The 72,089-nt window shown below is 41.9% G+C and overlaps 2 protein-coding genes and 1 long non-coding RNA gene across 3 annotated transcripts in view; 1 reads left to right on the top strand and 2 right to left on the bottom strand.

The window, feature by feature from the left end:
• LOC117707710 (alcohol dehydrogenase 1) overlaps window positions 1–3,328 on the bottom strand; it is a 12,398-nt gene extending 9,070 nt beyond the window's left edge. The window contains exons 1-3 of the mRNA XM_034501209.2: window positions 3,175–3,328; window positions 1,364–1,465; window positions 670–808 (exon numbers count right to left, since the gene is read on the bottom strand). Coding sequence (XP_034357100.1) covers window positions 670–808; window positions 1,364–1,465; window positions 3,175–3,192 — 259 coding nt within the window. The 5' untranslated portion in view covers window positions 3,193–3,328. The remainder of the gene's footprint in view (window positions 1–669; window positions 809–1,363; window positions 1,466–3,174) is intronic.
• A 35,383-nt stretch (window positions 3,329–38,711) lies between these two features.
• Window positions 38,712–42,970, top strand: LOC143441921 (uncharacterized). Its single transcript, XR_013109673.1, has 3 exons — window positions 38,712–39,019; window positions 42,539–42,605; window positions 42,714–42,970. It is a non-coding gene; the product is annotated as an uncharacterized LOC143441921 (long non-coding RNA).
• A 14,467-nt stretch (window positions 42,971–57,437) lies between these two features.
• On the bottom strand, window positions 57,438–70,856 carry Adh7 (alcohol dehydrogenase 7 (class IV), mu or sigma polypeptide). The gene is made up of 9 exons (XM_034500092.2): window positions 70,742–70,856; window positions 66,650–66,751; window positions 65,064–65,202; window positions 64,544–64,631; window positions 64,237–64,453; window positions 61,870–62,130; window positions 60,496–60,631; window positions 59,648–59,786; window positions 57,438–57,849 (listed from the first exon to the last, which is right to left on the bottom strand). The coding sequence occupies exons 1-9, from the start codon at window positions 70,757–70,759 to the stop codon at window positions 57,825–57,827; spliced, it is 1,125 nt and encodes a 374-aa protein (XP_034355983.1). The 5' UTR covers window positions 70,760–70,856; the 3' UTR covers window positions 57,438–57,824.
• Window positions 70,857–72,089: the final 1,233 nt, after the last annotated feature.

The raw sequence follows: 72,089 nt of genomic DNA, 5'->3' as shown, positions 1-72,089 counted from the left end.
TGCATGAAGGAACAAGCACTGTGCAACCTACCACCTACAGCCACAATTAACGATAAGAAGGTCTGTGGGGTTTGAAGCCCTTTTCCCTCTGAAGTTTCCTCTTATATTTTATTTTCTCTATATCCATAAAGAAGGAGCATATAGGAGAAGAGAAAGCCATCATGTTGTCCCAGTGTGTGGTTAAGCCTATGGCGGGCGTCCTGCAAGTAAGGCAAGCCATCACTTCTCTGAACTCAGCATAGAACAGCTTCCATGCACCTAGAGACTCAGAACCTGGACCTGCATTTTTTTTTTTTTTTTTTTTTTTTCGCCCCGGGTACTTTTGTAGGTTTCTCTGGGTCTTGAAAGTCCACAGTGCTCAGGGACACTAAAGTTGAAGATAGAAGATTATAAACTCCACACCCTATGGGCACCATGCTTCCTGATCTTCATATAGGAGACTCTGACTTGATGCCTGACATCTAGGAGATAAGCAGATGTTGAAAGAGAAAAGACATGCTTGGACGAAACACGACTGAAGCACGCGGGGAGGAAGGGGTGGAGGAAGCCTTCTATTGCCTGGTCAATTGGGACCTTATGAGAAGTTTCCCACTTCCTCGACTTCCTCTCTTGGGAGGGATACTCTTGAGATCGGAACCGAAACAAAAGCCCTGAGGGTGAATTATGTACCTGGTTTCACACAAGTCACCCCTTCTCCAATGCTCTCAACGATGCCAGCTCCCTCGTGGCCTAGAACTGCAGGAAGAGGTGTGACCAGGGATCCGCTAACCACGTGATCATCTGAGCGGCAGACTCCGGTGGCCACCATCTGTGCATTAAAGATAAAGTTCAGTTAACCAGGTTTGTGACTGGAGGTTTCACACCCCTAATTCGCCTGAAATTGTGCTTCTGACGAGCTTATTAACAATCCCTATTGCTTCCAAATTCCAAAGATTTCATTTATGTCCAAGACTCTCCATTGTTTTCGTCTACCTTTTCCCAATTAAACGGCTTAAGAGTCAATTATCAATCCTGTGAATTAGGTGGCCCTGAAAATGTATTTTATGCAATATATAAAAATCCATGATGCTTTATGCAAATAGAAATAGGGCATTAACACCGAGACATTACCTAATATGAATTGGCTTTGAACTCAAGATTTTTAACGCTTCATAAGCACATAAACATCTGAAAAGAATTCTGGGATTATGTTAAACATACTTTTAGTCACTTCAGACTTTGGGCATTTGGTATTGATAGCTTGCCTTAGCAGCAAATTATTTAAGCACATGAAAGGGGCTATTAACGGATTTCTGGATGCGGCTATGGAGTATTTTCCGGGTTTTTCCAACCTAACTTTATAGAAGTTGAAAAGGGGTGTCACCTTAATGCGAACTTCATGGGCCTTGGGGGGTGCAACTTCAATGTCCTCGATGGTGAAGGGCTTGTGAGTCTCCCATAGCACAGCAGCTTTGCACTTGATTACCTGGAAGGCGAAGGGTTACTTCAGCTCCAACGAGATCAATTGTGTCCTTTCTACTTTATATATATGGCATCTGTCCCCAGCTCTGTCACCCAGTAAGTGTTACAGAGAAACAGACATTTCTGATTTACAAAGAAGTTAAAATACCTTTAAAAATAGGTGACACCTTAGCCCAAGGTCAGGAAAAAGCAAGTAACTGTAACCCACCGAGTTGAAGCGCCCCGGGTGCTGTGAAACTACAATGCACTGTTTTTGACTGCTTGCTTGTTTGTTTCTTTCTTTCCTTGATGTCACCTGTACTGTTCCCAAAAAGGTTGTTTATGTGCAATTGTTGGGCATATATTTAATTCTAAATTATAATTATTCATTTTTCAAGCATTTTTCAAGGACAGAACCCAGAACTTTGTGTATTCTAGGCAAGTACTCTATCAGAGTTTAACCCCCAGGCTTTGGATTTCTGAGGTAAATATTCTAATAAGCAGCCCAGGCTGGCCTTAAGCTACGGACCTTTCTGTTTTGGCCTTGTTAGGCCCAAGATTTCAGGGATATTCTACCGTACCTGGCTACATTATCATTTTGCTGTTCTAGGCGGTATAAACATAGACTAGATATCATCATAGTGCCGTTATTGATCTAAGACCCTGGTTTCTCTGTTCCCTCAGTTCTTGTTTGATTGATATGGTTGGTTTACACTTTTGCTGTATAAACTCACTAGTTTTTTTTTTTTTTTTAAACTTTTTCAGCTAGAAATTTCGGTTTAATTTTTTTCCTAACTACTTTTCTTTGAAATGTAATATATCATACTAAACATAACAAGTGTAAAGTGAATTGGAATAAAAATAAAGTATCTTGTCACACAGTACACGCAGAAACCTTGGTGATTCCGGATACCCAGTTCTCACTGTGAGCTGTTGGACTTTTGACCCACTCCTAAAATAGCCTCTGTGCCAACAGAAACATAGGCTTATATAATTAAGCAATTAGATAGCATGAACCAATTAGTTATACTGAATGACTGCTTGCCATAACTGCAGTACCATCAACAGATTAAACAAGTAAGTGTGATTTTGTAGAAAACTCAGTACCATATGTGTGTATTCTTAGTATTAACAACCAATTCAGTTTTTATTAGAATTAATTTTTCATAAAATCTGGTTGATTTTTTTTAAACAGGAAAGAGACTGTTTATAGAATTTCTGTAGAAATCTGTGAGTTGTGCAGTAATGGACCCCTTCAAATTACAATTTGCACGGTAACATAATCTTACTGTGAATGACTAATGCTTTCAAATCAATCCATCTCTTGTCAGAAATTTTACCTAAAGGCTATGGGGACAGTACTAAGTTCTCAGAATCAAATTTCTTGTATGAAAGTCTCATCAGATTTAACTCTTCTGTGTTCATAATAAAATATGATTACAAAGAGTAGCACATCCTTGGCATCTTAAGATCAATACAGACTTTCGATAAAAGACCTTTTAAAAACTTTCTGTTTGCAAAGCAGTCACCATTGACTTGGAATAAGTTCCCTGTCCTGCAGAGTTAGTGAGGAAACAAAGAGGTTCACAAACCTAGATTCTATACCCTCTTGTTAAAGATACAATGTCCCTTCTGCACTCCAGCTTATCAGGGCCTGCTGTTTCTAAGTCAGGACTCTGCATCTCTTTACATATCAGTGAGAATATATTTCCAACAGTGAGATCTTTTTCTTACTTTTCCCGCGGTGCTCATGCTGTCTGTCCTCTCTGCAGGCAGGAAACTGATGGGTCCTTGTAGACTTCTTCCCTCCTCCAGTGAACTCGGCCAAAGTTGCACTCATATTTTGTTTGCTGGCGTGTCAGCTGATCCCACACGTGATATGGCCCTTTACAACACACCCTTCAGTTTATTCTCTCTGGAAGTTAAATTAAAACAAAGGGCGCTGGCCTATCAAGGAAATCTTGCTCTGGGAATGTGTTGCTGGCCACATTTTGTTTTTTTTATTCTTAATGCTTCCTTTCTCATTTATGTCCCTGTCTCTCAATCCACTCCTCCCTTTTCTCAGCTGCACTCAGTCAGGTTAGAGCACTGGTTTCTTTTACCTATAGAACAAACCTGCAACTTACAGTCCACAGGGTGCACAGTAAAGAGGAGAGAGATGAGGAGGCAGGACTGATGGAGTGGATAGACGGAGCCTCAGGGAAAGAAGGTTGGCCTCCATTCTTCAAAGCAGAAATGCACCTTCAGTCATAGGAAGGTGCCGAGGCCCCTGGTGTTTCTGCAACACGCAGCACTAGGCTGACATTAACTACTGACTGAGCCTGTGGGAGGGAAGGAGCTGGCCCGTGGGTGGCAGTCATGAATAAGAGAAGGACTCCACTCCCACCAAGAGATAGTGACTATAACATGCCCTATTCCTTCGTGCTGAGAGAACTTGGGAATCTCTAACTGCTCTTTGCCATAGTTTCCTTCTCTTTAAGACAGAGATGAATAAGAGTGTCATTTCAAAGATCGTGGTGAACAAATAAAACAATAAGCATGCCTGCTTATTATGGAGCCATATGGGTGGGAAACAGCTCAATGAATTATAGCTATGACTACCATGTGTGAAAATAAGTTCACAACACACAGGGAGGTGAAAGGCTCACAGGTATACGTGTTGGCTATATAGTAAGTGCTAGGGGAAAAAGGATGACTGAAGACCCAGAGGAGGCACGGGGAGAGCATACATTTGAATTAGTCTAATGAATGACTGTTTGGGCAAATGGGACAAAAAGTCACTTAAGACATCTCCATTGTCCTTTGTTTACTGTCATGAACTTGAGAACAAGAACTCAAATTTGACTTTTATTGAATATCAAGTCTTCTGCCAATGCTAGTGAGCCATAGTACGTACCACTCCTTATCAAACATAGGCGGTCGAAGCATATACATAGCATACAATGTACACTTCTCAAGGGTTGTCAAAGAATATTCTTGTCAATGTTTTCAGCACTTTGGTTAAAATTCAGTTCACTGTAACTGAGTCAATGTAAAAAAAAAAAAAAAAATACACATCTCACCTGAAGAGTGAGAAGTTTATTCTGGAGCCAAGTATTAGTATTAGCATAGCCTGGGACTATAGAGATAGCTTACCCAGAATTCTTTGTTCCAGCATAGTAGCGGCTTTGTGAAGTTGTCATGGAAACAGAACAAAGATAGTGCAAATTAAAACACTTTTGAAATACATCAATGCACGTAGGTCCATCAGGTGGGCTAAAGTGGGGGTGGGGTTAGGGGTGGGGGTCTCTAGGCTTCAGATGTGATCTGCTGGTGGAGGATAGGTCTGTTTGTACATTCCAAAAGTATTTACTACTAGTCACAAGGATGTCACAGACACATGTGGGCAATAACAACCACTTACGGGACTAAGATAGCACTGGATAAACTGGCTCTGGACCTGTAGTATTCCACCCTCCCTCTCCCCATAATCATTAAAATCCTAACCACAGAACCAGCTTCTGTAGGCTGTGCAGTGTAGGCATGGCTTTGGGGATGACCTGTCTAGATTTATTTACAAGCTTTAGGTGTCTGTTTTGAGCTATCAAGTTGTCTTGTTATTGTAGCTGTACGGTATACCTTAAAACCAAGCTCAGTTGCCTCTGGAGCACTGTTCTTTCCTTTAGTTATTCAAGGTCTTTGTGCTAGCCTGTGACTTTTAGAATTGGTTTCTAGTTATGTGAAGAATCTTGATGGGCTTGGCAGTGAGTCTGTCGACTGCTCAAGGCTATTTTAACTTGTCCCTGAATATGGAAAGTTCTGGTTATGGTTTCTTATTTTTCCTCTTTGTTATTGCCTGAACATGATGATTCTCAAAGTTGGTCTGCAAGCCCTGATACCCTCCCTTCCGCTTGCTCTGGGGAGCCTCTCAGCTGAGGTTTTTAAAAAAAAAAAAAAAAAAAAAAAGATTTATTATAGAGGTGGGGTGTAAGTGCTCCAGTGCACATGTGGAGGTCAGAGGACTGGTTCCTGCTTTCAGCTTTTCCATAGGTGCTGGCTACTGAGCACAGCTTCGTAGGCTTTCAAAGCGAGTGTCTGCCGAGCTGTCTCACTGAATTTTTAGAATTGGATTTATCGGTCTTTTCCTTTACAAGTTTTTAAAGTGGTTCTTCCTTTCAGAATCTTTGTCTCTTCACTGACTTCTCTCATGTCCTGAATTGTCTTCCTTCATCTATCCATCCGTTTATTTGTAGAATTCTTGAAGTCATCGGTTACTTTTTAAATTATCCTTTGTCTTAGTCAGGGTTTCTATTGCTGCTACAAAACACCAGGATCGAAAGGCAAGTTGTAGAGGGAAAGGGTTTATTCAGCTTACACTTCCACATTACAGTTCCTCACCGAAGGAAGTCAGGAATTCAAACACAGCAGGAACCTGGAGGCAGGAGCTGATGTACAGGCCATGGAAGGGTGCTTCTTAATGGACTGTTCCCCATGGCTTGCTCAGCCTGGTTCCTTATAAAACCCAGGACTACAAGCCCAGGGATGGCACCACCTACCTTGGGCTGTGTCCCCCGCCTCCACCCAATGATCACTAATTGAGAAAATAATGCCTTACAGCTGGATATCATGGAGGCATTTTCTCACCTGAGGCTCCGTCCTCTCTGATGACTCTAAATTTTGGCAACTTGACACACAAAACCAGTCAGTACACCTTTTGATTCTTTTGTTTGGCATTCTGGGGACCAGACAGGATGAGAAAGGGTGTGTGTGTGGGGGGGGGGGGGCAGGATTCCACCTTGGGGAATGAAGGGCAGGAAGCAGAGAGCAAATGGGAGACAGGCTAGCCTAAGCTGAGTTTTTCATGGCTATTTGTGGCCACGTGCAAAAGTGAAGACATCAGGGAAACCTAGTGAGAGTGGATGTTGGAGAAATGGGGGAGGGGGGCCAGGATTGAAGGGCAGGAGAAGCATTTAGCCTCCTAGAGAGACCTGTGTGGCCCTTGGAAGGATGAGCATAGGTTGAAGTTTTTAAAGCAAAGGAATACAAATGCTAGGCGCCTCATACCCTTGTCATCTCCCACAGTGTCCCTGTTGGAGTATGCTCCATGCTGCTGGGGCTACAGATCTTCAGAATCAATTTGGCAAACTCCCTCGAAATCTGCCATTCCTAACAGCTCTACCAGTAAGCAACACTAGAGACATGGGAAGGTATGAGGAGAGGGGCGGGACTTCTTTCCAAGTTCTCTGTGATATCTTTCCATCATTAGCTTCATCTCCCAGCTGCTTTAGGCCCTGCCAACACACTCTCCTTGATTTGCCCCCCCTCAGAGAGGTGAGCAACAGCTGAGCTACAACCCTTCCGGTAGAATGAATATGAGATTTGCTTTCTAAGTAACCACAGGCTACCCTGTTTCATTGAAGGTCTCCACCCCAGATTCCTGTGGCCTTTCTCTGGAAATCCCACTACATTCTGTTTCCTTCCAATTTTCAAGGAACTTAATGCTCTTAGTGTTTCGAGTAACTTTCATCATGTCACCTTCGGCCCTCAAATAAACCCGTAATTTTAGGTTTAATCTACTTCGTTTGGATTGCTGAGTTTTCTTACTGAGGACAGCAACATGTGGATGGTTCATGGCACTAAGGTCCTGGAAGGAACAGACTTTGAAGTGAATACACACATGTAAACAGCTGGCAATGATGACTTTATGATGGGTCTTATTTGCTGAACTAGCACCAGAGTGAGGCTGTTTATATGACTTGAGAAGACAGGGAAAGATCTAGAAGGACCAGAGGAGAAGCCAATGAAGATGAGTGGGCAGAGCCTGGATTCCCTTTTCTATTAGTGGTGAGAGAGAACTTGGCTCTGAAGAGTTGGACCCTCCATTTGCCTTCATGTAGAGATTCCTAGGGCAATTCCATGCTGTTCAATACTTAGTAGCTTCTTTTGAACACGTGTCACTAAAAATGTTATCTATCACTCACACACACGCTTATATAAAGCTATGAAACTTGTTTTTAAACTTTTATTACTTTATTTGCAAATCTTCAAGTGTAACGACTTCTATTGTCTTTATCACTTTTTCTCATTTTCAAGCCTTCCAGCTGATGGGCGCTGTGCGGACACAGGCACACACGCACACACGCACATCTGTATGCATGGTTTTCTTATGTAGCTTCTTACTGATGGACAGTAGCCTTTGCTTTCTCATTTCTCCTGGCTTTCCTCAGAGCCAGTACTGCTGACTTTGAACCTTATTTGACTCTTACCTCTCATCTCTGAGTACAATGTGTTCTTTACTTGTTTGGTTTCCCTTTGGCAGTTCTTTTTCTTTCTTTCTTTTTAAAATTTATTCTTCTCTTATATATTACATCCCTACCCTGTTTTCTTTCCCTTCTCTCTTCTCAGTCCCTCCCCGACCTCCGCTATCCCGGAGATCTGCTCCTCCTCTGGGTGAGGTAGAAACCTACTGCAATGAAAACTCCCAGGAATATTCAAGGGGACCCTTTGGCATTTCTAATGTCATCTTGGAGGAGGTAGATTTGTGACTTTAGGACCAGGCCTGATGCTCTTCTGATTCCCAACTGAACAATAGGATGCTGAGTTACAACTCCGAAACCACCGCTGTAAATCAGCCTTGCCATTTACGATGCCTTTCCCCTATGATCAACGCTTTTCTTAAATCTTTAGCTTAGGCTTGCTTAATTCCCAAAGCATCATTACCGTCTGAGTTTCCTTTTAGGATAGACAGATGTGTCAAGTAGCCTGCCAACTTGTCTCTAGAGAAGTCTTTTCTGACATCTTGACTGGCTCAATAAGGCCTGAGTGGACTCTGGATCTGGGGCACACCAGCCAAGCTACTACCTTATTGAGTGTGCTAACAAATTATTAAAAGTTACAGACATTTGTTTTCTTGTGGCAAGTGGGCTTCTCTCCAGAGCCTTGAGCAAGGAAGTTTTTTGAGACTGTTCCCAGATTCTGTGGCTGCTTGCATTCCTTAGCTCTGTGCCCTTCTTTCCCTTACCCTTTTCTTCCTCCTCCTCCTCCTCCTCCTCTTCCTCCTCCTCCTCCTCCTCCTCCTCCTCCTCCTCCTCTTCCTCTTCTTCTTCCTTTTCCTTCTTCTCCTTCTCCCCTTCCCCTTCCTCCTCTTCCTTTTCTACCTGTAAACTTTTAGAGTGTTCTGTTTATATCTATCAGTCTGAAATGTTACAGTGCTTTAAGTGGCTATAGTTTTTAGCAAGTTTATCCTGGTCAGATCCTAGAAACACAATGACATAAAAAAGAAAACTTGGAAAAGGAGATGATCATGTTTAACAAAAGTCTTATGTGGAACTAGAATCTTAATAAAGGAAATGAAGGCCAAAGACAGAGTTAAACTCGTGCACTGAAACGAACTGAGTACACTTAGTGAATTATGAAATATGGCAGAGCAAATACACTTGAGCCTGTGTAATAAACTTGAATGGAATACCTGACTAGATCTGTCTATCAATTTACCAAAGCTAGCTAACCAGATCATATTTTTCTATTTCCTCAGAGCTCTCCAATTGATACAGAGGTAAATAACAATAAAACTCAAATCTGGTGGCTGGGGCAGACACGTAGCTGGTCTGCTCCCATGAAGACACCATATCCTGAGACATCCTAGAGGAGCCACTGCACTCAAAGCGTAAGCAACAGAAACCAAAGTTACTTGGCATCATCACAACCCGGTTCTTCCACCATAGCAACTGCTGGACACTCTATCACACGGGAAAAGCAGGATTCAGAATTAAAATCACTTCTCATGATGATAATAGAGGACTTTAAGAAGGACATAAATTACTCCCTTAAGGAAGTACAGGAGAACACAGGTAAACAGGTAGAAGCCCTTAAAGAGGAAACACAAAAATCCCTTAAAGAATTGCAAGAACACAACCAAACAGGTAAAGGAATTAAACAAAGCCATCCAGGATCTAAAAATGGAAGTAGAAACAATAAAGAAATCTCAAAGGGAGACTACCCTGGAGATAAAAAACCTAGGAAAGAGATCAGGAGTCATAGATGCAAGCATCACAAATAGAATACAAGAGACAGAAGAGAGAATCTCATGTTCAGAAGATACCATGGAAAACATTGACACAACTGTCAAAGAAAATGTGAAATGCAAAAAGCTCCTAACCCAAAATATCCAGGAAATCCAGGACACAATGAGAAGGCCAAACCTAAGGATAATAGGTATAGATGAGAGTGAGGATTCCCAACTTAAAGGGCCAATAAATATCATCAACAAAATTATAGAGGAAAACTTTTCTAACCTAAAGAAACAGATGTCTATGAATTTACAAGAAGCCGACAGAACTCCAAATAGACTAGACCAGAAAAGAAATACCTCCCGTAATATAATAATCAAAACATCAAATGTACAAAACAATGAAAAAATACTAAAAGCAGTAAGGGAAAAAGGTAAAGTAACATATAAAGGCAGACCTATGAGAATTACACCAGACTTCTCACCAGAGACTATAAAAGCCAGAAGATCCTGGACTGACATCATACATACCCTAAGAGAACACAAATGCCAGCCCAGACTACTATACCCAGCAAAACTCTTCAATCACTATTGATGGAGAAACCAAGATATTCCATGACAAAACCAAATTTACACAATATCTCCCCACAAATCCAGTACTTCAAAGGATAATTGATAGAAAACTCCAACACACAGAGGGAAACTACAACCTAGAAAAAGCAAAGAAGTAATCTTCCAGCAACCCCAAAAGAAGACAGTTACACAAACACAATTCCACCTCTAATAACAAAAATAACAGGAAGCAACAATCATTTTTCCTTAATATCTCTTAATATCAATGGACTCAATTCTCCCATAAAAAGACGTAGACTATCAGACTGGATACATAAGCAGGACCCAGAATTTTGCTGTACACAGGAAACGCACCTCAGTGAAAAAGACAGACACTACCTCAGAGTATGAGGGTGGAAAAAAATCTTCCAAGCAAATGGTCCCAAGAAACAAGCTGGAGTAGCCATTCTTTTTTTTTCTTTTTTTAAATTTATTTTTATTGGATAATTTATTTACATTTCGGATACCATCCCCTTTCCCCATTTCCCTTCCCTAGAAACCCCCTATCCCATGCCCCCTTCTCCTTTTTGATTTTATACAATTTTTTTTAATGTTAACCAAAGGCTTTATAAGTTTGGTAATGCTCAATATCAGTCAGAAGTGTAACCCAATACCCAACCTAGATATATCAACTATCTTTGACTGGTGGAGGCATGTGAACATCTGCCTCCATGTCTGTCCCCCCCTCTCTTTCTCTCTCTCATCACCAAGCTCCTCCTCTCCTCCTCCTCTCTTTACTTCTCTTCCTCTCCATACTCCTCCCACCTTAGCTCCCTGGAGTAGCAATTCTAATATCAAATAAAATCGACTTTCAACCAAAAGTAATCAAAAAAGATAAGGAAGGACACTTCATATTCACGAAAGGAAAAAATCTACCAAGATGAACTCTCAATTCTGAACATCTATGCCCCAAACGCAAGGGCATCCAGATACCTAAAAGAAACTTTACTAAAGCTCAAAGCATACATTTCACCTCACACAATAATAGTGGGGAATTTCAACACCCCACTCTCAGCAATGGACAAATCATGAAAACAGAAACTAAACAGAGACACAATGACACTAACAGAAGTTATGAACCAAATGTATTTAACTGTTATCTATAGAAAATTTTATTCTAAAACAAAAGAATATACCTTTTTCTCAGCACCTCATGGTACCTTCTCCAAAATAGACCATATAATTGGTCACAAAATAGGTCTCAACAGATACAAAAAGATTGAAATAATCCCTTGCATTCTATCAGATCACCACGGACTAAGGCTGGTTTTCAATAATGACAAAAACAATGAAAAGCCCACATACACATGGAAACTGGACCATGCTCTACTCAATGATGACTTGGTCAAGAAAGAAATAAAGAAAGAAATTAAAGACTTTTTAGAATTTAATGAAAATGAGGACACATCATACCAAAACTTGTGGGACTCCATGAAAGCAGTGCTAAGAGGAAAACTCATAGCTCTAAGTGCCTACAAAAAGAAAATGGAGAGAGCATACACTAACACCTTCTCAGCACACCTGAAAGCTTTAGAACAAAAAAAAAGCAAATACACCCAAGAGGAGTAGACGGCAGGAAATAATCAAACCCAGGGCTGAAATCAACCAAGTAGAAACAGAAAGAACTATACAAAATATTAACAAAACCATCATCTGATTCTTTGAGAAAATCAACAAGGTAGATAAACCCTTAGCGAGACTAAACAAAGGGCACAGAGACCGTATCCAAATTAGTAAAATCAGAAACGAAAAGAGAGACATAACAACAGAAATTGAGGAAATTAAAAAAATCATCAGATCCTACTACAAAGGCATATACTCAACAAAATTGGAAAATCTGGATGAAATGGACAATTTTCTAGAGAGATACCAGGTACCAAAGTTAAATTAGGATCAGAGAAACCATCTAAATAGTCCTATAACCCCCCAAAGAAATAGAAACAGTCATTAAAAGACTCCCCACCAAAAAAAGTCTGGGACCAGATGGTCTTAGTGCAGAATTTTATCAGACCTTCAAGGAAGACCTAATACCAATTCCCTTCAAACTGTTCCACAGAATAGAAACAGAAGAAACACTACCCAATTCGTTCTATGAAGCTACAATCACGGTCATACCTAAACCTCACAAAGACCCAACAAAGAAAGAGAACTTCAGACCAATCTCTCTTATGAATATCAATGCAAAAATACTCAATAAAATTCTCGAAAACCAAATCCAAGAACACATCAAAACAATCATCCATCATGATCAAGTAGGCTTTATCCCAGGAATGCAGGAATGGTTCAATATTCGGAAATCCATCAATGTAATCCACTACATAAACAAACTCAAAGAAAAAAAACCACATGATCATCTCATTAGATGCTGTGAAAGCATTTGACAAAATTTAATATCCATTCATGGTAAAAGTCTTGGAAAATCAGGAAGTCAAGGCCCATAGCTAAAATAGTAAAAGCTTATATAGTAGCTTGCTGTATATTGCTTTTACTATTTTAGCTATGGGCCTTGAATCTAACATCAAACTAAATGGAGAGAAACTTGAAGCAATCCCACTAAGGTCAGGGACTAGACAAAGCTGCCTACTCTCACCCTACCTATTCAATATAGTACTGGAAGTCCTAGCCAGAGCAATTAGACAACAAAATGAAGTCCAAGGGGTACAAATAGGAAAGGAAGAAGTCAAAATTTCACTATTTGCAGATGATATGATAGTATACTTAAGTGACCCTAAAACTTCCACCAGAGAACTCCTAAACCTGATAAACAACTTTAGCAGAGTGGCTGGATATAAAATCAACTCAAACAACTCAGTATCCTTCCTCTACTCAAAGAAGAAACAGACTGAGAAAGAAATTAGGGAAATGACACCCTTCACAATAGTCACAAATAATATAAAATATCTTGGATTGAATCTAACCAAGCAAGTGAAATATCTGTATGACAAAAACTCCAAATCTCTGAAGAAAGAAATCGAAGAAGATCTCAGATGATGAAAAGATATCCCATGCTCATGGATTGGCAGGATTAACTTAGTAAAAATGGCCATCTTGCTAAAAGCAATCTATAGATTCAATGCAATCCCCATCAAAATTCCAAATCAATTCTTCATAGAGATAGATCAATTTGCAAATTCATTTGGAAAAAAAAAACCAGGATAGTGAGAACTATTCTCAACACTAAAAGAACTTCTGGGGGAATCACCATCCCTGACGTCAAAGTGTACTACAGAACAATAGTGATAAAAACTGCATGGTACTGGTACAGAGACAGGCAGGAAGATCAAAGGAATAAAATTGAAGATCCAGAAATGAACCCACACACCTATGGTCACTTGATCTTTGACAAAGGAGCTAAAATCATCCAGTGGAAAAAGGATAGCATTTTCAACAAATGGTGCTGGTTCAACTGGAGGTCAGCATGTAGAAGAATGCAAATCAATCCATTCTTATCCCCTTGTACAAAGCTCAAATCCAAGTGGATAAAGGACCTTCACATAAAACCAGATACACTGAAACTAATAGAAGAGAAGGTGCAGAAGACCCTTGAATACCTAGGCACAGGGGAAAAGTTCTTGAACAGAACACCAATGGATTATGTTCTAAGATCAAGAATTGACAAATGGGACCTCATAAAATTGCAAAGCTTCTGTAAGGCAAAGGACACTGTCAATAGGACAAAACAGCAACCAACAGACTGGGAAAAGATCTTTACCAATCCTACATCCGATAGAGGGCCAATATCCAATATATACAAAGAACTCAAAAAACTAGACTACAGACAACCAAATAACTCTATTAAAAAATGGGGTACAGAGCTAAACAAAAAAATTCTCAACTGAAGAAACTCGAATGGCTGAGAAGAACCTTAAGAAATGCTCAACATCCTTAGTCATCAGTGAAATGCAAATCAAAACAACCCTGAAATATTACCTCACACCAGTCAGAATGGCTAAGATCAAAATCTCAGGTGATAGTAGATGCTGGTGAGGATGTGCAGAAAGAAAAAGACTCCTCCATTGTTGGTGGGATTGCAAGCTGGTACAACCACTCTGGAAATCAGTTTGGTGGTTCCTCAAAAAATTGGACATAGCATTACCTGAGGACCCAGCTATACCACTCCTGGGCATATACCCAGAAGATGCTCCAACATATAACAAGGACATATGCTCCACTATGTTCATAGCAGCCTTATTTATAATAGCCAGAAGATGGAAAGAACCCAGATGTCCTTCAACAGAGGAATGGATACAAAAAAATATGGTACATTTACACAATGAAGTATTACTCAGCTATTAAAAACAATGAATTTGATAAATGCTTAGGTAAATGGATGAAACTAGAAAATACCATCCTGAGTGAGGTAACCCAATCACAAAAGAACACACATGGTATTTACTCATTGATAAGTGGAGATTAGCCCAAAAGTTTGAAATAGCCAAGATTCAACTCACAGATCACATGAAGCTCATGAAGAAGGAAAACCAAGTGTAGATGCCTCGGTCCTACTTAGAAGGAGTAACAAAATACTCAAGGAAGAAAATATGGAGACAAAGTGTGGGACAGGAACTGAAGGAGGATTCATCTGGAGACCATTCCACCTGGGTATTCATCCCATGTGCAGTCACCAAAGGTAGCCGCTGATATGGATGTCAGGAAGTGCATGCTGACAAGAGCCTGATATAGCTGTCTCCTTAAAGGTCTGCCAGACATTCAGAGGCAAATGCTCACAGCTAACCATTGATCTGATCAAGGGGTTCCCAATGGAGAAGTTAGAGCGAAGACTGAAAGAGCTGAAAGGGTTTGTGGCCACATGAGGAGAGGAACAATACCAACCAACCAGAGCTCCTCAGGGTCTAAACCAGCAGCCTGGGAGCACATAGGGAGGGACCCATGACTCCATTTGTATATGTAGGGGAGGATGGCCTTGTTGGGCATAGGTGGGAGAGGAGATCCTTGGTCCCATGAAGGCTGAACACCGAGTGGGGAAAAATTTTGAGGGTGGGGAGGTGGGAGTGGAGGGGTAGATGGGGGCACATCCTCATAGAAGCAGGAGGAGGGGGGATGGGATAGGGGGTTCCTGGGTGGGTGGTGGGGAATTGGGTAAGGGGATAAAATCTGAAATGTGAATATAATATCCAATAAAAAATAAATATAAAAAAACCTCAAACCCAAATCTAGCTTAAACACTCATAAAATTTATGCAATTTCCAACACTATGAGATAAGAGACACCCATTTCCTGATGTAACTAACACATAATTCATTTTCTGGTATTCTAATCAGGATGCCTGGTATCTAATAAATATTAAGACAAAAATAAGAGAATTTTATTGTTACAGCATAGGTAAAATATTAAGGCCTAGATGGAATGATAAAGCCTAGGTATAATGTTAAGACTTAGGTAATAGTTACCTGGCTAGCCTGCCATTATAAGAAATTTTTCGTATGTTTCTGTTAATAGAAAACTTTCTGATGCCAAGATTGATTACATATTTCATCATGTTCTGTGCCAGTCACAAAAGAAGGGAATAGAACAGTTTTGTAAGCCGGGCGGTGGTGGCGCACGCCTTTAATCCCAGCACTTGGGAGGCAGAGGCAGGCGGATTTCTGAGTTCGAGGCCAGCCTGGTCTACAGAGTGAGTTCCAGGACAGCCAGGACTACACAGAGAAACCCTGTCTCGAAAAACAAAACAAAACAAAACAAAACAAAACAAAAACAACAAAAAAAGAACAGTTTTGTATAGTTACCCACAATAAGCTTGGATCTGAACCAACCACCCAACAGCACTTCCTGTACCTATGTATAAGCTTTTATGGTATAAGCTGTCCCTGGGATAAACCCCAAAATAAGAAAGACACCTGTGCTGATAAAGAAACTATTTGGAATAAGACTTTTGAGTAGTGGTTGAGTAAAGTTTAAGATCCCAAGGCCTCCCTGGGAACTGATTTCCTATTTGGCAAAAAGAGACATGTACATAGATAACTGACATCCTGGTTGGCAAGTTTGGATATGAATGTTAGACAAGTCCCATTCTGGTAGACAAGTTAGGACATGAATATTAGACAAGGCAGTCCCCTGCCACAGTTGAATACCCCCAACCAATGGGAACAGGTTATACAACAAAAACATGTTCCTAAGGAAATTCTCCTATCCCTAAGTCCTGATTGGTGAAATAACTTGGCATAGATGTTTATGGGTTTTGGGTGTACAAACCCTGTAGAATCTTCACTCGGGGTCACAGTTCAATTCCTGAATCCGGACTATGGCCCTACTGGAGCAGTCGTGTGGTGTATGTGCAATAAACTATCCGTGTCTGACTGAGATCAGTGTTTGTGTGGTCTGTGATTCCTGGACCCTATCAATTATCTTTTATCAATAGGTAAAGCAATCAAAAGCTAGAGATGACTCGGATGTTACAAGGATCTATGAAGACTGGAAAACGATCATCACTATTATGTTAAAATAATATGAAAAACATAACTCACTAGAACAGGTTGGGGAACTTCATTAGCATGATGGGGATATCTAAAACAGCCAGACAGAAATGTAGTAAGAATTTTAATGCACTGAACTACAGATGAATTTTTTTTTTCATGGCTCCATGAGAACACTGAGCACAGCCAAAGAAAGTAAAAGAGAATTTGAGCAATAGAAATTCTGCCAAATGACGGCCAAAAGCAAAGATAAATAGGAAAATATCACAGTGTCACAACCTAAAGGATGTCAAATGATCTGACAGCTAAGAAATAAGCATCTCAGAAAACACAGAACCAATCAGAATGCTAAGCTGTGGAGCCCAACCCCGGCGGATGCAAGTGCAACACTGTGGAAAGCTTCTGCTGTGCCCTAAAGGTGGAGCCTACTGCCTTAACCCTCTTGGGGTAAACAAGTCCTTATTTGGTGAGGAGGCTGGGCTTGCCAGTAGCCTGATCTCTCGTCATGGGTATCAGCCTATGGTGGAGCGGAACGTAGTATGGGCTGATGGGCAGTCCACTGGAGGCTACTTAAGCTGCACGGGAGGCACGGGGGGGGGGGGGGGGGTGCACACCCTTGATGCTGTAACTGAAAGTCATTCCTGAGTAAAACTGTCGCTGGAAGGAACTGGTGTGCTAGTCTTTCTTCCCTGCTGGTCAGGCACACAACACAACTCACAAGTCTAAGAGAACCCCGTGGAAAAGGAGGCAGAAAGACTGTAAGAGCCAGAAGATCAGAGAGTTTGCTGTTAGATTGTGTCTCCTTCTAATGTCATCTGGCATCCTTGGGCTAAGAAAATGACAGAGAGTTTGGTTAGAAAGAGGAAGGGCCTTTGCAGGAATGAGAAGGCAACAGGAAAGAGGAAAGTGTATATATATGTATATATATATATACACACACACACATATATATATATATACATATATACACACATATACATATATATACACACATATGCATATATACACATATATATGTATATATACACATACATATATATATGTGTATATATGTGTGTATGCATATATAACTAACTACATATATATACACACATATACATAACTATACATACATACAGATACATACATAACTATGTAACTACAGGTAAGTGTAATTAATGAAAACAGTGGCCATAAATTGAAAGAGATCAAGGAGGGGCATGTGGAAAGGTTCTGAGGAGGAAAGGGAAGGGGGATGATGCAATTATTTTATAATCTCAAAATAAGAGAAGCAAATTTTTAAAAAGGTTCCAGAAGAAAAGCAATATTAGAATAAATAAGAAATGTTTAAAAGATAATTAATAGTTTCCAAAGCTAATGAAGGAAAATTGATTTAAGATTCAAGATATTGTTACCTCAGAAAGCACACAAGTCACATGTACTAGAAAGAAAACCTGTCCATAATTCCTCATTCACCTTTAGAAGAAAATGAATGCAAAATAATTTTTAAAGAAAAAATATCTGCATTTATTGTAGGCATAGCTTTAAGACCAAAATGTCATACGGATTTCTTTCTTTGATATTCTTCATTAACATATAGTAATTAAACTGTATAGGTTTCATTGTGCCTTTTCATATATGGACATATGTATTTTGATCACAGTTACCCACCCCCTCTTGTCTTCTCACTCCCGATGGGCCCTTGCTCTTCCCAACCAGTCTCTAAGTCATTTCATTTCCTTGGCACAAGGATTGAGATGACAGAAATTTGAATACACATAAATGAAGAACACTGGAAGGCAAAATGAAGGCATATGTAGAAGACATTTCTTCTTATTTTTAAACACCAAACACTTGCTGTCTATGTCAAATATAATAGCAAAGACATTAGAAGTTAACTGCGCGATGCCAGCCACTCTGAAAACGGCAGGAGAAAATGGAAATGCCCAATCCTAATTGGTTTCTATAAAAAGCTACGGTCCTACATGAAGGTAGGTGACTATTACCAAGTAGCAGTTAGGAAATTATGATGTTTTAATGAAGATGAGGATCAAGAGATGTTCCGCGCACCTCCCGCGTCCCCTTTCGCCCGTGGAAGAGAGACACGAGAGACGGAATTCAGGTAGTTACTACAGCGAGGGTTTAATCTTGTATAAGCAGAAGAGAAAACTGAGGAAGGGCCAAAGACAGGAAGAGGCACAGCTTAAATACACCCTAGAGTGATGTGTTCACTTCTGATTGGCTGTTCACTCATCACCCAATATTACGCCTTGGGATTGGCCAGTGACTTTGGCGCGCTTTTGCCTTTTTGCACCTGCGCAGTTAATTGTTTACTAGTGGAGGACACGATGTCCGTGCCATCTTGGAATGGCAGATTATACCACCGCTAACAGCGGCTTCCTACAAAGAGATGATCATGTTAAATGGAAAGTCTAGGTTCCAGAAGAAAGGTAAATATCACATGTTTAGTCTTGCATTGAAAAAAGATATAAAGAAGAAGAGGTAGGAGCTGTCTAGGACAGGGAGGAGATGTGGGGAGGGGAGGAAGGGGAGGGGGAGGGGGAGAGACCATTGTGGTAGTTTATTAGTTTGTTCTATAGTTCTCAGCAGGTGTATGTGTGTGCTTCTTGATATTGCCCCAATGTTCTGGATTCCCAAAAGAAAGACACACATAAAGCTTTACATTTTAAATATTTGAAACAGCTCAGTGGTTGGGCCGCACTCTAACTCCACATGGCTAACACACACTCCCCTCTGACATTCCTGAGTTAATATTTACTAAATCTGTATTTTATCTTTGCTGCCCTGGACCCTGTTGGGCAGCCCTCCTGGGCTGCTTTTGCCCTCCACCTACATGTCTGCTGTCCTGCACCTTTCCTGCACAGTCTGTCTCTTATGCCCTGGTCCTGGCATCACAGCGGAATGTGTGAAGAATCCTCTTCCTCCTTCCTCTGTCCCTTCTCAGGAATCCTAAAAGTCCCGCCTCTGACTCCCTGCCCAGCCATTGGCTGCTGAAAACTTTATTGACCAGTCAAAAAACAATTGGAGACAGGCTTCCTTTAGTCCTAACTGCGGTACACTACAAACGGTTTTTGGGTAACATAATTAACATAAAAACACAAGCCGCTGTAGAGGATGAGACCAAAAGGGGGCAACAGAGGGCGACTGTGATATTATGCATAAAATAAATCTGATAAGCCATGTGACTAAGTAAAACATTAGACATTTATTTTAAACCTTCACACAAACTAATTGCCCTGGTAATATGGGTCATGCATCCTAGAAATCTTTCAAAGAATACGTTAGCTAGTTTTCTCCATTTCAGAAAGCAGTGACTATTTATAGTCCCAGTTCATGTTATCAGATCAGTATTGATAACTAAACCTAACTCAGACTCTTCACGGGAAGACTTAAGATTTCATGAACATAGACACAAAAATGTTAACAAAGCGCTATCAACTCATGATTGACAATATGTAAAAGTAATACACTCTATGGCTGAGTAGAATCTACACGGGGAATGCACTTACTTAGCATTCAAGTGTTAATGTAACTTGACACAGAATGCTCATAACAAGATGGAGGCAAGACATATATTGTCTTCCTCATAGATGCAAGTAAACTCTCAATAAATATCCAATTTCATGTGTCGGGAGCCAAGTCCTAGCAGAAATCGGCTATCATCCTTTGCAGCCGTTTGGGGCCATATACCCTGACAAGAGCCTTGTTTTTCAACAGCCCACAACAGCTGAGCACACTCTGATAAGCATATTGTTCTTCTCAGACATATCCTGGATTTGTTGTTTAGTGTCCCCAGCTGCAAGACTCTAGTGGTGAAATGTCTCCAGCTGCATTCTCCTGCTTGTGCTTATAGACCCATGATTTTCTTTCAATAAACAAGACTTGATCAGACACCCTGTCTTGGCTTCATTCTTCAAGTCTCTTGCTCCTCCATCCCCACTCTCTCTCTGGCAGACCCCATTGACTGACCCTCGGACCGGGTCATTCATGCATGACTACAAAATTTAAACTTAGAAAAAAACCTAATGCTATCTTCAAACTTCATATTAAATGGTTTGGGGCCTATGGTTGGCACCAAGACAAGTAATTCTGCTCCCAGGAATTTGACTTTCACTCAGGGAAGGCATTCAGACATAAGTACATTAAAACAAGAACAGTAAATGAAAGCCAAAAAATATTAGACAGAAGATTAAGGATGCCTTTCTAACGGATGATATCATCCTGATGTGGGGAGAGATAAGAAGCCAAAGTTTACATCCAGTGTTGGTGGGAGTGGAAAGTAGCCTAATTATGTTAGAACACAGACTTGCTATTTTTTTTTAAGATGTTCGAACTTCACTCAGCATATGAACTAGCATTTTTTTTTATATCTGGTAAAAATATATCTTTAGTGAGCTACCATCCAGTATAAAAATAGTAAACACTTTATATCTCAAAAATACTGGTGAACAGTGGAGAGTTTATGCTTATTTCTAGAATTTCTCACTTAATATTGTTGAACCATTACCCTGTGTAACTGAAGCTATGGAAAGCAAAACTCAGGATTAGGCAGCAGGGGTGAGCTGGGAGGGCTTCATATAAAATTATAGAGGAGGACTGGGCAGCTGCATCAGTAGGTAAAAGAGTTTGTCATCAAGTTTGACAACCAGGGTTCTGTCCCTGGAACACACATGAAGAAAGAGACCCAACCCTTACAGGTTGTCCTACACACACACACACACACACACACACACACACACACACAAAGTAAATAAAAAATTAGTTATACTTATGTAAGTGTGACCTTGCATTTTCTCTGTTTTGCTCTCAACAAAAGGACAATTTCCCAATATTTGTTGTCAGAGTCAATACTTTAGGAACCGTGTGCTTGGGCATCCTTTTACACTGCTGTGACTTGGGGTTCTAATATTTCCATTTAGCATGCACTTTGAAGCACTAAACAAGTTCTACTAATGTCTGATGTTTTCCAGTATGTGCCCAAGTTAAAAACAATAAACCTCAATATTAAAAGATACTCATATGTGCACTCCTGCTTACCAATTTGATTAAAAGCTGTAAGTAAGAATTATGGTACTTTTCAAACATTCTTACCAAAAAACAACAACAACAAAAAAAAAACAACAACAAAAAAAATTCATCTGTTTTTCCCCAGCAACCGCTTTCCACATTAGTGTAAGTTTCTACAAATACGATTTCAATGCAATTGCTGCTTCCAAACCTTTTAGGGAGCACTTAATGGAACTGCCAACACGGAGTACTTAAATATTCTGTTGTTGTATAACAAAGGCTTTGATTTCCTCTATTTAAGCTACAGGGAATAATTTGCACCTAATCTACCAAATCTTCCAGATGGTACTGTCACTGACATTTGCACTTCTACTTGTAGGACCGGTAGAGCCACAAAGTCACAGGATTTACTCAGTATTTTTCTGTGTTCTTTTAGGTGGTAACCGAAACATAGGTCACGGCCGTAGCGCCAGTTGTTAGGCAACATGAAGTTCAATTTTCTGTAAGCTTTGAGCTTCCTATCAAGAAAGCATAGCAACTGGTTTGTTCTGGTTTTTATGGAGCTTCTCCATTTGCCTGAGACCTGGCTGACAGGTGTTTAACCAGAGTGATCCTGCAGCCAGACATCCAAACTAGAACACATGCAAGTGGAAGAGGAGTCATTAGTGACTACTTTGTGACAATCATCACTGTCAAACCTACGGCCTCACAGAGATGACGCAGGTTTCATGTGTCACTGAGCTTGGCCATCATCGCATAGATGGCTAACACGATAAGCCAAGAGTCAGTCCCCTACTCTCATGAATAGAAGTGAAAATTCCCCGGGGCGATGATTTGGAGCCTGGCAAACAGGGAGCCTGGACACTCTGATCTTGCTGAAGAAGTAGTTACATCCCCTTCTGGGAGAGCTTCATTTCACATTTCAAGTCTGCCCTGAAATATAATGCCACGCTGTTACCCCCACCTTTCAATCCACACCTTGCTCCCCACTTGCTTTCATTTTGGCAGGAGCTAAAAATTCTGTGGCTTCCGTCCTTTGAGGTCCTTTGAGGTCCTTTTGGCTCACTCCGTCTTTCTCGGAGTCAGGCTACACAGCACTAGGCCCAACCTCTGCCTCAGCGGGATTCTGAGGGTCTGCCTCCATCCCCACTTAGCTCCTTAGGTCTTTGACATAATGACTATGACTATTCATTTTAAAGGTAGCAAAGAAATAACTTTACATGTACTAACTTGGTATTTGGCACATTTAGCATCAATAGATTCATCCTGAGGTCCATAATTAATATTCCCGGGAGTTTCCCCAGAAAGCAACATATACAAAATAGTTGTCTTATCTGTGAATGCTCTTTCAGAGGGGACCATAAGCTCACACTAAAGCTGTGGCCTGGTAGTGTTTCCCTGGCAAATAAACCCTACTGTTGAGGGGGAGAGTGTGGCAATCGTTCCATCTGCTCCCCGCCACTTCCAGTGGTTTTTTGCTTCATTCGTGAGTGCACACGTACCATTTAGTAAGTGTTTGTATTGGAAATGTATGTATCCAGCATCGAAGGTACGAAACCTGGCATATCTTTGGAATGAGGTCTCAGAAGCAGATCACTACAATAATTTATGTGATTGTTTTAGGTGTCACACAACAGGTAATCTCATCACTGAGCAGGAAGGTGGCCAGCTAGAGGCCAGTGTGGGTTAGACCTTGCCACAGACAAACAGGCAAGTCAATGATAATAATAAATAAATTAGACAAACATCTTATGATGGACTCTTTATCTTTCAGTAAAATGAAGCACCCGTTTCCTGGAGTTGCCTTGATTGTCTCCCAGGGCATCAGATGAAGGGGCACTTGGGCACATCTGGGGAGGATGTGTCCCTTTTCTTTGTCTTTTTTTTTTTTTCTTCAGAGCTGAGGACCAGACCCAGGGCCTTGCACTTGCTAGGCAAGCATTCTACCACTGAGCTAAATCCCCAAGCCCTGCTTCCCTTTTCTTGTGTCTTTGTGTTCATAGCAATGAACCACCTTACTGCTGAGAGCCTTACTGGTGGAACTCAGGGGCTGATAAGACAGAACCTCGTGTTATTTACTTAATTTAGCTCCAGCCCATAAAATAACCCCCATGACCTTTGCATGGCTTCCTCATCTGATAATCTATTCCAAGACAAGACTGGGACTCCGATTTCATCTCTTAAATCCAGGCCCCACGGGCAGAACTGTAATTTGGTTGCAAATCACCTGATTTCTCAACCATGCCTTCCCTCCTCCTGCTTCTGTCTTATAATACAGAGATAAAGGAACATTCAGTCTCTTTCCTTGTCATGCAGTGACAGACGCTGCCCTGACTGACAAGCGAACTTCAAGTGTAACTTCAAACTAATCGCACTGTGTTGCCAAATTAAATTCTAATGTGGCTCTGCCCCAGGTTGGGCAATGGCCACTTGGCAGAGAACCAATCAGTACCTAAGGGCTCTTTTCTTCCTACACTGTCCTATTCTTCCCTGGCGCCCAGTCCCAGGAAATTAAGAAATTCAGATTGGGCTCTTTCGTGGATCTTCTCTATTTCTTGTTTCTATCCCATAAGCCCTGGCATCAGAGTGGCTTCACTGGCTTTCTTTCCTTCTTTTTCGTTTTTCCTTAAAAAAAAAAAATATTTATATTTTTGTTTGTTTGCATCTCAAATGCTGCCCTCTCCCAGTTCCTCCCCCTCGAAGATTTTCTTCCCCATTCCCCCTCTTCTTTGCCTCTGAGAGGGCAGCCCTGCCCCGCCCCCCATGTCCCCTCACCCTGGTGCATCAAGTCTCTGCAGGATTAGGCACGTCCTCTCCCACTGAGGCCACACACAGCAGCCCTCTGCTACATATGTGCCAGGGGCCTTGGACCAGCCTGTGTATGCTCTTTGGTTGGTGGCTCAGTTTCTGAGAGCTGCCAGGAGTCCAGGTTAGTTGACATTCTTGGTCTTCCTGTGGAGTTGCCATCTTTTTCAGGGCCTCCAGCCCTTTCCTCAACTCTTCCATAGGGGGTCTCTGACCTCGGTCCAATATTTGTCTGTGGGTATCTGCCTCTGTCTCAGTCAGCTGCTGGATAGAGCCCCTCAGGGGGCTGCTATGCTAGTTTCCTACCTGTAAGCACAATATGAATTTTTCAGGCAGATAGATAGAACTAGAAAATATCTTCTCGAGTGAGGTAACCCAGGTCCAAAAGGACATGCATGGTATGCACTCACTGATAAGGGGATATTGGCCAAAATGTTCAGAATACCCATGATACAACTCACAGACCCAAAGAAGTTAAACAAGAAGGAAGGCCCACATGAGGATGCTTGAATCTCACTTAGAAGGAAGAACAAAATAGTCATGGGAGGCAGAGGAAGGGAGGAAACTGGGTGGAAGAGGGGAGCGAGGAGGGGAAGAGGCGGGGCAGGATCCTGCATGGGGAGAGGCAGGAGAGAGCCCCAGAGGGCCAGGAGAGTGAATGGGAACATGCAGCTGCTGGGGGTAGAGGGTGGGGAGATTCTCTAGGAAGTCCCAGAGACCTGAGATGAGGGAGGCTCCCAGGTGACCTTAGCCAAAATGCCCAACAGTGGACATATGAACCCTGAAGAGAACACCTCCAGTAGACAGACAGAATCCCCAGTGGAGGGACGAGAACACCAACCCACCTACACAACTTTTGACCCCAAATTGCTCCTGTCTAAAAGAAATACAGAGACAAAGATAGAGCGGAGACTGAAGGAATGGCCGAGCGGTGATCGGCTGAGATCTGTCCCACGGGCAGGCCCCAGTCCCTCACACTATTAATGATACTATTAAGTATGCTCTACTAGCAGACAGGAGCCTAGCATGGCTTCCTTTCTTACTCTGTGTTGATTCTCTGTCTTTATATTGTATAGCGAGTCCTGGTAGTCATCACAGGCAGAGGTGAGAGAGACTCTTCCATTCTGGCAGGAAAAAAAAAAGAAAGAAAAGAAAAAAAGGAAGAAAAAAAAAAAAAGAAAAATTCTGTCCCTTGAAAACCTTGAAGGACTTTGAAGTTTATTATTTTATTCAAAGTCCTCTATGAAGTGTCAGGGGTGAGTGGACACACTGTGTTTATTTGGCCACCATTCATAAGGCTGTTTCAGATTAATTTGAGAAGGTTTTAGAGTAGATAGAAAATTCCAGTGATTTTTTCACATCTCTCTTCTTCTTGCCTAGAGCTGAAGGGCATTTTGCTGAAGCAGCTGCTTCCTCTCCTTCTGCAGGCCACGCTTGTCTTCGTGGACTCTTGTGTCGCGAACCCCCCACGCTTGGGCACCAAACTGTTGCGCTTACTGGAGCCCGATGTTGGACGCCAAACTGTTGCAGCCTGTACTGCCCGTTCCGGTCCGAGGGTCAGGGTCTAGCGAGAGAGAGAGTGGGGATAAAGGGGAAGAGACGCGAAGAATGGAGACAAGACAGAGATTCTGATCAAGTCTCGTTTATTGAAGGGAATTCTGAGCTATTTATAGGCTTTTGCCACGTGCCTTGTAGGCGCGTGGATACCACGTGCCTTGCAGGTGTTGATATGACGTAAGCCTTACAGGCGTCTATAGCGTGGACAGCACGTGCACCGCAATGCCTTGCAGGCGTGGATAGCACGTGTGCCTTACAGGCATGTATGGCGTAGATAGCACGTGGACAGCACGTGAACTGCATGCCTTGCAGGCGTGGCCACCACGTGCACCTTGCAGCTGGGGCCAGTAAACAGCAACACAAAATATGTGGGATATCAGAGTGTGCTTTAGCTGTTGTAGGCTATTGAAAACCAAATCTTTCGTCAGGGTATATGGTTCCAGATGGCTGCAAAGTTGATCTAGCCGCTTTCTGCTAAAGTCGGCTCCCAACACTCTTGGTTTACCAGGGCTGTACTGAGTAGCCCACTCCGCCCACATAACTATGAGTAAAAAGCAAGTGGAACAATTCTGATCTTCAGTGGACCAGACACGCCACGTGTTAAAACACACATTCATCTGTGTAGCTTTTAGTCTGTCATCCTGTTTGCCCTGCCTCTTAAAGAAGAGAAAAATGGTATTGATCCTTCTGTATGACCATGGTCTAGGAGGAGCTATGCCACACATTTCAGAGGCTTAGTCCTTAAAAGAAGAGAAGGGGGGGGGGGAGGGAGTGTAGGAAGCTGGGGTAGAGGTTGTGAGGGAGGGGGGAAGAAAGCAGGTCCAGGGACGGACATCCAGGCTTAAAGTTTTCTTGGAGCATACTGTCCGAGGCAGAGACAATGAATGGTGCTGGCCTTGAGATTCATAAAGTCTATATCACAAATTTTTAAGAACTATGTCTTTTGAAAACTTGAGAACTCCTGCTTTCTGAGTCTAAACCTCTCCTGGAAAAAGAAGTCTTTCCGGTTGCGCTCTGAGAGTCTCTGTTTTGTTTAGGAAGCTTTGGCAGCTGAGAGAGATCATTTACACTGAATTAAGATAAGCAAAGGTCTTCTGAGATCGTGTAATCTGAGCAGGCTGACAGTGGTGGCTGCGGAGATATCCAGAGAGGGAGATGCTTAGCCTAGTGGTACATTTTATTCATTTGGGAGTCTGATCAGAGGTTTCATAGTTCTATCTGTAGCAAAGTACCTTTTGGAGTCGGGTTATTAAGGTATCCTTGTAGGAGAGTAACTTGTCTCCTCACAGTAAAACCATGGTCACCACAAAACAGCAGTGTAAGACTGAAGCCCACAGGGCAGGGTGGAGTTTTCCATCTATATTGAGAAACACATTCTTTGAGGGATAGCGTGTGTACTTCAGCTTTTGAAACATATTGCCCTTTATAGTGCCAAAAGAAATGGGGAAATATATCCCCTCCTACTTCCCCACCTCCCCATGTTCTTGATGTCTTTCCAAGGCAAAGGATTCCACTGGCCAGAGAAAAATTTGGCTCTCTAAACTGACAGTGAGGGTCTGTCTTTGCCCCGTAGCATTGTTCTTCCCTTCCTAGCCAGACCCCACAGCGGCCCTGTTTCCCTTCCCCAGCCAGGCCTTTCCTTAATTGTAATATTTTGCATAAAAGATATTGGGGAAATATGTGTTTCTTAGAGTTTCTATTGCTGTTATTTAAAAAAAACCAAAAACCTATGATCAAAAAGCAACTTGGTTAGGAAAGTATTTATTTCAGTTTATGACTCTTGGGTCACATGCCATCTCAAAGGGAAGTCAGGAGAAATCAAGATGGGAACCTGGAGCCAAGAACTAAAGCAGAGGCCATAGAAGAATTCTTTCAGGCTTGTTCCAATGGTTTGCTCTTAAACAGCCCAGGACCAGCTGCCCAAGGGTGGCACTACCCACAGTGACCTGGGTCATCATTAATCAACAATCAAGATAACGCTTCACAGACTTTTGTATGGGTCAGTCTGATGGACACATTTTCTTAGTGAGGCCTCTTTCCAAGCCATGTCGAGTTGACCAAAACAAACAAGCAAACAACAGAAATAACAACAAAAAGTCGGGCTGTGATAATGCCTTGCGCAACCAGGAGGCAGAAGCAGGTGGAGTTCTATGAATTTGAGGCCAGCCTGGTCTACAGATTAAGTTACAGGACAGCCAGAGGTACACAGAAAAACCCTGTCTAGAAAAACAAACAAACAAATAAGCAAAAAACCCCAAACCAACCAACGAAACAAACAAAAATAAAATCAAAACAAACCAGCTGGGACAGTTATCCTGAGACATTGGCTGGGCTTAGGAAACGTTGCATGTCCAGATAGATTCAGCATGTGGAACTGTTCTGCTGAAATCCAGTCTTGTGCATTACATTTATTTAAGTAAGGAAACATAGTGTGGGGCAGTTGCTCTGCTAGACAATGCAAATTTAGATCCTCAGAACCATGTTCATGAGTTGGAAATTCAGCTTCAGCTATAAAAACTTAGCTCCCAAGTTTATAGAGTGGAAACATAAGCCTGAGCCATCTGTCCTCAGATAGATGCAGTGTCTGAATAGATGTAAGGGAAGGAAGAGTCAACCAGGCAATAAACGACAGTGGGGTTTTAAAAGGATATGGACACACAGGAGAAGACAATACCCCAAATATAAAGGACTACAGTGTTAACTGAGATGAATGGCAGTTTAGATTTGAATTATTGGGTCTTCAAATGGATGTTTTACATAGTAGGCAAAGGTGAAGGCTGGGATCCCAGGTGACAAACTATGAATGGGCAATTTACACAGATACAACTGACAGAAACATCAATGAAACAAATAAACTAATCAACAACGTGAATGCAGCAAGGAAAAGTCTGCCATCTTTTATACCAGATCACCAATCTAGAGGGCAAACCCCCTGGAATCAGTGAACGGAGGTGTTGTGAAAACAAAGGTCAAAGGCACACCATTCAGCTGATGTTTATTTAGCATCTATTATGAGTGGGGCACATATTGAACAAAGTCAACGGAAAACCAATCAGAACATCTCACCCTGTAGAGTTCTGTTCAGGAAGCATGAAACCTGACAAGAAGGGTAATTGGCTGAAGGAGAGCTGCAAAATGAGGGGATTTCCTAGCATTAAACAATGCCGTCTTTGAAGAGTTAGAATTGTGGAAAAACAAACAGCAGGATTGGAAGTACCAGTCTAATCTGCAGGAAGAAATGAATGCAAATAAGTCTGCTATTCATGAGGGTGGGTAGACTACAAGCCATATGATACCAGCTAATGATGGCTCGAGCAGGTTCTTGTTACTCTAAGTGACGTTCACAGAACAACACTTGGGCATCACCCCAGAGCCTACAAGAGTTGGAAAAGTGTAAAGCCCACCTCACTTCTACTGTATTACAACATACTTTCTAAGACAACCCCCCCCATACTGATGAACACTGTTCAAAAGCACATACATGCTTGATATACAAAGAATATTTTATATTAACAAAGTATTTTATCTATTTTTATATTAATGATATTTATTTTATATTTTATTTTATATTAATACAGGATAAAATAGATTAATATATATGCTCTATACAAATATCAGCCTCTGTTTTGAACATTTATGAAGAAAGACATACAAGTTGCATAACTGGGCTATGGATCCAAACTGTCTCCAAAAGGCAACCATTACTCAAGTCATATGCTCTAAAAGACCAAATTAAGATTGAATTACATTGATTTAAACTGACTAACAAATGGGCAAGATGAACAGTGGGTGTTGTCTCAGGGGCACCATGGAGGGCCCCTGGAGATGCTAGCTTGCAGACTAGAGTTTGGAACCTCAGAACGCTAGTGTAAACTGGGTGGTTGTCACAGCCTGCCTGCCGTCTCTCAGTCAGGAGGTAGAGGTACAGGAAAACTCAGAGTAAGTTGGCTAGTCAGACTACCTCAGACAGCCTGCTCTGGGGCTGACAAGGTACCCAACCTCCATATAAAGGGAGGTGAGTGATTGAGGACCCCTGACATCAACCTTGAGACCCCTAAAAGCTCATCCGTACATATGTGCCACACTTATGTGAACGTGCTCACTCACACACATATAGAAAAAACAAACAAAAGCAATGAAGAACTGAACTTTTCAAGAAGCTTCTTAGCCAGAATCATAAGACATTTTTGCCTGCATTCATAATAAAAATTCTAATACTATATTTAGGTCAAGGACATAAGAGAACATAAAACTTAACAGGATAGGGAACACCAAGATTCCCATGCCTGGATTCAATCGAATGGATCCAATCACTTTTTTATATGCATAACTTATAAATCATGTGGTTTAATCAACTCCTGTGTGGTCCCTCTGCTTTACTCTGGTGCAGAGAGAATTGCAGCCCAGCAGAAGCCGAGTCCTGCCTGGTCCTCCCTGGAGATGAGCATTCCCAACCAACATCCCCAACACGGAATCTCAGAGCTGCCATTGCTGCCTGCACAGTATGCTGTTGTAGAAAGGCTCTAATCCGGAATCCCCATTGGGCCAACCTGACTTCTCTCCAGGAAGAGATGAAAAGAGAGCTTTTGTCTTCCTCTCACGTTCCCAAGTTAGACAGGCCTCTAGTGCCATTGAGCCGTATCATTCCACCCTGGCTCAGATACAAAGCACAAGCTTCGTGCTGTCCTTTATGGAGAAATAAAATAGGTGACACTCTAGCCTATTGACAATTACCTCATTTACTGTTTAACAGTAGTCAGACGGTGTCCAACCCTTGGTATACTTTATTTACAACACAAGATAAAATGACTTTAGCACACCTGTTTCCTATAAGGAAACATGAGCTATATGGCTCTGCTACACGAATGGAACAAAAATATCCATAGCATCCAAGCAGTCTACAGATTCCATGAAGTCCATATCAGCATTCCAAGAAAATGTTTCACAGATACAGAAAAATAATCTCAGAACATACGTGAGACTCCGCAACATTGAGTCACCAAAGCAGTCATAAGAATCAAGAACAAAGCTGGAGACATCACGGTTCCTGATGCCAAGATGTATTACAGAACTGTAGATACCAAAACAGTATGTGGGGGGCGGGGGGGGATAACACCCGAAATTGTCTTCTGGCCACCACATACATGTGCACACATGAGCATACATGCATGCACACATGTACATACACACCCAGATACACACATGCATCTACCACTGTGTAACTGCATGGAAGCAGATACGAGGACAAATGCCACCTAGCAGATATCCCAGAGATCAGCACACACATTCATGATCAACTAAGCTTCAGCAAGGATGCACAGACACACAATAGGGGTGGGCTGGCTCTCGGGAACTGCTGCTCACGACACTAACTACACACAGAGGAACAAGACACAGACCCATGCACAGGAGGTTAGTAACTTAAGTGTAACGGGAACCCTGCAGCTTTTCAGCTTCCTTAAGTTTAGTTATCTCTTGAATCTTTAAAAAAAATTACTTTATTTATTGTTATTATCGTGTACGTGTGTTGTACACCAGAGTGTCCAAGTGTGATCTGTGAGTGTCACAGATGCCAGGCCACACGTAGAGATGAGTTCTCTCTAACCTCCTGGGGTTCTGGTATAGTGAATGGTATGTATAGTAAAATCTTTGTGTCTGGCTTTGAGTGAAATGTTTCGGCAAAGCCTTTGCTGTTTGGATCAATCAGTAGAGGCTGAGAAGTTGCTTTAAGACTGTCCGAACCTTGAAGAAGTATCTCTCTAGAGAATCTGTACTTGGTGCTCCATTGAGGACGTGGGCCTAAGCCTTAGTCCTAAGCCACTCGCAGCAAATCTAGAGTTCTCACTTTTGATTATAGTTATCTAGGATCAAAAGGGACTGAGATTTGTGTGCCTCACAGGCAGCAAGGGCAAGATAACTTTGGTAGCTGGAACCTTTCCCAGCCCCAATTAACCTTGGATAATGTTTGAATAAAGTAACTGGAGTGAGCGAACCAGGGGTCAGTCTTTTCCAAGAAGGCTGAACCCCACTGCTCTTCTGGAAAAGGAAGGCTTAGCATCTTGGTGAGCTTCTCTGTCTACTGTCTGTGTCTACAACCAACATCAGTCAATAGTCTGGGCATCAAATTCACTGGCCAACTTCCTTACTCTAAGTGGAAATGCTTCAGTTCAGAGGAAAAAGCTGCACAATAGCCATGCTGTCAAGGACTTCCTTGTAACATCTACTTAATGTCTGTAGCATTCAATGTTGTGATTTTGTGGCTGTAAGGCCTTAAAGCAGACAGTCTCTGGGAGTAACCTCACATTGGGAAGTAGGTTCCGTATCTACAAGGTACTAAGACCACTCAGTGGGAGAAAAACCAAACCCTCTTCAGTGTTATTAGTGATATTGTACATCACACGAATGAGAATGAACCTGGGCCTCATCCCCATTAAATAAAATGTCAACCTAACTTGGAGTAAAGTGGGGGAAAAAAACCCTTTAAATTATAAAACCCTAGGCAGAAAACAGATCAAAGCTTTTTATCATATTAGATCTGGTGATCTTTCATTTTTTAATAAGTGTGTGTATGTGTGTGCACATGCCATGGCATGGATATAAAGGTCTTATGACAACTTTAAGGATCCAGTTCTCTTTTTCCATCATGTAGGGTTCCAGGGATCAGATTCAGGACTTTGGGCTTGCAGGTAACACCTTTACCTTCCCATCATCTTGCTGGCCAGCAACCATTTCTTCACTATGACTCAAACCCATAGGAGACAAAAGCAGTAAGAGAGAAATGAGATTACAGGAAAGACATTTTAGGTTCTCCAAAACATAGTCAAGAGAATGAGAAGGAACCTCTGAAAAAGGTTATTTCCAAAATTATTCCCCCCAAATTATTTCCAAATCATAAAGTCCATTGAAAGTTAATTTATCGAAATGCAGAGCCACGAGGCCAGTTCCAGCTGATCCACCCAGACACGGATCCTGAACCTCAGGCTCAGGGAACATTATGGAAGAGGGGCTGTGAGAGCCAGAGGGTCAGGAAGTTTACTGTGAGACTGTGTCTCCTAGTAAAGTCAGAGGCTACACCCACAAAGTCTCATCAACATGGCTTCTAAACGTGAGCTGAACAAGGGTAGCAACAACAGACGTGGTGTAGCGGATGGGAAAGGCCACGAGGCCTCAAGCCTACTCAAAGCACTGCAGGCAACCACAGAACAAGGAGAGCAGAAATGTCGTTTCCCAGAAGAGCATACTAGTGGGTTGTCCAATATCAAGTGCACAGCACTGAACACATATTCAGAATACTAACATTATACCGAGAGACAGGTTGTAGTTAGGAAGACGTACGTATACACATATATGTATGTAACAACGATGAAAAACGAGGCCATGAATTTGAGAGAGAACAGGGAAGGGTAGGTAGGAGGGTTTGGAGGGAGGAATGGGAAAGGGGAAATTATGTAGTTATATTATAATCTCAATATACTGTTTCAGTCTTGCAAGATAAAAATTTCTGGAGGTGTGTTTCAATAATCCAAGTAAAGGCAGCAATACTGAATACCACGCCCCAAATACTGAATACCACGTCCCAAATACTGAATACCACGCCCCAAATACTGAATACCACACCCCAAATAAGTAAAATGGTGATTTTTTTAAAAAAAATGATGTTTTACTATAATAAGAAAAGCATCCAAGTTGAATTTTCAAACATCCAGATGAAAACAAAACACTGTTAATGGAATCAAGAGTAGACCACATACATGCTGCAGAAGGAAAAAGAAATGAGTTTAAAAGAAAAAAGAAAACTAGAAACTATCTCAAATTAAATATCAGAAGGAACATCCAAATCATCAGTGAGACTGTCAGGAGGAGCAGTGTGCTGAGTTGTAACCCCTGAGAAAAAGGGAATGAAAATATAATTGAAGACATGTAACTGATGGGGGTACCAACAGAAACAAGGCTGTTCATTTGCATACATAGAAGCTCAGGGACAGTATAGAAAGCCACCTATAGACCCAAAGAAAGGCTGACGAGACAAACGATCAGACCTATTTCTGAGTGTGTGAAGCAGGGCTCTGGAGACCTAGGGCCTAGAAAGAGGCTGTGCAGTCTAATGTGATGCTCAGCCTCCAGACCTTGTTTCCCTGTTGAGGTGACATTGATTATTCTTCATTGCCTGAGGACCATTTTGACATCACCCTTGTATGCATGTCCCCTGGTGTCCTTTGCTATTTATTTTCCCAGCTGTTGTGTATAATTATGGGAAGAACTGTGATTTATGGGACTTGGAGATGCTCTAGCAAAAGTTATGCAACATTTTGGCAGACCACGGCGGAGGGAAGTCCACCAGATGGGAAGGATGGGCGTCTCCACGGATGACTTCTACAGGGGGCTTCTAACCAGAGATTAGAATCCTTTGGAGAGCTGCAGCGCACACGTTGTTCTCTGGCCCTTTTACAACTGGCTGAGAGCAGCTCTCTCTGTTCTAAAGTTTGATAATAAAGACACTCTAGTTTCAGGAAGGTGGAGTGACGTGCTGCATAGGCTGGAAGAAACAGCACTGAGAAGAAACCTTGGTCTTCTAGCTCTGCTTGGAGCCCACCAGTCTTTAGGTTGAAGAATTTGAGTAATCTCAAAAAAAGAAAGAGTCTGGCATATACCATGGGTGACTCAATGCTGTGTGTGGGGCCCCTGGAATGTGGGGAAAGTGTTAGTGGGTGCAAAGATAGAAAGTGACAAGAGATCTCCCTTTTGCACAAAATTGAGCGCACAGTGAGTTGTGCTGTGCAAATTAAGTATGGTCTGAACCTTGGTATGAGCACATTTTCCCAATGGTTGCCACCTTTATTCCATCCTTATGCGTGGGACACAAGTAGTGAATCACTGCTCTGCTGTGCAAATGTACATTTACTGCTGATGAAAACAGCAATCCCTTGTGTGGACATCACTGACTTTGTTTTTCCTCTCTTCAGAGCAGACTTTTAGTAGGCTCACTGATCTCACTGTCTTGTCCTTGTGCACTGGGCCTGTGCTAAAATCAGAGGTGCTGACATGAGACTCTGAAAGCTGGAATCTGAAGAAGAAGGCGCCCTCCATCACAGAGCTCCTGTTCTTCAACACTTCTCACTGCTCTCAAGTGAGTTATCCTTAGCCTCTCAGGGAACTATTGTCTGGCTTCACCACGGCCAGTGGGAGAGTCCACTGGTGTTACCAGGAGCCGATTCCCCTTCTCACTCTGCTGCTTTCCACACCTCACCAAGCCAAGGGATGGGGCATGCAATTGTAAATATTCTCTCTAAGGGAAAAGCATGGTGACTTGGCCTTCCCTTTTCTTCTTGAGACCTCTATATTTAACCAGTGTCCTATTCATTCTATGTCCCCAGAAGCACTGGAAATGGTAATTCTGGAAGATCATCTCAGAGCTGGTGCAATTCCAGGCAAAAAGACTACACTCTGGACCACCACCTATGATTCTTCGCTAAGGAACCTTCACAATCTGAAGTGTGAGAGACTGGGTGGGTCCACAGGCCTGGCAGCCAAGAGAAAGGTATTTTAAGCCCTATTAAGATTTCCAGGTTTCAGGATGGTCTGGGTCTCCCACTGTCTGACTCTAGAGAGAGGGATGATGATAAAGGGCAGGGCCCTGGCACACCTGAAAGCCTTCTCCTCTGTTACATGTTCAAGTTCCCGAACCCGTGTGGAGTAGTACTAGGAACGCTGTCTGTTTGCTGTAACAAAATCATGTTATTGACAGCTGGTCCATAGACAATGGAAACAGATTTCTCATTCCTGAGGGTCTGGGAAGTCACAGATCAAGAAACATGTTCAGAGGCTGGTAAAAGGTCTCTTCCTGGGTGTACACAAGTGCTTTTATATGCTGGGAGAGGTGAGTGGGGTTCCTCAGGCTTCGTCATGAGGTCATGAAACTCATTCAAGAGTACCGTCTTCACGGACCAATCATCTCCCAAAGACTGCTTCTCCTAACACCATCACTTTGGGGATTAGGGTTTCCACATATGAATTTTAAGGGAGATACAAACATTCACAACCCAGCAACATTTTCACAAAAGAAAACAACATGTTGAGATATTTGTCCATCCAGAAGGGGCTCCTTGGGATCTGGGTACACTCTATGGGCTACACCTCAACATATATTAATAAAATAGTACCAGCCATAGAGGTACATGCCTTTGTTCTCAGGGAGGCTAAGGCATAGGATTACAAGGACACTGAAGCCAGTCTGCAACACAGCAAGCTCTAGGCTAGCCAGAGCTTCGAAATAAGATGCTGGGCCAGGAGGCCAAAGCAATCGAATTGACAAAACCAGGAAACAAAACAAAACAATAATGAGAATGGGGTGCTCATGGGACATTTATAACTTGGCTTGAGTTGGTCTGTAGGCAGCAGCTGGACATACCGTGGGTGGAGGCCAGAGACAATGGAGCAGCCAACATCTTCTGGATGCTGGTCAGACTCTCATTTTCAGTGAACCAACTATTGAGTACTAACTGCTTTACCCTGCAGCAGCTCCCAGGACTCCCTAAAAAGCCCCACCTCCACTTCTTTTATGGGAGCCAGTAGCTCTGAGCCTAAACAGTAGTCAGAACAGCCTAAACACTGTTTGTTTGGTTTTTTTTTGTTTTTGTTTTTGTTTTTTTTTTCCTCCTGGGTGCTACCATGAAGCACAAATGGTTAGGAGTCAAAGGCTCAGAAGGCCACAGCAGAAGGAAGCCCCACCCTGATGGAGAGCTGTCACTGTCCGTTAAGAAAAGGCAGTGCCTTCCTGGCTCCCGATTTCTGGTCAATAAGAAACGTCTCCTTTCTTAGTCAAAGCAATGTTCTAGTGATGAGAAGAAGGCAAGTTCGCTTGTCTACATAAAGCCCTAAGGAACGAAGTCCCCGTCCGACCTCTACTACAGTCCCTTTCACTGGTCGGTTGAGGAACTGAAGCCAAAGGACCAACATGACCATTTCCTTACCCAATCAACAGCTTCACTGCACTGTGACCAAGGCAAAGGCCCCTTTGGCTCTCCCAGGGTGAGTCCTGAGTTAACTGAGAGCATTGCACCACCAACACTCCTTTTGCTGCTCTGAAATGGAGTGTGACTTTGTTCTAGGAAAGCATCAAAAGGGCTGGCAAGGGTATTTTAAATCCCACATTCATTCCCCTCCGCCCCCCAAGAGAAACCACAACTTCACAGTAAAGGTTCCTAACTGGAGGAGCAAACCCTCAGTTTGGGGCTACTTACTGAAACAGAACAAAGTGTGTCCTGATGGCTTCTCATATTTTAAAGCCTTTGATAGCTGAAAGCTGAGCTAATCATGCACGAGGCTCCCTGTACTTTAAGGTTAATGGTTAGTGATACAAAGCACTTTGTTCACGGCTTTCTCTGAGACGGATTGTAGAGGCTCAAGGGAGGAACCATCCAGCACTAGACCCAAAATAGACCTCAATGTCAACATTGCCTGACACCAAGCATGTACTAGCTATAAACCTTTGACAACCGGACATAGCCAGCCTTGAGTGGCCCTGGATCATGAAAGGTGCCATATAAAATATTTACCTAAAAGAAAAAGAAAAACGAAAAGAAAGAGGAAAAGAAAGACAAAGAAAGATTTGTCCCCAAACTAACACTCAAAAGTGACTGTCATAAAAATGTCAAGCTCCAGGGCTGACAAGATGTCTCAGTGCTTGGTGTGAAAGTAAGAAGATGCTGAGTTCCCAGCCCCTGCCTGAAAGCCAACATGGCTACATTTGCCCATAAGCCTGGCACTGGGAAGTGGAAAAGGGCAGATCCTAGGAGCTTGCTGGCCAGCCAGCCTAGAGAAGTTTCAGGTTCAGTGAAAGATGTTGCCTCAAAAATGAAGTTGAAAGTAATGGAGGAAGATACCCAGCATTCCTCTCTGGTGTGCCCATGTACACACAGGCGTGAACCCCAGTCCCACATTATGTCAGAGGACAAGACTGCTTACACTTTTCAGAGAAAGAAACTGGGTGCTAGGTGGAGAAACAGAAAGACCTACACAGGGGGAGTGTGGGTGCTTTCTGAGATAGTGTAATAAAGCCCAATGCCTGCTAAGTAAGGGTCCCAGGTGTGCTTCATAGAGGGTGTCCTTGGTGTGAACTTGGAGTCTTTAATCCTGGTCACCTGTCTCTTCAAAATTCCAAACTTATTTACATGCAGATGCAGCATACATTTCTATTATAGAGGAGAAGTTTGTAAAAGTGAATTGTAAATTTCACGTTGACTTAATTTCCCTGTAGAATGAAGCTCATGAAAATCCCCGAGGCTTCCTTCTTGGCCAGAGAGCAAACCTGTGTGTTTTTCATATGCTAACACTTCCCAGGGTTAGTCTGGTTTACAGGGTAATAAACAGGTCAAATTGCTTTTAGCTGGGTAGCCTGAACTCAGTCTACTAACAGGTTTTTTTGTTATACTGTTGTTTTGTTTTTGCTGAACAGCATTGAGGAAAAAATGGGTCATTAGTGTTTATAATAATGAAGAAAATAGCTATTACTTTACACTGATCTAAAGTTCATGTGGGGTCTATCACAAGAAAAGAAGAGGTTGTGGCGAATCTCTTGTGATTGACAGTGTACAGAAAGGATACCTGAAAATATAACCTCGTTTTTCCATCATTGAAAGGAGAGCTCTCAGGTCTCATGGAGTGGATTTGGCTTTTGACTGGTGAGTGGTCTGAATAGCAATTCTCTCACATTTGGCCTCTTCTCCTGGCAGGTGGCTCTCATTTGTGGCTCTGGCACTTGCCAGATGTTAATAATTCTTTGCCCCTTGCCCTTCGGACCTAGAGGCAGTAACAGTGTCCCTTTATCACAGGACCCCGGGCCTTTTATCATTCCCTTAGTGTGACTGACCTTCAGTCCACTTGGACAAAGCTCATCAAAGCGTTTTCAGTTTGCCCTGGCAGCCCTGCTGAGTACCTGACCCAGAGTTCCTTCCTGCCTTCCAGCTGCGAATCCTCAGGTCTGACTGCAGACAGTTGTCTAATGGAAGCTCAGGTTTCTGGCCTGTCCTCTTAGGACTTTACTGGTCTTTGCTGGCGAAGGTGGGGATGGGCAGGGAGAAAAATACCCTGAAATACACTGAAAAATACCCACAAAGCAGAAGCCAGGCATTGCTGAACCAGAAGCTGTTTTCAGCCTGGGTTTATTTAGATGCTGGAGGTGAGTGGTGTGCTGGACTGATCAGGCCACTGACTTGGGGGAAGAGGTGGAGTTGAGCAGAGTAACCGTACCACACAGAGCGGGGTGTGGAATCACAGTAGAGGGAGAAACACTCTCCCAATAATCCCCCAGTCCATGAAACTGTAAACTAGACAGTGGTTTATGGCCGAAACAGATCATTTGTGGAGCAGTTTAAGTGAACTACATGAACAAAATGAGAGGGTGTGTGTTTTACAGGGTGCTCCATTGGTCCAGTACTTCTGGGTGTGGTGTTTCTGTTGAGCACAAAATTTCCCCAAGGATTCTTTTTCCTAAATTCTACTGGGAGAGAAAAACAAGTGCTCAACTGAAAGTTTATCCCCATATGGTGTGTGTGTGTGTGTGTGTGTGTGTGTTTGTGTAAGAGAGAGACAGAGACAGAGAGAGAGAGAGAGAGAGAGAGAGAGAGAGAGAGAGAGAGAGAGAGAGAGAGAGCCTTTCTTCCTAGATTAACTGCTGACTGGCCAGCTTGCTTCCCTTTTCCCAGCTCCATACTGCCACCTTCTGCTCTTTTAGAAATTCTGCAGAAGGAACTACTCTGTTTTTGTTTTCTTTTTTTATTGGATATTATATTTACATTTCAGATTTTATCCCCTTACCCCATTCCCCCCACCTCCCAGGAACCCCCTATCCTATCCCCCCTCCTCCTGCTTCTATGAGGATGTGCCCCCACTTACCCCCCACTCCCACCTCCTCACCCTCAAATTCTCCCCTTCCCACTCAGTGTTCAGCCTTCATGGGACCAAGGATCTCCTCTCCCACCTATGCCCAAAAAGGCCATCCTCGCCTAGATATACAGATGGAGTCATGGGTCTCTCCCTATGTGCTCCCAGGCTGGTGGTTTAGACCCTGGGGAGCTCTGATTGGTTGGTATTGTTCCTCTCCTCATGTGGCCACAAACCCTTTCAGCTCTTTCAGTCTTCTCTCTAACTTCTCCATTGGGAACTCCTTGATCAGATCAATGGTTAGCTGTGAGCATCTGCCTTTGAGTATATCAGACTCTGGAAGACCTCTAAGGAGACAGCTATATCAGGCTCTTGTCAACATGCACTTCCTGACATCCACATCAGTGTCTACCTTTGGTGACTGCACATGGGATGGATACCCAGGTGGAATGGTCTCCAGACAGCCCCTCCTTCAGTTTCTGTCCCACAGTTTGTCTCCATATTTACTCCCTTGAGTATTTTGTTACTCCTTCTAAGTAGGACTGAGGCACCCACACTTGGTCTTTCTTCTTCATGAGCTTCTTGTGGAGAAAGAGGAACACTCCTCCATTTTTGGTGGGATTGCAAGATGGTACAACCACTCTGGAAATCAGTCTGGCAATTCCTTAGAAATTTGGACATAGCATTACTTGAGGACCCAGCTATACCACTCCTGGGCATATAAGAAGAAAATGCTCCAACATATAACAAGGACATATGCTCCACTATGTTCATAGCAGCCTTATTTATAGTAGCCAGAAGCTAGAAAGAACCCAGATGTCCTTCAACAGAGGAATGGATAGAAAATATGTGGTATATTTACACAATGGAATATTACTCGGCTATTAAAAATAATGAATTCGAGAAATGCTTAGGTAAATGGATGGAACTAGAAAATATCATCCTGAGTGAGGTAACCCAATCACAAAAGAACACACATGGTATTTACTCACTGATAAGTGGATATTAGCCCAAAAGCTTGAAAAAGCCAAGATTCAACTCACAGACCACAAGAAGCTCATGAAGAAGGAAGACCAAGTGTGGATGCCTTGGTCCTACTTAGAAGGAGTAACAAAATACTCAAGGGAGCAAATATGGAGACAAACTGTGGGGCCGAAACTGCAACTGCGCTTTCATGTTCACGTGTACTTCAGAAACTGGTGGATGTCACTTCTTGTTCCAGCAGCTGGTGATAGATGAATAGAGTTGTGAAGGAACATAAAAGTAAAGTATGACCTAGTTGATTTGATGACAGAATCACATTCTGGTTCTGGAAAACACATGGGTAGGGAAAGACTGAGGTCAGAATAGACATCCTTAAGAGGACTAAGCTGACTCCTAAAGGAAGAGCAGAAATTATCAAAGGCAGGGAGGGTAGGATGAAAGGAGATCACAGGAGTACTTACAGAGGGATCCCAAGGAAGGAGAAGATGTCCCTGTGGGTTAGTGCAGCAGCCACAAGCATTTTCTTTAACACGCCCTGAGCAGGCAGTGTTGGGGCAGAGGCAGAGAGAGGTTATTGAGCTAGTTAGTGTAAGGGGCTCCAATCCTGTTAAGAAACCCAAAGGAGAAATGGAGTCTCTGAACACCTTCTAAACTAAAGCAATGTGCTTGGGGTTGCCTTTCAGTTGCTTAGCCTAAAGAAGGTTGTAGAGCTATATCTCAGGGACAAGACAAGAGGCACACCATGGGCTTTCCCTAGGTTTCACTGTACTTTAAACTGAATGAAGATAACAGGATAGCAAAATTTACACTGAGGTATTGGCAATTTCAAAAGGATAGTGAAGATTTTGCTACATAAACTGTAAGTCACACACTATGGTTCTGGATGGTTTTGGGTTTTTGTTGTTGTTTTTTGTTTTTAGTGAATACTAAGTTAATTTATTTTTTAAAACTCAAGAAATCTGAGAATACCATGATAGAGATTGGGAGAGTAGCTAAGTTAGTGGACTAATTGCGTAGCATGCACAAAATCCTGGGTTTGATCCCCAGCATCTCATGAATCAGAAGTAAGCGGCCATCCTTGACCATGTAGTGAGTTCCAGGCAAGCCCAGATTATATGAGACCCTGTGTCACTAAAAAATTGTGATCCCCAAAGTATTACCAACTTCATCTGTAATGAACAATAAAGCTGAAGTCTATGGCAATTCAACCCTGACTTGTTGAGTGTTAGTCTCATACAAAGAGTGAAAGAGTGAGTTTACTAAGCACAGCCAGCAGGAATGAAAGACTACATCGGTGCCAACAGAAAGACAGTAGGACATCCGAACAGACATACTGACCAGCAGAAACGACTGCGGAATGGGACAGTTATAAAGAGAGTCCTAAGCAACTGTCTTCTTCTGGGTGAGACTTCTAACTGGTCCTTCCCACCATAGGAAGTTCACATCTTTTAAAAGATTTTTATTTTTCTGTGTATATATGTATGTGTAGCTACTGTGTGCTCAGGTCCTCTAGAGACCAGGAGAGAGTAACAAACCCATGGGGCCTGAGTTACAGGTTGTTGTGAGCCACCTGGTATAGTTGCTAGAAACTGAACTGAGACCCTCTGGAAGAGAAGTGTTCTCTTTTAACTATTAACAGGCATTTTAACGTAATGAGATAAGCTGTGGCCGAGTCTTTCGCTTTGGAGGGGGGGGGGGTCTGGGAGTGTTTGGCTCCCAGCTGTGTTCAGGGCCAGGGTTTTGACTCCCATGTTGTACTTTTTGGTCTTAAGGATGTGAATGATATCTTCACTTCAAACAATTTTGCAATTTTCTGTTCCCTTTCTCACAGGGGTCAGGGGCTAGCCCCCTTGAGAAAGAGTCTTGGAGGACACTCTAGGATAATCATGCTTGGATCGGTAATAGAGGTTACCATTACCCGGGGTTACCCACCCTGCCTCCAGAGACAGCTCCTCAGGGAGCCTAGTTGACAATTGACTAACATGCATCACTGTCTTCTGTTACAGAGGGACAGAAAGGCCGGAGAAGAGTAAGAAAGAAATTCTGCTCCAATAGCAGGGAGGAGTGGTAGAGGGATTCTGAGCCCTGGCCTCTGGGCACACCTGTGGTGGCATTCCCACTACCTTTTCAGGTGACGTCATGTTCCTCCCACTCCTACATGATCAAACATCAGTGTCACTCACACAGGGATGATGTACAATGACCAGGACACCTCGTGTTTTGAGGCTCCGGGAGTGGGGTGGGAGGGGTAGGGAAGACGTTTGGAAGGCTTTGGTTCTGCCTCCTCCTTTGCTCTTAAAATAAATAAATAAATAAATAAATATCCCTTTTGGTATTTTTAAGAGGGAAAAAGAGGAGTACTTGGATTAGGCAGTCCAGATCTATTCCATTGGAGGCAGGATGTGTGTTAGATTGCAGGAATCTGGGTGAAAGGTACAGGGAAAAGAGGAGGAGGAGAAAGGGGACTGATTGGTTCACATTCTCCCAGCATCCGTGAGATGTGGAAATGGACGATGAGATCAACATGGCCCCCAGGTTTTCCATTTGAGTGAGCCCAGGTGCTTTGGCCCCAAATTTGAGAGCACAAGAAATAGGAAAGTATGGGGGAGAACGAAGGGCTCAGCTGTGTCACCCTTGAGCATTTAGGTTGTTGTTTCCACCAGGTTTGGATTTAGCCAGATAGGTGAGGTCACAGCATCACGCTATCCTGGGACAAAGTACTCTCAGTGACGTCACTTGTGCACATTTTGAAAAGGTGAAAAAACTGGATTAAAGTTTAAAGAGACCTTGCTTGGTTAGAAGTCTCCTGAGTGGAGTGGAGATATTTCAAGCTATTTTCCCTTTTAGAGTCTCTTCCTGTTCCAGGAAATACTGTCTAAAGTACTGACACCAAGAGACATGTCTCATTGTCCCTATGAAAGTCCTCAGTGTCCGTACACATCCTCAGTGTGCTAACCATAGACGAATGATCTTCTGATACAGTGGCCACCTTGGCAGCTATTAGAGCAATCAGCTATTTCACTTGGCTTAGCAACTCAAAGGAACCTGTAGACAAGATGAGAGCTGTTGTTCATCTAACAAGATGGGAGTTGGGTTTGTTGTTGTTGTTTATTGTTGTTTTTGTTTTTCCTACAAAGGGACAACCAAGGGAGGTGGCTCAGCATGTGAGTGTGGGGACCAGAGTTTAAACTGCTAGAATCCACATAAACCTGGGTATGGTGGTGCATGGCTATAATCCCTGTTTACAGGCCACTTATCCTGTGGTGAACCCTGTCTTCAATAATGTGGAAAATGAGGGCTTACACCAGAGGTGTGTCCTCTGACACACACTTACCATGGCACGCATGCACACACACACACACACATACACACACACACACACACACACACACACAAATGAACAGATGAACATGCACACACACACAATTTTTTTAAAGGGATGATAGTCCAAATTAGGATCAGAATTCTGGCAGGTCAAACACGCTTTAGGTAACAGGAATAAAATGGAGCTTCACATAGTGTCAGGACCAGCACCCCAGCACTGAGTCCTCTTGTCATTTTGTCTGAGGGATTTAGACCTAATTTTGTCTAAATCCTAATTCTCTTTAGGATTTAGACAAGTGCTTCCCAGAACCTTCAGTGCTTGGGAGAGCCCATTTCTCATTCCTAAACAAAAGCACTAGATTAGAAGAAAGGATCTAAGAGTTCATTTTTATTCCTGAGGACATATTTCTTGACTTCAGCTTTAGAAGTAAGGGAAAACTAAGCTTATAGAACTCTTATTGTGATCAGAGTGTTTGAGAGTTTGGATTATGTTTGAGGGGTGGTGGGGTGGGCACAGTAAGCAGTTGCTGGGGGCTTCTGTTTGAGGTGGAGCTGGATCAAACTGGGCTTCTTGGAATATCCCCATTGTGAGGCTTTAGCTGGACACATAATCTATAGTATTCACATGACTTCTTAACTTGTTTGTTATATGGGAAAGTTTGTTTTATAACAGGTTTTACTGGATAAATAACACTGCATTTGACGAATGCCAGGGAGTTGTGTAAGTCTATGGTTTTTTGCCAACATTGCACTGCAGCTTAAGATAGCAAAGTTAAAACACTCTTTTATGGTCTTTCAAACACATAACTGCAAAGTCAGGCGAGTATTATTAGTAGTACTGTCTTAAACCTCAAACGAAATCCTTATTCAGTCACCTCAAACGAAATAAAAATTTAAGGCGATTGGACATCTGAAAGAGCAGTTGTCAAGAAAATGCCTTGTTCAGCTCTTTGACAAATCTGATAAAGCGTTTTCTGAGCAAGAAAACTGACACAGTCAGGAGCAAATAATCCTTTCAGTCCATGGGTGAGTGAGTGCAAATATTTGCACAGCATCTACTGAACACAGAATCTTCTACTATGTCCCCTTTAAAGGCAGAGCATGGAGAACAATCTTTCTAAAACCTTCCACACACAAGCGGGTAATTATTGGGAGATCCACCAACTCTTCATAGCTTAGAGGGCGTCTGGCAATTCGAGAAAGATGGAAAAAAAAAAAAAAACTGTTGAAACATAGGGCTGTCTGTATAACAGGAATCTCACTCTTCTTTGTGAAGGCAACCCGACTTTCTGAGAGATCAAGAAACAAACTGATGGAGAAATGCATCTAAAGAAAGCTAACTCCACTTCCCCTAGCGAGCCATGCACTGTCGATGGCTCCTCAGAGAGAGGGCTCATACACTTTTCACCCACCTATGATGGAGTTTTCACACACTTAAGTCTGTTTTTTTTTTTTTTTTTCATCTTAAAAAGTGTTGCTTTTAATTTTTCAAATAGTTTATTTGTTCATATTCTCTCCCTTTCCCCAACTTCTCTTACACACACCCCCTCTCTACCCACTCAACTTCATGGTTATTTTTCTCTCTCAAAATATTAATAAAAAAATAGACAGAAACCCCACTCACACAAACAAACGAATAAAATAAAAAAGAAATAGAAACTCCACTCACACAAACAAGCTAACAAACAGCACATAAAGAAACAGAGAGACCCTTTTGTGGTGGCCAATGACTCCTGAGAGACCTGCTCTGAAATACAGTTGACATACCCAGTTCCACTGTATTAGAGAAAACTGACGTTCTGCTCTCCAGCAGGTATCAACTCCAAATAGCTTCATGGTTGGGGGCGGGGCTTTATGTCTATTTACTTTTATTTATGCTGGAGTTTTGTCTGGTTTGAACTTGTGCAGCTCTTCCATGCTGTCATGGTCTCTGTGAGTTCTCTGTGAGTACATCAGTTCTATTGTGTCTGGAAGATGCTCTTTCCTTGGCATCATCCATCACCTCTGACCTCTTAAATCTTTCCACTTCCTCTTCTGCATAGAGCCCTGATCCTTGAGGAAAGGGCTTTGATAAAGACATCTCATTTAGGGCCCAGTGCTCCAAAGTCTCCCATTCTGTATGTTATCCAGTTGTGTGTCTCTGTGTTGATTTCCATCTACTAAAAGAGAAAGCTTCTCTGATGCGGGCTGAGCAACTCACTGGTCTACGGGCATAGCAATATGTCTTTAGGAGTTGTTTTATTGCTATATTCACTTAGAAGACTAACAGTTGTAGGTTTTCTATTAAGGCCGATGACCTATCTAGTCTAGGTTCTTGGCTTCTTTAGCAGGGTTACATGTGGCTTATAGCTTATAGAACAGGCCTTAAATCCAACAAAATGTGGTTGGCTGCCCCCATAACATTTGTGCCACCCTTGCACCAGTATATCATGAAGGCACTAGGATAGGTTACATGGCAATATTGATGACTACCCTTCTCCTCCTGTAGCATGCATGATACCTTCCAGCACCGTGAACACTAGTCAGTAGTGGTAAAGCTTCTAGCTGTGTGCCAGCTTACTTCCTCCAATGTTTGATGATGTAAAATAAGTGGTGTTTTCAGCAATAGGGCCTTAGCATCAGGTTATAGAGAGCAACCAATTGCCTTGGCAATTGCCTCTAATGTTTGGGGAAGTCTGTGGGATCCTTTGGGCCAAGCACTCAACAAGATGTAAGCCATTCCTGGTTCTGGAGGTTTAACTCGGCATTGTCTCTCCCACTATATGGTGACTCGGTTTAGATTCCTTTTATGTTCATATATATTGTGGGAAGCTTCTACAGTAGTAGATTTTCATATGTTTTTTCAAAAGGCCTTTAGTGTTACTCATCCCTACTTAATTCCTTTCTTTATTCCTCCTTCCCCATTCCCTCCCTGTTTAATTCTCCAATTATAGTTTCCTCTTTATCTCTTTATAATACTATATTGTATTTCCCCTTCTTTGGGCTATTCTTCTTTTCCCCTGGTCCCTTACTAGCTACCCAACCTCTGTAGTCGTTCTAAATAAAACACACATATCTAAAGCTTAAAAAGTTAACATCATTATTTGCAAGAAAACGTGCAATGTTTGTCTTTCTACGTCTGGGTTACCTCCTCCCTCGGGACCATTGTTTCTAGATGTATCCACTTACCTCCAATTTACATTTTTTTCATTGTGTAAATGTATTATGTTTTTATTATCTATTCTTCAGTCGATAGACATCTAAGGGGTGTCCAATTTCTGGCTATAACGTTTAAGGCAACAATGAACACAATTCTTCACAGAAGTTGAAAAACAAAGCTTAAACTTTTTGTGGAAACACACACACACACACACACACACACACACACACACACACACACCTACCTGAATCAACCCTGCACAATAAAAGAACTGCTGGAGACATCGCCCTTCCAGATTTCAAGTTGTGTTACAGAAACATAGCCACTAAAACCAGCATGGCATTGGCTCTTTTTTCTCCAGCTGATATTTGTAGGTTTTTTTGTCAAAAAAAAAATGAGGTATCTATATGTGGGTGGAGTTGTGTCTGGGTCTTTAATTCTATTACAATGATCTTCAAAGTGGACAGCTTCATGTAGAAGAACGAACACAGATCCATATCTATCAGCCTGCACAAAACTCAACACCAAATGAATCAAGAACCCCAATGTGAGACCAGATATTGTGAATATGATAGAAGAGAAAACAGGGACTAGTGTGGTGGATAGCCCTAGCCTCTTGTTGTCATGGTAACTCCACTCCTGGGAGGGGCTGCGAAGGAGGAGTGAATCTTGTAAACCTTCTGTCCAATCAAATTTGTTAAATAAAGGCTACAGCCAGTGATTGGGCAGTAGAAGAGGAGTGGGAGGAGCCAGAGGCAGAAAAAGAGGAAGACCAGGGAGCCATAGGAGGAAGAAGTGGGGGAGTTGGCAGTTGGTCGGAGCAGAGGGAGTTGGTGGAGAGAGAGAAGATGAAGAAGAAGTTGTTAAGAGCTCTCATAGCTGGGGAATAGTGTAGTTTAATGGTAAATCTGCCCAATCTAGGCATGCAGCATTCATTTGATACTTATTGACTTGTGTCTTTTCTTCTATGGACTTCCCATGGGCGAGAGATTTAGCACAACAAATTGGCACCCATGTATTATTTAGAACTCAACTAACTTGAGATGAAAGAACAAAAGAAAGGTTACAAAGTACAAAAACTTCCCCAACGGCCAAGGTCTGGAGCAGCACTCAGCTTACAGCTGGGCTTGCTCACTGCCCTGTGAAAACTGAAAGATGGGTCTTCCGAAAATTCAACAATGAAACAAAAGTTATTGTAGCCAGACCAGTAGGTCATTTAAATTAAAAAATTAAATTAAAAAAAAGGTGAATAGACACAGACGAATAGATGTAAAAGGTTTTAAAGTTTCGAGGAGTAAATTGCAGGCTGCTCTGAGTCAAGAGAGCCAAACAGACAAATAGAAAGGTTATAGTAACAAATTGTAAGGAGGGACTGGTGATCCTAGAACACAACTGCCTGCGAGGGAGTTTTCAGGTAGAAACAGTGAATTGAGGCCTCCAAACCAGATAATTTTTTAATATATATAAAAAAAGAAACATTTTGATACTTAAAGATGACAAAAACAATGGATATCTTTTGGGCTTTATATGATGATATTTCAAATGGTTTGACAGAAATCAACTTAGGGAACACTTTATTATTTATCAGTATTGCTATATTTATTTTTTTGATATACTATGTCTTCTTAAAAGACAAAGCTCTAGATAAAAAATTCTTTGCCTTGGAAAAGAGATTACAAGAAACAATAGAACTTTTGGTACAGGATAGAGATGAGATTTGTAAACAGATAGAAAATAATGAGGAATGGAAGCAGGGCTTAGAACAGAAGTTACAGGAGCTAGAAAAGATGATCGAACAGAGCATACAACAGCTCACAGATCAGATGGAGAAACAGATAGAAAATAATGAGGAATGGAAGCAGGGCTTAGAACAGAAGTTACAGGAACAAAAAGATGAAAATGAAAGTGGGAGACAGGAGATTAAAAGGATAATTGAACAGAAGATAGAGCAGTTAATAGATCAGATGGAGAAACAGATAGAAAATAATGAATTGAAGACACAAGAAATTATAGATCAGAATAAGAGACAGAAAGATGAAAATGAAACTGGGAGACAGGAGCTAGAAAAGATGATCGAACAGAGCATACAACAGCTCACAGATCAGATGGAAAAACAGATAGAAAATAATGAGAAATGGAAACAATTACAATATAAAGAAACATATGAAGCATGTATACAAACCTTAAGGGAGGAATTTAAATTTTCAGCTGAGGAAAATACTGAGGTTAAGACAGAAGTATATAGAGAAAGTCAACCAAGAGTTATTAGAAAACACACCTTGGTCTATCCGGTTACTGTACAACAAAGACCTCCAAACGTTGTTTACCCACAGGGTTATGAGGAATTTGAATGGCAACCTGTGGATGTGTTAGATCTGAGAAAATTTAAGGAGAGTGTCACTAATTTTGGTATGCACTCACCATTTGTTAAACAAATTCTGACTTCTTGGGCTATTAAAAATAGAATAATACCCAAGACTGGAAAGATATGACAAGAGCTATATTAGAACCTGCCGCAAATTTACAATGGGTTGCATGGTGGAGAGATGAGGCGAGGGAGATAGCATGACAAAATAGAGCCAGAGGAAGAGAGATTTCCATAGACCAACTGCTTAGTGAAGGTCGTTTTGCTGAAATAGAGGTGCAGGCTGTATATGATGAAGAAACTCTGGCATTGTGTAGATTGTCAGCCTTAAATGCCTGGGACAAAGTTGCAGAATCCGGGAAGAGACTTGAACCATTTACTCAAGTCATACAAGGGCCAAAAGAAACCTTCCCTGATTTTTTACAAAGGCTAACCTCAGCTGTCGAAAGGAGTATATCAGATTCAGTAGCAAGAAAGGCAATAATTGAGTCTTTAGCCTTTGAAAATGCAACTGCTGAGTACAAGGAAGTAATCAGACCACTGAGGGCAAGGTCAGCATCAATAGATGAATGGATTAGATACACAGCTGATGTTGGATCTCACTCAGCTGATATGTCAGTAATAGGAAAAACTGCAACTGGAAACCTAGAGATGACCCAAGATTTCAAATGTTTTAATTGTGGTAAATGGGGTCATCTCAGAAATGACTACAGGACAAATCAAAATAATACGAAATGGGGGCCTAAGCTTTCTGGAATTTGTCAAAGATGTGGCAAAGGCCGACATCTGATTAAGGATTGTAGAGCAACAACAGACAAATGGGGCAATACCCTGCCAAAAAACTTCCAGGGGGCCCTCTTGCAGGCCCCAATGCCAGACAAAAAGAGTTCTCTTTCCCAGGAAAATTAAATGTCACTGCTTCAAAAACAAATTTTGTAAGACCAGATAAGGCTGAGGAAGGTTTTATAGACAATTCAGAAGGCCGCACAGGGAGTCAAAAGCAAATATTTTGGCAAACTTCTATAGAAGATCAAAGACCAAAACTAAGAATACTAGTGAATAATATTGAGATTGAGGGGATGGTTGACACTGGAGCAGATGTCACTGTTATTTCTCCAAATTCTTGGCCTGAAAGTTGGCCACTTCATGAAGTAGACATCCAGTTTCAAGGACTTGGAACTTTATCCAAAATAAAACAAAGCACCAGATGGCTTAAATGTATAGAACCAGAAGGTCAGCTAGGAAAATTGAGGCCATACGTGGCTGATATAGCCATTAACTTATGGGGAAGAGATCTATTACAACAGTGGAAAACCCAGATTAATATCCCCTCAGTGTCAATGTTTAATCATGAAATTCATCAGGCTCCTAATAAAAATTTAAAATTTGTTAAGAAACGTTATTTAAGGCAGTCTCACACTGTCCAAGCTGTTCATAAACAACATATGGTAAAGGCCGACAATTTAGCTCTACCCCAAAGAGCCATTGCTACCAAGACACCAACAACATTATCACTAAAGTGGTTGTCTAATCAACCCATTTGGATTGAGCAGTGGTCTATGACAAAAGAAAAATTACAGGTATTAGAACAGTTGGTCCAGGAACAACTGGAGGCTCAGCATATTGAAGAGTCTACCAGTCCTTGGAATTCTCCAGTATTTGTCATTAAAAAGAAATCTGGCAAATGGAGGATGTTGACAGATCTCAGAGCATTTAATAAGATTATTCAGCCTATGGGTTCTTTGCAGCCTGGTATCCCATTGCCTTCCTTGTTGCCTAAGGATTGGCCCATTATAGTGATTGATCTGAAAGATTGTTTCTTCACAATTCCTCTACATGAATGTGATAGGGAAAGGTTTGCTTTCTCAGTATCTACCTTTAATAAAGGTTGCCCAGTAAAGAGATATCATTGGAAAGTCTTACCACAAGGAATGGTAAATAGTCCTACCTTGTGTCAATACTTTGTACAACAGCCATTGGAGATAATTCGCAAAAGGTTTCCCAAATCAATTATTTATCATTATATGGATGATATTTTTTTGGGTGATTCAGATATTAATATCGTGGAAAAAATGTTTGATGAAGTAAAGAAAATCTTGCCTTGCTGGGGATTGCAAATAGCCCCCGAAAAAATACAAAGAGGAGATTCTATTAATTATCTAGGGTATAAGATAAGTCTACAAATGGTTAAGCCACAAAAGGTACAAATTAGAAGAAACCAATTAAAAACCCTAAATGATTTTCAGAAGCTACTTGGAGATATAAACTGGCTGCGACCAGCAATTGGCTTGACCACTCAAGAACTAAGTAATTTATTTCAAACCTTATAAGGTGATAAAGATTTAAATAGTCCTAGGAAATTGACTCCTGATGCTGAGAAGGAGTTAGCCTTGGTAGAAAGAAAACTGCAGGATACACATCTAGATCGTATTGATCCAAAAATGGCCTGCATCTTAGTTATTTTACCTTCTACTCACTCTCCTACTGGAATTCTTATGCAGAGAGAAGATTATATCCTAGAGTGGATATTTTTAGCCCATAAACAGAGTAAAAAGTTAAAAACCTACGTTGAGAAGGTTTCTGAATTAATACTGAAAGGAAAAATGAGACTTAGACAATTAGTTGGAATGGACCCGGCTGAAATTGTTGTACTTTTTACTAATGTAGAAATTACCTCGTTATGGGCACAAGATGAACTTTGGCAAAGAGCATGTAGTAACTTTTTGGGAGAGATTACCAACAAATATCCTAAAAGCAAGCGACTTCAGTTCATAAAAAGAACTAATTGGATTATCCCTCGTATTTTAAAAGGAACTCCGATATCTGGAGCCCCTACATTTTACACTGATGCTAGTAAATCAGGAAAGGCAGGATATAAATCAGAAGACATAAGTAAGGTGGCCGAGAGTCCCTATAAGTCAGTTCAAAAATCTGAATTATACGCAATAATCATGGTATTGTCAGATTTTCAAGAATCCCTTAATATAGTAACTGACTCTCAATATGCCGAAAGGGTTGTTTTACACATAGAGACTGCTGAACTTATTCAAGATAATTCTGAATTGACCTCATTATTTTTTCAACTACAACAAATTATTAGAAATAGAAGTAACCCAATATATATAACACACATAAGATCCCATACAGGTCTGCCAGGCCCTCTAGCACAAGGTAATAATGATATTGACCAGCTATTGATAGGAAGCGTGCTAGAGGCTTCAGAATTTCATAAAAAACATCATGTTAATAGCAAAGGTTTAAAGAAAGAGTTCTCTATTACTTGGCAACAAGCCAAGGAAATTGTGAGGCAATGCCCTACTTGCTCATTATATAACCAAACTCCATTGCCTACAGGAACTAACCCTAAGGGTACTCAAAGAAATGACATTTGGGAAATGGATGTCTTTCATTTTACAGAGTTTGGTAAACTGAAATATGTGCACCATACTATAGACACATACTATAGACACATATTCACCATACTATAGACACATATTCAATGGGCAACTGCATTAGCATCAGAAAAGGCTGATTCTGTAATTCACATTTGTTAGAAGTCATGGCCATTATGGGAATACCCATACAAATTAGAACAATGGTCCAGCATATACCTCTAATAAGATGGAGAAGTTTTTTACATATTATAATATAAAACATGTTACAGGCATATCACATAATCCTACGGGACAAGCAGTTGTGGAGAGATCCAATCGAACTCTAAAGGAGATGCTTAATAGGCAAAAGGGATCAATAAGAACCCCCAAAGATAGATTACATAGTGCTTTATTAACTCTAAATTTTTTTAATGCTAATGAACAAAACTCCACAGCTGTTGAGAGACATTGGATTGTGGAAAAAACTTCTGAACTAAATCAACCTGTTTATATTAAGGATATTATGACGTCAGAATGGAAAGTGGGAAATGTATTACGCTGGGGGAGAGGTTATGTTTATGTTTCCACAGGAAAAGAAAAGCTGTGGGTTCCTTCCAAAATGATAAAGATCAGAAATGACAAAGGGAGACCCCCTGAAGCACTAGTCGACACAGAAGAAAAGGGAGACTAACTCAACCAACCAAATGGGTGATGTATATATGGTGTTATGTCTCTTATATGGACTTAACTGGCTGGGACTAAAATGTCAGTACAAAGCCAAGAACATTTAATTGGGTAATAATTTCTCATGACTTAATACATGTCATCCTTTATGAGAGCATGTATATAAGTTATATTATAGTTTGATTAAGTGATCAAACTAACCTGAAGAGGGCAGTGGCCTTTCTTTATTGATCTTCATTGACAAAGCTGTGTGCCCTACATGTTCCACGTGAATGTTTTTATAAAACTACCTGTTGCTTTTAAGTTTTATATGTTACAGGATGAAAGAAGAGAAACTCAGCCCTAGCATGATTTATACTCGGGGATGTTGAGTCTCTTGGACCTCCTATTCCAGCTTCGTGCTTGATTCTACTGCCACTGCATCAAAGCTACTTCTTTTAAGGACTTGCTTCCAGAACTTTTCCAGAACAGCTAGCTTGCCTGTCCAGCCTTTCTGACTGTAACAGTTATGGTGTCAGCTTTGCTATGAACTTTCTCAGTACACAGTGACTTCAAGGCAAATGATGCCAGCTAGCTCTCCTTTGACTAAGCCAATTTTCCTGTTTCCCTTTGGGCCCCCAGATGGGAATTCTTCGCCCCAATTCAGCTGGAAGCAGACAAAAGGAGATCATCGCCCCAGTTCCTTATGTTGGGGTGGATGGTTCTGGTTACTTTGTAAATTATACATGTGTTGTAATTTAAGGAATACTTTACAAATGTAGCTTCAGACAGGAAGGGAATTAGAGAGCTAAATCTCAGGAATTAAGTGGGATTAATATTTTACTCTTATATAGGCATTGTGCCTGTATAACTCATTTAGAAATACAAAGCTTAGACCCAGTTTAAAAAAAAATAGGTATATCTTACATTGGTAAGAAATCTTTATGATAGTTACAAGGTGGAAATTATAATCTCTTACATTGATGTGGAATTTATTTTATACAAATTTAGGGTTTTCACTGGCATAAGTTTCTTATTAATACAAAAGTGGGATTAATATATTACTCTCATGTAGGCATTGTACCTATATATCTTATTTAGAAATACAAGGCTTAGACCCAGTCCTTTTTAATCAAAAAAAAAAAAATAGTGGAAAGGAATTAACAGACAACTGTTCAGATTGCCTTGCATAGTTGATTTTCAAAAACGTCAGAAATCCATAGAATTGACATTACAAACATTCTTATATAAACATTTATTTTATTGGAGACCTATCTGATCCTGACAGCTTCCCAGTCTTGGATTCTAAGAAGAAATTGAGCATCTTTGGAGTTACACCAGTTGTGGTATGACAGCCACTAGGCAAGTATTGCCTCTTTTCATCTACAGATGAAGTAGTGTGCAAAAAAGAAACACACTTGCAGAATAGTCGACTGATTATATCTGCCAAGACAGAGTAATCAGCCCTTAGTAATTCTGCATTACTAGGTCTGTCAGATGATTCCTGGGCCAGAAGGCTGAAGACCAGATGCTCCAACGTTTTGAAATAAGGAACTGTCTAGATGTTCAGTGGTCTTTTTAAATTGGTTGAGTTTAGAAGCCACGCTTTGTGCTTCCCATATCTTTATTTAACTGAGTCATTCTGGATTTCTGATGGGGTTGAAGATTTATAATCTCACAGCCAACCCAGGCTATTTACTTTGAGAGGATGGTTTTCAGATGCTATTCATTTTGAAGACAAGACATAAACCAGGTTCAAAATTAAGTTTATTAATTGAGAGAGATGGTAAAGGTTCTATTTAGTTATCAAAAATGATGGACTGGGTGTTAGGTTTATCTTGTACTTTAACAATCACAACATGGTAATATAGTTAGTGTTCAATTAATATGTGAAAAGAAAAAAAAATTTTATTATTGGACAAAAAGGAGGAAATGTGGTGGATAGCCCTAGCCTCTTGTTGTCATGGTAACTCCACTCCTGGGAGGGGCTGCGAAGGAGGAGTGAATCTTGTAAACCTTCTGTCCAATCAAATTTGTTAAATAAAGGCTACAGCCAGTGATTGGGCAGTAGAAGAGGAGTGGGAGGAGCCAGAGGCAGAAAAAGAGGAAGACCAGGGAGCCGTAGGAGGAAGAAGCGGGGGAGTTGGCAGTTGGTCTGAGCAGAGGGAGTTGGTGGAGAGAGAGAAGACGAAGAAGAAGTTGTTAAGAGCTCTCATAGCTGGGGAATAGTGTAGTTTAATGGTAAATCTGCCCAATCTAGGCATGCAGCATTCATTTGATACTTACTGACTTGTGTCTTTTCTTCTATGGACTTCCCATGGGCAAGAGATTTACCGCAACAGACTAGGTTTTAACTTATTGCACAGGAAAGGACTTTCTGAATGAGATTCCAATAGCACAGGCATTAAGACTAGCAAAAAATGGGACCTCATGAAGCTGAAAAGCTTCTGTCCCATGAAAGAGACCACCATTTGAAGGCAGCCTACATGATAGGTAAAATATGTACCAATTAAGCATCTGGCAGAGGGTTAGTAACTAGAATATACAAAGAAAAATCTGAATATCAGTAACAAATAACCCAATCTAAAACTGCAGTATAGAACCACTTACCATTTTTATCTTGTAGGACTCAGTATTTTATTTGTAAAGTATTTATTGAGAATTTTTTTTAAAAAATATTATTTTTAAATATGCATGTGGAGAGTTCTGTGTACATGAGTACCGATGTCCCCGAGGCTGAAAAGGTATGTTGGATTCTCTGCAGCTGAAGTTATAATCAGATATGAGCCACCCAGTGTTGGTGCTGGGAACCGAACCTGGGTCCTCTGCAAAGGCTTGTTCTCTTAATTACTCGGCCAATCTCTCCAATGCCTCGCTGAGAGTTTTTTCCTCCTGTGTTAGGTATTTTGGTTTGCAGTTGTAGTTTGTGTGTGTGTGGCCTTGTCTGATTTTGCTATCAGAGAAACATGGGGCTCTCAAAATGAATTTGGAAAATTTCCCATCCTTAAAGTAGCATGTTTGTCCCTTGGGGTCACGTCACTTTTTACTGGAAAATGTTTACTGTGTATTTGGCTTGTAGTTGCCTGGAGTTTCCAACCTGTACTATGTCCTTATATGGGAAACCCAAATGCCCCCATTCCTACTCAACTTCTTTTTCTTATAAATCACTTTGTTTCCAGATACTTCAATACTTCTACCACCACCAAATCTCAACAACTAAATAAAACTGTGCCTTTCAATATGGCTGTCACTACAAATCATTTTGTGTAACTTTTAATTTCATTAAGAACTTTCAGCCAGGTATGCATGGTGTGCATGCTGGTCACCATGGTTTGAGGTTATACTGGGCTACACAGAGGCTCTAAGGCAGTCTGAAACATATCAGAATGAAACTTTAATGCATATATATATATATATATATATATATATATATGTATATTATATCCACAGAGAGATGCAGATACATGCTGGTATAGTTACAGCAAACTAAAAATAATCTTTATGTTAAATGCAGTTATTGCTATGTGTTTAAGGACTTATAATTCTACTTTATTAAACTTAGTACTGTAAATATTACAATGTGGTTATAGGTATGGTTCATGTTTAATTGCTATTCTAAAAATGCCTTGTCTTGTATTAATAAACACTGACAAATATCCCTGGCATTGCTGTGCTTTTCCCATGTCACGAAGTTACATAATGATAATTCTTAAAGTTAATCATTAAAAAATGTGCCCTTCCCTTAAATTTCCCAATTTCTTTCTTAATCTAATCAAGTTATGTGTGCAATTTCACAATCTAATGCAAGTTAATTTATAACATGTTTTAAAAGTATTTCTGTTAAAAAACCGAATGAGAGTTTGGGTGGTTTTGATGGGTATTTTTTGAAAAACGCGTTTTCTACATCTCTATACATTGCGTCTGCTTTAAGTCATAACAACTGTGTAAAATTCTGAAAACAATCCTTCTTCCAACAAATATAACCCCAAGTATGTGCTTATAAAATATAGAATTATAGTCTCAGAAACCACAAATTGAAACGTCTATTGTTACTGTTGAGTTCTCTGCTAATCCTAGGCACTCTGTAAACTAAACATGTAAATGTTTCTAAAACTCTATAAAGCTTCGCTATCCTCCCCCAAATCTGCTTCTGCATGCACTTCTGAGTCAGACTCATGATGTCAGAGAACACTGTCAGGAACAAGGCTTCAGGTCACGGCCGCCCAGCACAGAATGCCCAGCTCTCTGGATCTCAAAATGTCAGGACAGTCCGAATGCTGAAATGGAAAATGATAATAGCTTTTAGACATGTGTTGAGTGTGTGTTTGTGTAAAAACTTTCCTTCCTATTATAGAAACTCTGTGGCTAATCCTGTTATGGGAAAGCCCTCTGGGGTTGAGGTCCACGTCTTCTGTGCATTCTGGTAGGGAACCTGAGCCAGTGCTGAACTGACTCTGGAAGCATCTGCTTAACTGTAGTCATTACAGGAGTCGGTCCAGCAAACACAAGACCGAGACTATGGTGGGGAGAAGAGGAAAGAGAATCCAGAGGGTATGGAGTTCTCGATGCACAAGAGATGGTAAAGCAGGCAAGGCCTACTTCCTCTGTATCCCCAGATTTTTGTCAGGGGCTGGAGAATAGTGGGTGCTGCATTCTTCACTGCTATTAAATAAATTAGATAAATTTATTATTTAGTAAATTAGATAAATTAAATGAATTTAGTTCAGTAATAAAACCCCTCCTAAACATTAGTGTTTGGAGGCAGCCTGAAAGCGGCTGCTACTGAAGATGTGACTAGAATTAGAAAACAGAACAGGAGGCCCACTAAGTTACCATGTTAGCATGTCCAGAGCAGCCATGGTCAGACTTGGCCAAGACAATGACCTTGGGCCCGGAAGAGGAAAAGGGGGTAGGGGCTGCCTGCAGGACGCAGCATCGCTTTGCACACAGTGGGCAGGAGTCAGAATGATGCAGGGTAAATGCCATTCTGTGCTTAGGAGTAAAAAAGCACTGTCCTGTGGACTGGGTGTGAGTGGAACACTCTGGGGTCCTGCATTGGAAGCCGTTGACATGGAAGGACTCAGGTCTACAGACGTCATTTGGAAGTTGCTGCATTAGGGAAACACTAGAATATGATTCCAGAAAGTAATTTTGCATATTTGAAAGAAAACTAGTAATTGTTTTTCAAACTATTTCAAAATATTAATTTTGTTTATGGAAACAAATGCATTTTGACATTTGTTTCTGGCAGAAACCCATCCATTGTTTACTTGTTTAAAAATTAAAATTTAAACATACATTATGATTCTGTAGACTGCACCAGGCATAAAGAGAACGTTGAGAAGAAATGTTAGTTCCTCTAACTAGCAGGATCTAAACTCTGCACACTGTAGATGCTCAAGATTTATAGAACCGACGAATGCCGTCCATTTTGATCTCGCAGGTGGGTCCCAAACATCCATAAGGAAAGGGTAACTGACACTGGACTTCTTCACACTCCACCTGGCTCTTGCCCAAGTGCTCAGGAGGGAGAAGGGATATGCTGGGAGCACTCACTGGTTACCTGGAGGAGCACTCAGTTTACCTGGAGGAGCACTCACTGGTTACCTGGTGCTTGCAGGGCTCAAGATGAGAAGTATGGCCTGTGTGGTACACAGTGCACTCTGACACAGCTCCACTGAGACCAGACATTATTTATTTGTCTTTCGTGACCTCAGCTTCATCGTCTGAATAGGGCAAACATAACATCTGAGAAACAAAGCTCAGAAAACAAGCACCATTACCAAAGAGCTTTGAGAACTGTAACAAGGGTCATCAAGGCCATGCGGGAGGAATCTAGCAGCTTTATAAATTTAAAAAATGCCCAATGAGATCCATCTGCTGTGGAAAACTGACGTCCATGGGATTTTAAAGAGCTCATATATGGATGACATTCTAAGAGAAGAAAGAAGTGAGTAGCTGTGTTCACCTGGATAGTTTAAATAATCCATAATAAAAACCAAAGGAAACGGGTATATTTATAAATACCAAAATTTAAAAGTATCCTGTGGGAGAGAGTCAAAGCCACACACATACCTTTTCCCTGAATAGAGCAATTCAAATCCTTCATTGATGTGACTAAAAGGCATGGTGTGGGTTATCAACTGGTCCAGGTCAAACTTCTTTTCCAGAAACTCAGTCACCAGTTTAGGTACATCATCTCTGCTCTTCCAACCTGTGGGTAACTTCAGGTTTGTTCTCTGTACTTTATTAAGTAATCCTTTCATGGAGTGACATTTGTGTCATTTCTCTCATGCATTATTTCCGCCCCACCCCCACCCCTTGAGTCATTCCCAGCATATAAATGAGCTGTATTTCCCCCATCTTAAGAAACAACGGCTACTAAAACCCTCCTCAGTTCCTGGTCTCCTTCCAGTTCCACATCTCTGTGCTGTACAGAGCCACAGACATAATCGTCCCTCATGCACTGTTTTCGGTTCCAGCCCCTTTTATTCTCTAGTAAGCTCACTCTGCAGAGATTCATATACTCCAGCACACTCATGTTTAGGCTTTAGTCAAGACTTCCCCCACCTGCATTTTGACACAATGGTCAGCAGTGATTCCTATACTGGTGTGTACTCCAGGGAGTGTTTGTGGTGGAGTTCTCTGTCTCCAACTCTGCTCTCTTGCTTCTGTTCATTTGTTATCACCATTATTGTCCTACTTCAGCTAGGGGAAGATTTTTTTATGAATCTTCCACACCTCCCAGACATATAGAACAGATAGCTATCTTTTGTGTGATTGCTATCATAGTTCCATTTGGGGTCATTTACCACTCATCCTTGGAAGAAAGTGCTTCGAGGGGGAGGAGATGAGAACATAGGTCTCTCTTACTTGATAGGCAGGAAAGGTAAAGTTACTTCCTACTGTCCAGTTGCTCTTACCTCCAAAGACGCAGCCCTTCCATGTACGCCCGGTGAAGAGCAGCATTGGGTCATAGGTGAGCATCTTGGCTGATGGAGGAGCACCGACCACCACACTGGTTCCATAGTTCATGTGGCAAGATGAGAGAGCATCAACCTGAGGTTAACATGAAGGGGATTGTTGCTTATGGAGATCATGGGCTCAGAAACGACCGACGGATGACCAGAGTTCCAGTAGTTAACATGGCTTCTAACGACACCAGAGTTCCAGTAGTTAACATGGCTTCTAACGACACCAGAGTTCCAGTAGTTAACGTGGCTTCCAACGACACCAGAGTTCCAGTAGTTAACATGGCTTCCAACGACAAAGTCAAACTTGGCCCCTGGGCTTTAGATTTCACCTTGACTTAAAAATTCTCAATGCAACTTTAGTCCTTAGTAATTAATCTCCTATGGACACATGGCTCTTAAGATATGAAGTAGCCTTTACTGTGCCAGCATAATTGTGATTCTTAGTACATTTAGTTGATTCTCACTAATAAACAAGGCAGAAAAAAAAATCCTTGTGATACTTTTATAACAACATCATCAACACTTCAGATAAGCCTTAAGCTATTGGAGCTCAATGAAATTGAAATAATCAATTAGAATGTTTAAATTTTTTGTCTGAAAATTAAATCAAATACTAAACTATGAAGCAAAGGAGTTGCTTTTCTTGGTGACATCTCTGAGGGGAAGGCAATGGTTCTGGTCTATTCTATGGGGATTGAGAGGCAGGATAAGCTGAGGTGGAGGATTCAATGGTTCTGGTCTATTCTATGGGGATTGAGAGGCAGGATAAGCTGAGGTGCAGGATTTGGAGGAGGAGGTCACATTCAGAACGATATTGTTTCCCCTGCACCTGCTCAATAGCCTTCGTTAGCATCACAGATTCAAGAAATGGAATCATTGTTGCCAAGACCGCCATTTGTACAAGGAAATCTATGGACCACAGGTTACCTCCTTGCCCTGTAGACATGTGAGAACTGCGTGATGTGATACTTCCATGATCAGGTAAAACTGATCTTAAGATTGTGAGTTTTTAGGTAAAATTTCTATTACAGTTTTCATTGCATTTTTAATGCATTTATTTGTATATGGGCATGAAAACAGCTAAGTGCATATGTGGAGATCACAGGACAAACTTGTGGGAGTTGGTTCTTTCCTTCTGCAGGTGAGTCTTGGGAACCAAGACTTGGTTTGGAGACCCCTTTACTAACTGGGCCATCTAACAAGCCCTGTGATTTTTGGCCTGAGATATTCCCATAATCGATTGTTAATGAAACTATGAAAAATCACTTTTAGCCTGATTTAGTAGCTTGGGTACCTTGTGGCTTCCTGAATCGTGAGTCTTACCATAGTCTCAAGACGCCCAATAACTTCAAAAGTATACTGTACAGTGTTGTCTGTCATGTCGGATAGCACCTCACTGATGGGCTTGGTGAAGTCCTTGGGACTGATACACTCTGTGGCACCTACGGCCAGGGCTTTCTGGAATTTGTCTTTGTTGATGTCAATTCCGATGATCCTGGAGGCACCAGCTGCTTTACAGCCCATGATGACTGACAGGCCAACTCCTCCCAGGCCAAACACAACACAAGTGGAGCCAGGGGTGACCTGTGGAGAGAAAGGTTCCTCAAAGAGTTAACAGTGAAACCTGCAAAACATTCTCAGTGTCCAGAGCACAGACTTCACCAGGGTTGCCATGACTTGGGTCAGGACTCCAGGTGAACGACTCATGAGGATGACACATGAAGAATTACAAGTAGAAGAATTCCTGAGAAAAGAAGGATTTGCCAAGTCAAAGCAGTATTTGCCAGATTAACAGAAGGCTTTCCTAAAGGCTTAGCCACAGGCCAGAAGCCTTTGTAGCCTGCCTGGCCTACCCACAATGCCCTCTGCTCCTATGGGAGGCTTAGGCAAACACAGAGGCCTCCCTATTGTCTTTCCACAAAGCTGTGCTGCTTCGCTTTAGGTTTGGTCTGAAGAACAGCGACTGAGTAACCTTGACTCTGAGTCATTTTGAGATATATTGTTTTTTTTTTTCCAACTTCCAAACCACATGCAATTCAATGGTTGATGAAAGTTGCCGTATTCTCCTGTTAGAAGAATAACAAAGATTGTATCCAAGTGATCATTTAAAAACTCACTGGTGCTTCCGTGTGACATGGCAGCTGTGCTGTCATCCCTGTATCCTTCAACCCATGTGTCGAAACGTTAACCTTTCGTACCTCAACATCTGGTTTTATTTGGAGAGTGTCTTTGCAGAGGTCACTGAGCTACAGTGATGTCACTGGGGAAAGATGGGCTGTGGTTTAGATGTAGTTGGAGCTGTCTTTCATGGGCTTGTGTGCTGGGGACTTTGTGTGCAGTGTAACCGATTATGTAAGAGGCCGTGAAACCTGTGTGTGGCCTAAGGATGGGTGGGCAGGGCCTTGAAGGTGCTGACCTCAGCGGAGATTCATTCTTGGTGGAACTTGGTTAGTTTCTTGGAGAGTGGGCTGCCGTAAGATGAGACCGCATTCTGCAGTTAGCCTCTGCTTTGAACACTGTGTACGCTGTGTACGCTGTGTACACCGTCTCCTGTCTCAGTTCTCTGTGCTGTGAGGGAGCTCGTAGGGGTCCCTAGCCAAAGGATGAATAGATAGAACCATGTGGGCTTGAAGGTTTGGTCTTTAAAACTGCGAGCCAAGTAATCTGTTTTCTTTATATGTACCCATGTTCAGGCATGCCGTTATAGCAACATAAAACCGACTAGCACATCCCTGACTCGATGTGACTGGTATTCTTACAGAACAAAATGAAGCTTAGATATTGTGGTGTTTTATAAAAAGAAAAAGAAGCCAGGGATAATGTTTGGTTGGGGCGTGGTATGGTGTGGGGGAGGAGGCGCCTCTGTGGGCCCATGCTGAGGCATCCCTTCCCCCTGAGATACCAGCCATATAGTACAGAATAGAGTATAGGGCATGGGAGGGGGGTTGAGGAAGTAGAGACAGAGAAAGGTGGGTGGGGAGGCAGAGAAGAAGAGTAGAAGCTGGCCATGAGCCTGTGGGTGGGGGGGGGGAATAGGGAGAGGGGGGAAGGGGGAAGGGAGCAAGAGAAGAGAAGAAAGAGAGAGGAGGGGGCAAGAAGCCCCTTTTATAGTGAGTCAGGCATACCCAGCTGTTGCCAGGTAACTGTGGGGTGGAGCCTAGAAGGAATGCCAACAGGTATAAAGACACAGTAAGGAAGATGACATGAAAAGACTGGGCTATTAACATCTATGTACACAGCAAGAAGAGAGGCCTGAAGCAGGTCCTTCCCCAGCAGCCGTCAGAAGGAACCAACCACGCTGCCTTCCGATTTTAGAGTTCTGACCTCCAGGCCTCTGTGGCAGTCAACGTTTGCTGTTTAAGCTGTCCAGTCTGAGGCACCTTACTACCGACTCTCCAGCAAACTGACATACCACCACCAAGATGAGTTTGGTGGGAAAAGAGAGATTCCGGGAAGTGAAACGTTAGTGATGTGGCAGCAGCAGAAAGTAAATCTAGAAACTGAAGCTCCGTGTATTCAGAATTAAAATTTCGACTTTGATCCCGCCTCTTTTCCTTCCAGTTCATCTGGCAGTGTGTATGATTTCCAAACATTTCATTTCCAAATTGCTTTAGGGCTCTGTGAAAATCCCCTTCTGAAAGGCTGTCAGGCGGGAAGGCAGAAGCTAAGCTTGCTGGCCCCAATTCTTACCTTGGCAGTTTTAACAGCAGCCCCATAACCAGTGGAGAATCCACAGCCAATCAGGCAGGCTTTCTCGGGAGGAGCCGCACCATCAATCTTAGCTATGCAGGATTCATCCAGCACCGTGTACTCGGTGAAGGTGCTGGTGTTCATAAAGTGCTGGACTGGTTTGCCCTTGCAGGTGAATCTGGTAGTGCCATCAGCCAGTACTCCACGGCCTGTCAGACTGTTAGATACATCAAATGTACACATTCCTTAAGTCATTTCAGAAACTATCATGGGGAACTCAAATGACAGAGTAAAGAATGCCACCTACTCGCTCCTAACGCAGAGATTGCCCTCTGGGTTCCGGCAGGCATTGCATTCTCTACACTGCGGTAGAAAGAGGGGGATGACTTTGTCACCTAGAAGGAAGGTAGCATGACATAAGATGTCATTCATTTGTATTAAAGTAGGAAGTAAGAAGGTTTGGTGGCTCATGCCTGTAATCCCAGTACAAGATTGATACAGGAAGATTGTCAGCCCAGCCTGTAGTAAGTTTCAGGCCAGCCTTGGAAATATTACCTCGAGGAACATAGTTACATTAATTAATTAATTAATTTCATTAATTAATTAATGAAACAGGTGCAAATTGAACCTATATTTTACACAAAAATGTCTTTAAAATATTCTAAGAGTTATAAGTAAGACAAAGTGGTGTTAAAAACTGCAATTTGGCAAGCTGACTTTACTTGGTACAATTCACTCTCCTTATGTTCCCTTAAGTGGCGTCTCTCTACTGACCCCTAGTGTATGGTGTGCTGTTTCCTTTAATGGTGTAATCAAGGCCTCCATACCTGGTCTCACTGTAGTGACCCCTTCTCCAACACTCTCCACAACCCCAACTGCTTCATGTCCCACAATCACTGGAAACTTAGACACCATCGACCCTTTTACTATATGGTCATCTGTGCGACAGATTCCTGTGGCCAAAATCTGTGTTTAAAACAAACAAACAAACAACTTGCATGACCAGCAAACAGCTCTCTTTAACTCTGCATCATTTTTCTTACATTATAGTGTTGATGCTAAAACAGCCTGAGTCTAAATCAAACCTCAGGCCAAGTTCCCTTGTTTCAGGGACTTAGAGCCTTGCTGCCTCCTTTCCTGCTTGGATCTTGATACCCTTCTGCAGGGAAGAGATCAAAAAAGATTTAGCATAAAGCCCTGTTAAACACAGGCATCTAGACCAAAGGTGAAGGCTTGTCCAAAGGGTAGGGGCAGGGCACTACAGGAAGCTATTACTTCTCAGGCACTAATGAGTTCCTAGTGAGACTCCTCTAGGTGGTCCTGGTGGCACAGGCTTGGGTCACATCTGTTTGGGAAACACAGCAAGAGGATCAGCAAGTTCATGGCCTACCCAGGCTACAAAGTCAGTTCAAGGTCAGCCTCTGTAACTTAGTAAGACCCTGTCTCTAAGCAAGAAGTGAAAGCGTGGCTAGAAATATATTTCCTTGGGAAAGTACTTGCCTGACATGCATGATGCCCAAGGTTCTGTTCTTCTTCCTCTCTCTCTCTCTCTCTCTCTCTCTCTCTCTCTCTCTCACACACACACACACACACACACACACACACACACACACGCATATCTCAATACCTTTCGACTCCCAGAAGATTTTAAGATAATTCTTGATCATGACTATTGATTATTTTCTATCAAACACTACATCAATAAAAATTCAACAAATATTCTCTTTAAAAAGCTAGATTAGTCTTGGTTTTCCACACACACACACACCCTTCTCCCTCTGGCCCCACTGGCTCTGGCCCAAGGGTTTTTATTTTTACTTATTATATGTAAGTACACTGTAGCTGTCTTCAGATACCCCATAAAGGGGCATCAGAACTCATTACAGATGGTTGTGATCCACCATGGGGTTGCTGGGAATTTAACTCAGGACCTCTGGAAGAGCAGTCAGTGCTCTTAACCGCTGAGCCACCTCTCCAGCCCTAGATTAGCTTTGTTAATTGGTGCATTTCACAGTCAACATGATCTCTTCCCTACCAACAGACATGATTGGTGGGTGAATTATTAGCTGGGAAACATATTTTCAAGAAGCCAACCTCTGGACTGGAGAGACGGCTCAGCAGTCAGTTAGAAGCACTGGCTGCCCTTCCTGTGGACCCAGGGTGGGTTCCCAGCACCAACATGGCAGCTCACAACTGCATCTCTGTAACTCCAGTTCCACGCATCCAATGCCCTCTCTGGCTTCCTCCAGCACTGAGCACAGATGTGGTATACAGCCATACATGCAGACAAACCCCCCACACATTAAATAAATAAATCCATAAAAATTTAAAGGGAAGTCAGCATTACAGCAATGGCTTTCTCAATGTAAATGACATCGTCTTTCATGTTTCTGTGTTCTGAGCCCCTTCTTACCTTAACACGAACTTCCTTAGCCTTTGGTGGGGCTACTTCAATTTCCTCAATGGAGAAGGGCTGGTTCATTCCCCATAGTACAGCTGCTTTGCACTTAATCACCTAAGAAGCCAAGCATCATTATTGGTGCTAATCATACACTCAGACTTCCTGAGTCATAGTAATATTCCCAGAAGATCACGCCTAACATTCTGATTTTCTAAGAAAGCTTTCCTTCAGTGATGGAATCAAAGCCTTACAGATCATCTTGTGTGGACCTTTGTCTGATAAAATGGCCTGTGGAATCAGCCCTGAGACATGGAATGACCGGTCCAAGACCACACAGCACACGTGGTCAGGGCTGGGATTCACACAGTATTTCAGTAAACTAGTCTCTTGGTATGATTTCGAATGCAATAGGTAAGTACAGCTGTCACCTTATTAAAAAGGACAAGGCTGTAACACAGAAAACACAGCTGATCTGTGTGTGAGAATTTAATCCGGTCTTTAATTACATCTACAGCCACGCAATGCGATGGCCCATGGCAAGACATGAGCTGTCACCAGGAGGCGTGTGGACTGTGACTTTGCTGCTGGGGTGTCACCTGTGCCTTTGTAACTCCTCACCATTTTTTAAGCCTGGCCCAAGTCAGAGCTTCTTACCTTGTACAAACAGCAGATGCCCAGCAATTGGCCGCCAGGCACGTAAGTGTCTTTGCTAGGGCTACTCTGCTAACTGGTTTTAGTAAGAGAGAGAGAGAGCGCTGGAGAGACGGAGAGATGGAGGGAGGGAGGGAGAGAGAGGGACTGTAAGTTTGTTTCTGACTTCCACATGTGAACCATGGCACACAGGCACCTATAGTCACACAGAAATGCACATGCCTGGCAAACACACACACATACACACAGGCACACGCACAGGCACACGTGCACACACACACACACACACACACACGATGGGAAAGGAGGGAAGGAGAGGGAGAGCACACAGATAAAAATAAAACAACAAGTAAAATACTCATTTTTTTTCCTGATTTACAACACGCTACTCCTTAACTTCTTGGCCGACTCATGCAAGCCTCTTCAGATGCCTCAGTGCCTTTCTCAGAAATTACGTGTGAGAAACTTGCTAGGGACAAATGAGTGGCAGAAAGCCACCCATGTCTCCACTTAACATGAACCCTCTGTCTTGCTAAGGAAAGTTTGCAGTCATGATGTTTGCAGGCATGTCTGCTCAACATTGGACTGGACCCTCACCACCTCAGTGGCAGTGACAGAGAGCACCGAGTAACTTTTTTATTTAACAGTGGTAGAAAACAAATGTCATAAAGGAAACAGTTGCTCCTCAGAGGCCATTACCCCATCCTCTCAACCTGCTATGTAACTCAGGCTTCAGGCTGGCCCCAAACTTAGCAATCCTCCTGTCTCAAGCTCCTGTGTGCTGGCAATACAGCATGTGTGACGATCTCCACGTGTTGTATGCTGACAGACAGCAGCTTTTTCTCAGTAGAACACAGAGATGTTCTAAGAGGATGCTTAATGTGAAATGGTAAGTCACTTTCTGTCTGGCACACAGAAAGCTTAACCAAATATATCAAGGAAGTACCAAGGTCTCCAGTCACTGGTCTGCCCACCTAACTGCTCCTCTTTCCCAGGAGATGCACATGGAGAACTTAGGCTGAAAAAATAAAAGTTAATATATGGTGGCATGTTTCTTCTTGGTCTTAAGAACATTTTTAAGAGAGTAAAATTAACAAGCTATAAGTCTCTGTTTATCAAGATAATAATGAATTTTCACTTAATAAAAATATTCAATTTTGTCTAAGCAGTAAAATGGGCAATCCCACTAAGCTTTGCCTCCTCAGAAGGTGATTTGCTCAGTACATCAAGACACATAAGCACGGACTGACACTTTTATCCCACAGTTCCAGCTTAAAAATCAGCCTCGGGGAGAACAAAGTGTAGGGAAAAAAAAAAACCTTAATATGCTTCAGAGGTCATCTCAGGACTATAAGGGAAATATGTAAACAAGAATGGAAGAAACTGACCTAAATCTAGCAGCCAGTATAAGATACTGAATGGCTCAGTAGTTAAGAGCACTGGATGCTCTTCCAGAGGCTCTGAGTTCAATTCCCAGCAACCACAGGGTGGCTCACAACCACCCTGTGGGATCTGATGCCTTTTTCTGGTGTGTGACAGTGACCGTGTACTCACACACACATACAAAAGAAATAAATCTCCATAAAAATATGCTTAATATTTTATGCTATACAGATTCTCATAGAGCACATAAAATATGGCTGGAGAACACATAAGGAAACAAACCAGGTAAAAACAAGTCAGTGGTAGTTTGTGAATATGAGAACATGTTTGATTTCCTCCATATTGTCTGTTTATCCAAATTTTCTAGAATAAACACTGTACTAGCCCAATGTCTTCTTTACATTTGTGGGTTGGAGTCCTAATGCTTAGAACCTCAGATTCTGATGGTAAAACATGTGGGGACAGGGTCTTTCACATTGCAATCTAGTTACAATGTGGCCACTGAAGTTAGACTAGACCTATAGGATATTTCCATACTGAGGTTAAGACAGACACAGGGAAGATCATGTAAAAACAAAAGCAGAGCATTCCTAAGCAGAGGAAAAGGCTTCTAAAGGACACAATCTTGTCCACACTCTGTTCTCAGGATCCAGATGTTCTCAGCTTCCAGATGTACGAGCAAATAAATCTTTGCTGCTTATGCCACACAGTCCTGGTACTTTGTTAATGGCATCTTTAGCAAACTATCATAATCATCTTTTATTTTTTAATGAAACAGCAAAAAATTAACAGGGGAAGTACTGATATAAAAGGGGACCTCTCTTCCTGAGATACATGGAAATACCACAACAGTTTTGGGACCACATCACTCACTTTGAACTACCCCACTGTATAACATCGTCAAATCCACATTCTAAATCTATTGTGCCATTTGTTGTGTATGCTGGATTCCTGATCATAGTTATGAGTGCTGTCTGGAGTCCATGAGTTCCCCGTTACTGTGGATGTTCTGACAGCAGCTGGACATTCGCTTGACGGAGGCCACAGAACTGGTTGTGTGGAGTTACAAGTGTTTTAAGATTCATTCCAACTCTATTTCATTTATTTCTATGGGCAGCATTACGTTACTAACTCCCACAGTGCAAAGCTAATTCTCCTGATTACCGGTCTTTACTGGATTTCTTACTCAAACCAAGATGTTTTCATTCTGGTTTTCTTCAAATGTGGGGAAAGCTATTTCAGGTTCTAACTTTCAGAGCTCCTCTCTCATGCTTCCAGACTTCAAACATCATCTTTAGCTTCCTAAAATTTTAAGGTAGACTAAATGCAATGTTGTTTAAAAGTAAAAGTAGTGTCGATAACAGTACCCAACACCTCAAGCAGTTATGTACGCATTTAAAGCAGGAACCGGATTATCCCAATCTGCAAGTGAGGAAAAAAAGCCAGCCTTGGTTTTGGAGTTCCTGTCACCATTCTGGCTCTGCCATCTTCTGAAGGAATAAACACACTTTATCCATCCACAACATAGACCTATTTTCTAAGAGTGTTTGCACTTATGCTGTAATATAAAACATGTCCTAGGAAACTCAGAACATGTGATTTCTCTGTTGTTGACTTTGCATTTCTGAATTAGCATTTTCCATCCTCAACAGCGGGGCACTTTCCCCCAACAGATGCGCAGAAGGTCCTAGACCCTTTAGACTCTAGAAAGGAATTGGGTAGATACCACTGACCCTATTGAAATATCCTTGTAGAAACAGTTTGCTATCCAGAGCAAATGACTGGCTAGCTGGAAATTAAGTTATGGATAACATCGGTAGAAATCACAGTTCTCTACTGCCCTTCCCTGCTTTCTGGGAGAACCTTCAGCACGTGGTTCTCAATGGAATCCTGCTGCTGTTGGTATTCTGATACAACTCACTCACATCTCCTCAACTTGTGCCTACTTAACAGCCTTTCCTTCCTCAAGAAATAGCCCCAGTATTTCGTTTCTGTCCTGGATTCAGAGCTCTCGGAAGCAACCCCCATTATTAGCTCAAGAGTCCGAGCAAGCCGACATGTTTCCCTTACTTTTCCAGCGGTGCCCATCCTGGCTTTCCTGAGTTTGTGATCTGCAAACAGGAACGTTTTCTGACTGATGCACAGTTCACTCTTCTATGTGTGGCAGCACCTTCTGCCTTCAATAAATAGCGTGACTTGGAAGTTAAGCTTGCCTTCGGCGACATGATTCATAGCCTTAGAACTTTCCCAACCCAAGAAGCTCCACCCTCCTCCAAGCCAAGTGTTGAAAAGAAATACAATAAGCATTATGATTAGACAAGAATAAGAATCTAACAAACACTGGACCCTCAAGTCTACCATGAAGGGCCGGGAAGCACTCTTCCCCATTTTATTTTAGAGAATGTAAAAACAGGTCACGTTAGCTCAGCTGTGTACAATTGATATGGAATGTACTGCATGCTTCTACGTGCAAGCTGTTCTGTCAGGCAGCTGGTTTTAGAGATGTGGTTAGGCATTTGTATTTGCACTCCGTTTGCACTTGATATAGCTTGTAGAAAATGTGGTAAAATATAAATGAGGTTGGGGTATGACCCCATAGTAAAGCACATGCCCTAATCTGGTCTCAGTTCTTAGCAACACAACACAATATGTGTGTGTGTGTGTGTGTGTGTGTGTGTGTGTGTGATGTGTAAAACTAGTAAAGGTGAAGGTTGAAAAGAAAGAGTTGAAATGAAAGAATATGAAATAGGAGTAAAGATGTTTCTGTAATTTCTAGGTATTCTGTTGATGGAAAATTAACTAAAACTTGTCCTTGCCCTCAGAACACTGGCCATCTGGCTCGAGACACATTATTTACCCACAGAAGTGCTTACTGCTTACACATATTGGTATCCAGGAGAAGTACTGAGAAGAAATCAGAATCCTGCTATACACAGAGGCTCTTGCATCCCTAAAGGAAATGACTTGGGCAAGCATTTAGCTATCTCATCATTTCAAGTCACGGTTTTCCAGTCAGCAGCAGCACCTGACCCTTCTGGATCTGTGTTTGCCTTTGACAGGAGAGTGTCCAAGGTGTTTCTTACTTGACAGTGGCTAGTTGTCACATTGGTACACCGCTGTCTCCAGCAAACTCCCCATACAGTAATGAAATTTCACTCCTGTGGGGTGACACAGTGAGTCAGACTTTCTGTCTTTAGATAAAGCTCTTCAGTCCTGAAATACAGAATAAGGACACTTACCAACTACTCACTTATCAACCAAACCTTTCGTCTGAAAAATGGAAAACATGGATGGCCACAGATCTCTCAACATAATGCAGTAGGCGTTGAAAGTCTAATTTCACACATATTCATATCTAATTCAGAAGCAGTAATTATAATCAGTGACTCTAGTGCATTGGCCAAATTAAACAGAGCAG

Source organism: Arvicanthis niloticus, chromosome 4 (genome assembly GCF_011762505.2).
Source record: "Arvicanthis niloticus isolate mArvNil1 chromosome 4, mArvNil1.pat.X, whole genome shotgun sequence".
Lineage (NCBI taxonomy): Eukaryota > Metazoa > Chordata > Mammalia > Rodentia > Muridae > Arvicanthis > Arvicanthis niloticus.
The sequence above is the reverse complement of the archived record's forward strand: the minus strand, read 5'-3'. Positions and strand labels throughout refer to the sequence as shown.

Excerpts from the sequence above, each read along its gene's own strand:
- Adh7 (XM_034500092.2), bottom strand. Across the intron at positions 65,203-66,649 it reads CTAAGGAAGTTCGTGTTAAG|ATTTTGGCCACAGGAATCTG; the intron begins GTAAGAAGGGGC and ends TTTTAAACACAG. Across the intron at positions 62,131-64,236 it reads CTGCTGTTAAAACTGCCAAG|GTCACCCCTGGCTCCACTTG; the intron begins GTAAGAATTGGG and ends TTCTCTCCACAG.